The sequence below is a fragment of the Brachionichthys hirsutus genome, chromosome 16 (genome assembly GCF_040956055.1).
Source record: "Brachionichthys hirsutus isolate HB-005 chromosome 16, CSIRO-AGI_Bhir_v1, whole genome shotgun sequence".
Lineage (NCBI taxonomy): Eukaryota > Metazoa > Chordata > Actinopteri > Lophiiformes > Brachionichthyidae > Brachionichthys > Brachionichthys hirsutus.
This window is the reverse complement of record NC_090912.1, coordinates 12,543,866-12,615,954: the sequence shown is the minus strand read 5'-3', so window position 1 is coordinate 12,615,954 and position 72,089 is coordinate 12,543,866. Positions and strand designations below refer to the sequence as shown.

Genomic DNA, 72,089 nt, shown 5'->3' with positions numbered 1-72,089 from the left:
GTTATGCCCTCGGACAGACAGACAAACAAACAAACATACAAACGCACCCAATCTTATTACCCTCGCCTCCTCTTCGGCGAGGGTAATAAGATTGAATTGAATTGAATTGATTTTAAAGAATCTAAACTTTACACACCTATCATCACCCTCTGACCCTATCAGAGACAAAGTGATTGTCTCGCTTTTATAATCACGAAACTTTCAACATTTATTGGACAGTTGAGAATGAAACTGGAAATGAGGGAGAGAGCAAGGGACAATATGACATTAAGCAAACTTCAATAGACGATGAGCCAAAACCACAGACCATATGGAGTGACTGTGGCAGAAGTCGAGGGCAGAAATGATTTGTCTGAAGAACTTCCTGGCTTCTTTGGTGGTCAATCGACCTTTCTTCACCAGGTAGTCAAATAACTCCCCGCCAGATACATGTTCCAGCACCAGGTACCTGGAAGACAGAAGGTGGACACGGCTTTGCAACAGAAACACCTGAACAAATACCTCCCATTAAAATTCATTCACACTCGTCCTCCGTGAAACTTCTATACAAACTCAATTCCAAGATGTCTTTCATGCTACAAGGATTTTTATATATATATTTATAACCTTTAATCCATTTTATGCCCGCGATTGTCTCTGCTCTGGTAGAGATGTAGAGACACAGAGGGAATATAAGAATATGTTAGCATGGACAAAGATACTTACAGGTATTTGTTATTTTCATAGACGTCATGTAGCTTCAGAACGTGAGGGTGCTCTATTAGTTTAAGAATAGCTATTTCTCTCTCCACCTAGAGACAGGAAGGTAGAAGTAGGGACAGGTTAAGAATGATGGAGACGAGGACGAATGAGGTTGAGAGAGGAATGAAACCAAATGTTTGATCAGAGGGTGACAGTGTTAAATATTATCGATAGGCTTTGGCATTCATTTGAAGATAAAAACACATTTAAAAAAGGTGTTGTTGAGTTGCACAGAGGTTAAAGGTCGAATGAGGACATTTACAAAAAAATGGCTTTTCTAAAAAGCATGATGATGATGATGAATATATTTATTAGATAGAATGTTAGAGTACAAGTACAGTCAAACAGTAGCATGTATTACAGTACAAGTACAGTCACACAGTAGCATGTATTACAGTACAAGTACAGTCAAACAGTAGTATGTATTACAGTACAAGTACAGTCAAACAGTAGTATGTATTACAGTACAAGTACAGTCAAACATCCTGTCTAAGAGGAGCATTTCTAAAAAGCCCTTGCGGTCTTGTTTCCGTTGAAAGTCCTTCGTACATAAATCATCGACATTTAACAATACAAATAAAACTAATATTAAATTACTCAATTGATGCAAAATAATAATAAATTAAATGAAGGAAAGAGCAAACAAATAAATACAGAAATACAGGAGCCGATGCACTGTGTGTAAATGGTAAGTATGCTATGCTATGCTACCTAAGACGCAGTAGTTTTTTGCACTCAGGTAGGGAAAGCTACATGAAGAAATGCTTTTCTGCAGTTGGCCAAATAACTAAGTATAATGAAAAAGGCGACTGATACTGGTAAAGAAAGAATTGTTACAACTTCACCCACAAGTCAACATCGAAACTGGTCATTCCTGTGCGGGCAGTGACGGTGAAACTTGGAGGGAGTGCTTGAGATGAACGGCCTCCCCGATATGAACGCGAATGGTGTTCCATTGTTGGACTTCTGTACTAGTCACAGTTTGTCCATAACGGACATCTTGTTCAAGCACAGGGATGTCCATAAGTGCACATGGCACCAGGACACCCTAGGCTGGAGGTCAATGATCGACGTTGTTGTCGTGTCATCGTTCCTCCGGCCGTGTGTCTTGGACTCTCGGGTGAAGAGAGGGGCGGAGCTGTCAACTGATCACTGTCTGGTGGTTAGTTGGATCCGCTGGCGGGGTAGGAGTCCGGATCAGACTCGACAGGCCCAAACGTGCTTTGAGGGTCCTTTGGGAACATGTAGCAGAGCCCTTTGTTCTTCAACTCCCCCCTCCGGGAGAATTTCTCCCATATCTCAGAGGAGGCTGGGGACATTGAGTCCTAGTGGACCATGTTCTCCACCTCCATTGTCTAAGCAGGTGCTCGGAGCTGTGGTCTCAGAGTCTCTAGTCTCACCCCTGGACCCGGTGGTGGAGTCCGGAGTTAAGGGATGCCGTCATGCTGAATGTTGACTTGTGGGACTCCGGAGGCAGCTGGCAGTCACCGACTGGCCAGGCATACCGTGGCCAGAGTAGTTATGGATGCAAAAACTTGCAGGAGGAGTTCGGAGAAGCCATGGAGGAGGACTATCGGTCGGCCTCGAAGAAATTCCGGAAAATCGTCCGCCGCCTTAGGAGGGGAAAGCGGTGCGCCTCCTTCGATGTAAACAGTGTTCGGTCTGTCGTGGTGAAGGAATTGAGTCAAAAGGCAAAGCTCTCTGTTTACCGGCCTACGTTCCTCCTCTCACCTCTGCTCACGAGCTCTGGGTCACGACCGAAAGGCCTAGATCCCAGATACAAGCAGTCGAAATGAGCTTCCTCAGCAGGTTGGATGGGCGAACCCTTAGAGACAGGGGGAGGAGCTCCGTCTCCAGGGAGGAACTCGGAGTAGAGACGCTGCTCCTCCACATCCAGAGGAGCCAGCTGAGGTGGCTGGGGCATCTATGTCTGATGGGGAGGTGTTCCATGTATGTCCCACTGGGAGGAGGCCTCAGGGGAAGACCCAGATGGGTGGATGGAATTCCGAAGTCAATTTCCAGTTAGTTACTCCAGATTCAAGTCTCAAGTTAAAAGAGGTAAATGCTTAATTTTGTACGAGGTCAGAACAGGTGCGTCCTGAGTCCAGTCACAAGTCATAACACGAAAAAATTGGTCATTTCCAAGTCAGAACAGACCTGTCAACAGTCAATTCCTGACTCAAAGCCAGACTCAAGTCCTAAGTCATATGATTTAATTGCTGTGTCATGTACCAATTTGGAACTGGCAAGTCAAAAGACAACTTTGTTCCCAGTAAGAAAAAAGTCCTGAACACATTTTTACCAAATGTAAAACTAAATGGTGCGCTGGACTCTGAGCGATAGGCTATCTACACACAGGAAGTAGACACAATATGCCTAAATATAATGCAGTAAAGTACAGCATTATCACCAGCCAGGAGCGCAAACAAACCACAGGTATCCGAAAAGCAAACTGCACTTAAAAGCAAAATTATTCAACCTCAATTTTAGTTGTAAAGGCAATAACGAAACTACGCTAAAAATATTTAAAGCGTTCAATGCAAGGGATATAGTCTTTTTTCACATTAAACAAAAACAACACTGCTTTTACTGAATACTGCAGTACAAAATATCCCTTTACGTTTAAGAGTATATTCAAAATGATAGTTATTCTGGTGATAGTAATAAATAAATAAAAATTCTGCAGATATTTAAATGAAGAAATTATGTCTTGCACAAGCCAGGTGTACAAATAAAGAGCATATTTCCATTTTGATGTACTGCTGGAAGCGTAGTTCCCATGTTCACAGCTAAAAGCATGGCGGCTGTATATCGACTGTTTCTCGCAGATTCCTGATTGGGTATGTGGACTCAAATCCTCAAGTGACTGCAAAGAGCGCACACTACAACCGGGCCGCACAGGACGAATAACTAATGTATACTATTTCCATTGCGTCTAAAAGGTGTTTTATTTTGAAAAACCACCGGATTTACTCCAGCGTAACAATCGCCTGTGAATTTTCATGCTTTACGTGATACGTTACTAAAAACAGACGTGAACGAGCGAAAATTAAATAAAAAAACCAACATCTTTGGAGAGCTTCTTGGTAAGGGGAAAGTCCAACTGAGGAAGAAGAAGAGGAGGAAGAAAAGTTAACTTTACTGTTATGCTAATGACTGCTGCGCTAATAAATAGCGGAAAGAGGAAGAAAATAAAACTTATTTTAACAGACACGGGTTTATCGCCAGCTGACCGGCTTCGTTAACGAGGGAATAAAGGGGCCAAAACGGATTCAGCACGTAGAGACCAAGAACCTGAATTACAAGACAAGAACGTGGAATTTATGACACAAAAAAACGTGAACATGAAGGACAGCGATTATTGAGACCACAACTAATGGTCAGTAGATATTGGTGTAATACTTGATTAATAGTTATTGCAAGTGCATAATATAAAGTTTATTTGTTATGTTCCTCTTTTTAAATTTAATTACCCCCCGGCCCGCAAAAAAATTGCTCGCCATGAAACCGGTCTGTGGCAGGAAAAAGGTTGGGTCCATCAAGCATCAGGAAGTCAGAGGAGAAATGTCTCGTCTGTGAGGAACATGAAGCTGGACACCCGAGACCAGGGGTGTCAAAGTCAAATGGACGGAGGGCCAAATAAAACGTTTAGCTCCAAGCCGAGGGCCGGACTGATCGAATGCCATCCATCCATCCATCCATCCATCTTCATCCGCTTATCCGGGGGGGTCGCGGGGGCAGCAGCCCAAGCAGGGAAGCCCAGACTTCCCTCTCCCCGGCCACTTCCTCTAGCTCTTCCTGGGGGATCCCGAGGCGTTCCCAGGCCAGCCGAGAGACATAGTCTCTCCAGCGTGTCCTGGGTCTTCCCCGTGGTCTCCTCCCGGTGGGACGTGCCCTGAACACCTCACCAGGGAGGCGTTCAGGAGGCATCCTGAATAGATGCACCTCATCTGGCTCCTCTCAACGCGGAGGAGCAGCGGCTCTACTCCGAGCTCCTCCCGGATGACTGAGCTTCTCACCCTATCTCTAAGGGAGAGCCCAGCCCCCCTACGGAGGAAGCTCATTTCAGCCGCTTGTACCCGGGATCTCGTTCTTTCGGTCACTACCCAAAGCTCGTTACCACAGGTGAGGGTAGGAACGAAGATCGACCGGTAAATCGAGAGCTTCTCCTTTGGGCTCAGCTCTCTCTTCACCATGACGGATCTGTGCAGAGTCCGCATCACTGCAGACGCTGCACCGATCCGTCTGTCAATCTCTCGCTCCATCCTTCCCTCACTCGTGAACAAGACCCCGAGGTACTTGAACTCCTCCACTTGGGGCAGGATCTCCTCCCCGACCTGGAGGGTGCACTCCACCCTTTTCCGGCTGAGAACCATGGCCTCGGATTTAGAGGTGCTGATTCTCATCCCGGCCGCTTCACATGCGGCTGGAACCGATCCAGTGAGAGCTGGAGGGCACGGCCTGATGAAGCCAACAGGATCACGTCGTCTGCAAAAAGCAGCGACCCAATCCTGAGGTCACCAAACCGAACCCCCTCAACGCCCCGGCTGCACCTAGAAACTCTGTCCATAAAGGTTACGAACAGAATCGGTGACAAAGCTCGATCGAATGCTCATTGATGAATGTTAAAATGGCCGCATATAGTCAAGCTGCTCTTCAGATTGATGGACGACTGGTCTATTGATCGGCTGGTCTATTGATCGGCTGGTCTATTCGCTCTGAACGGTGTTCCTGCTCAGGCTCACGTTTAAAGAGTTGCTTTTTTTCAGGGTAAACTTTGTACAAACTTTAAGCAGACGGTCTTTGATGAAATCCCCCTCTGTAAATGGCCGGGCTGATTTAGAGATCTCTTCTGCCAGAATAAAACTGGCCTCGACAGCCTGCTTTGTGATTTAGCTTTTCTGAACAGAGCCTGTTGAGATTTGAGGCCTCGTTTTAATTCCTCAACCTTCTGCAGCCTTTGTTCCGTGTCCATATTCTTGTTTTTGTCCGTGTTTCGTTCCATAATGTCTCAGATTATACTCTTTCAGTACCCCACACTTCCTCCACACAGAAGACACGCAGGTTCTCCAGCTACCTCCATGAACATGGACTCCGACCCCCACCGTGAAACCCCGGTTCTCAGGGTCCACCTTCCGTTCTGCCATTTTTGATGGGTATCTGAAAGCTAACTTTACTGTTATGCTAACGACTGCTGCGCTAATAAATATTGAAATGAAGCGGCCTCCTGCTCGGTTGCATTGTGGGAAATGTAATATTGGTGTGTGTAAAAGAACTGCAGACCGGTTCTAATAATAAATCAATATCATCTTGGGCCTGATGTGACTTTGATATATATGCCGTAGATATATAATATGTCTTGTAAACTGAATTGTTTCCTGAATAAGGTTTTCAGTAAGTGTGTGTGTGAGAGCATTAAAAAAAGCAGAACTGCAAAGCTAAATATATAAAGTCACTTTTGATGTGTGACAATAGGTGCGTTTACATGGACACATTTAACCCGGTTAAAATCCTGATCGGAATAAAAATGCTTCATGGACACACCTTAACCGGAATAGTCTAACCCAATCCAGCCTGATCCGGTCACAATTCTATCCCGATGGAGAGGGGTGCTTTATACCGATTTGTGACCCGGTCAGGGCGCATGAAAACACTTATTCCGATGTTTCGGTACAAGTCGTCCTTACTGCGCATGTCTGTGACGTCAGCTACACGCGCTGCTGCTATTGCCGGAAGCTAGCTGAAGCAGAGCGAGCGAAAAGCACGGCGGGCGGAAGACAGAACTGGTCAATATCTGAGACAAACATGTTGCCGGAGACATTAAAGGAGGAAACTAAAAGCACAAACGGGGAAAACGAGCGAAATAACGCTGACGTTTCAGGCAGGAAAGCGCGGAGCGATGATTTGTTTACAGCGGAAGTTGCTACGCTACGCTTCTTCTTCTACCATTTCCGGTGCTTTTGGTCAAACTGCGCATGTCAGAATATTCTGTTCCGATCAAAAGTGTGATGCATGAACACGCAAATCCTAATCGGATCGGATCTTTAGGGTCCATGAACACGCAAATCCTAATCGGATCGGATTTTTAGGGTCCGTGAACACGGCGCATCGGATCACAGTTTTACTCTGAACTCTGATCGGAATAAAGAAACGTTGTCCGTGTAAACGCACCTAGTGAAATTGCTGAGATTCTTAAATGTGCTGGAACACACACATTTTTCCTGTCGACCTGCATGTGTTTCTCACTCGTGTTTTTCTTGCACAAACTCTTTTAACTTTGAGAAACTGAGCAAAGCTGTAATCAAGCAGCACATTAGAAACACACTAAATCAGTGCTTCTCAATTATTTTTTGTCGCGCCCCCCCCCCCCCAAAAAAAACACTCTTGTATCCGTATTAACATACAAAGAAATATGAAAAAGAAAGAAATATAGATCAACTTACAACAAAGAATAACTTTATTACCATTTTGTTTAGTCTGCAACAGAAAATATTTGAAGTGCATCAATTTGCCTGAAATTTTAATCCTTAAACTACAATTTATACAATTAAATAATAAATTAAATTAAGTAACATCAATAAATAATAATAAATTAAATGTCTTGAAGGTTTGTTTACAACTGCTCTTCTTCTGCTTATACTCCCCGCGCGCACTCTGACAATCGGGGCGCCACTGCCAACTACTGGAGTGGATGTGCAATTACACTTTAATCTCGTAAGGCAAAAAAAACATTTTCTCCGCGCTCACAGGCCCCCCCCCCCCGACATCTCACCATTTGAGAACCACTGCACTAAGCAGCAGCTTTCTATCCGAAGGCTTAGTTAGAATGACATCATCTGTATTGTTCATATAAATAAGCAGCGCCCACAAGCTCAACGCTTTCATTAACAAATATGCCGACTGGCATAAATCCACAAAGCGCTTTATAGCCCCCACCATGACAAGCATAAAGGGTGACAGCGGACACACGGAGGAGGAGATGAGGCACGTTGGAGGTACTGCACCTTCATGAGGACAGATTCGGAGAGCTTCTCTCTGTTCACAATCTTAACGGCCACCTTCTGCCCTGTTATACAGTGGACGCCCAACTTCACCAGTCCTGGGGAGGGAAATGTTTGAGTATCAGAAATCACCATGCAGTGTGAAAACAGGAAGGATGAGATGTCATCAATTATTCAAAAAGCTTTACTGACTTTGTTACAAAAAGACTGACTGCAATCTGTTCAGAGGTCTGTTCTCTCTTTTCATGTGACGATCCTATTTTAGGAGGTCGAATGAACCCAATGGTGCAATCATTTAACCATAATACCCGAACATCTGAGCTCAAGCTCTCCTTGGAGCTCTTATCTGGAGGCTCCTACCTGTCTGTCCCTTCCCCAGGGTCTTCTCCAGCCGGTAAGGCCCCACATATTGGCTCGACTGGCCGACGGTCAGCTCCTTGCAGCTCATTCTTCCAGAAAAGAAATTCTATTTCTGATATAAGGCCGATCAAGATGGCGCTCGCTCCTGCTCCGTGCGTAATGCCGTAAATCACAGGCGGTGGAGAGGAGAGCGACGAAGACCCGGCTGGCTACTCCCATGCGCCTGTACGTCCTGTGGTCCAGTCCCCTGATGCGCCTGTACGTCCTGTGGTCCAGTCCCCTGATGCGCCTGTACGTCCTGTGTTCCAGTCCCCTGATGCACCTGTACGTCCTGTGGTCCAGTCCCCTGATGCGCCTGTACGTCCTGTGGTCCAGTCCCCTGATGCACCTGTACGTCCTGTGTTCTAGTCCCCTGATGCGCCTGTACGTCCTGTGGTCCAGTCCCCTGATGCGCCTGTACGTCCTGTGGTCCAGTCCCCTGATGCGCCTGTACGTCCTGTGTTCTAGTCCCCTGATGCGCCTGTACGTCCTGTGGTCCAGTCCCCTGATGCACCTGTACGTCCTGTGTTCCAGTCCCCTGATGCACCTGTACGTCCTGTGGTCCAGTCCCCTGATGCGCCTGTACGTCCTGTGGTCCAGTCCCCATGCAGTGGCGAGCTTCCACTCTATGAGGCCTGCAAGAAAGTATCTCCCAGTTTTGGGTTGTCTCTGTTTTATTGCAGCGCACAGAGCAGCATCGCTCAGGGGGGGGGGGGGGGGTAGGAAAGATCAGAAAGACGATGACGCGTGAAGTTTGACCGGTGCAGCGATGTCCACAATAACCCTGATATAAATAAGTAGTTTAAAGCTGATTGATCCTTTACAGATTCTGACTGTCCAAAGCTGGAACAGGAGCAAAAACATCCATTCAGTCCCGGACAGGAAGCCTACAGCGTCTCAAATATCCAAAGTCAGAACGCCCTGATTGAATCCAGTCCCTGATCGATAGCAGGAACCCCCGTCCAGAAATGTTTTATAATCCCTCAAAGCTCAGACAGTCTCTTTCTGCTCCAACCAGTCCTCGTTCGGGCAGGACCGGCTCTCAGGACCGGCTCTCTGGACCGGCTCTCTGGACCGGCTCTCTGGACCGGCTCTCAGGACCGGCTCTCTGGACCGGCTCTCTGGACCGGCTCTCTGGACCGGCTCTCTGGACCGGCTCTCTGGACCGGCTCTCTGGACCGGCTCTCAGGACCGGCTCTCTGGACCGGCTCTCTGGACCGGCTCTCAGGACCGGCTCTCTGGACCGGCTCTCTGGACCGGCTCTCTGGACCGGCTCTCTGCGCTGTTCAGATAACAATCTATTATCACAACAGCATCAGCAAGGAGAATGGCTTTTCCAATATCCGGTGCACACTTTGGCTCACCCCTCCTGGGCCCTGCATCAGGAAATAGAGGAAGAGGGGGGGGGCCCCCGGCAGACTGGGCGACGCAGGAGAAAGGCGCCGTCGGTCAGGAGAATCAGCGGTGGTTAATGTCGAGAAAGGACGAGCATCCTCAGCCCCCCCCCCCTCTCTCTCTACCTCTTGTTCGCTCATGATATCGGCGCATCCCCTCCTTCAGCCGGCGCTGAGACTAAATCAAATAAAATAGAAAGTCACCGAAGAAAATAAAGGTTCCCACATTGAAGCAGAGCCACTCGGACGGTCTCGTGCACTGAGTCCCACCCCCCCCCCCCCTCAAACCCCTCCTCCTGCTCCATCGGTCAGCATCAGCATCCGGGTTCCGCTCCCCCCCTCCCCTCTGACTGCCTGACTATCTCTCTCGCCCCCACCCTTTTACAACAGCAACGTTCGTCAATGTGACGCGATGCGCTCTAAATGATCAGAAGACTGAGACGGATCCGTGTACCGTGCATCCATCCATCCATCCATCCATCCATCCATCCATCCATCCATCCATCCATCCATCCATCCATCCATCCATCCATCCATCCATCCATCCATCCATCCATCTATCTATCTATCTATCTATCATCTATCTATCTATCTATCTATCTATCTATCATCTATCTATCTATCTATCCATCTATCTATCTATCATCTATCTATCTATCTATCTATCTATCTATCATCTATCTATCTATCTATCTATCTATCCATCCATCCATCCATCTATCATCTATCTATCTGTCCGTCCGTCCGTCCGTCCGTCCGTCCGTCCGTCCGTTCGTCCGTCGGTCGGTCGGTCGGTCGGTCGGTCGGTCGGTCGGTCGGTCCGTCCGTCCGTCCATCTATCCATCTATCCATCTATCTATCTATCTATCATCTATCTATCTATCTATCTATCTATCTATCATCTATCTATCTATCATCTATCTATCTATCTATCTATCTATCTATCTATCTATCTATCTATCTATCTATCTATCTATCTATCTATCTATCTATCTATCTATCTATCTATCTATCTATCTATCTATCATCTATCTATCTATCTAGCAATATAACTCAAAATGTTAGAGGGATGTTGATGACATTTTCAGTACATTTTGGAACAGATGATCAAATTTTGGTGATGATCCAAATAAGATCCTGGATTCTGTAACACTTTCGTTCCGTTAACATTGATTATTGACCGATGTTTATGGAGTTTGACGCAATCACGTAGGATCCATCTTTCCACCAAACTTCATACAGATCGGATCCGGATTGCGGATATTATTAAGATTTTTCAATAAACGTGTGTTTCGGCCTACTTTGCATTTAAAATTAGAGTTAGAGATTTCTATTTCTATTTCCATTTATAGCTGAGTCAATTCCGCCAAGAAGGTTATGCTTGCTTTTGTCTGTCTGTCTGTTTTTCTGTCTGTTAGCAGGATTACCGGAAAAACTGCTGGATGGATCAAGATTTTAAAAAATCTGAAAATGTGTCCTGGTCTAATTTAGATCCCATTCAATCTTGAGAGCGATCCGGATTCAAACGTATAAAAATAAAATAAATTCCAGATTTTTCCACTTACATTACTTATAATGGACACTTTTACAAAAAATCATTATCTTGTAAAATATGCACCAGGGTTATTATAGTTAACGAAAACTAATGAAAAAACGAAAACTAGAATTGAAAAAACATTTTTGTTAACTAGAACTAAATAAAAACGATAATTAAAAGTGAACACGAAAACTAACTAAAACGGTATTGTCCGTTCACAAAACTAACTAAAACTAATAAAAATTAAAGACAATAATCTCTTCGTTTTCGTTTTTATCGATTTTTAAATTGATTTATTTTGCTCGGAGTTACGTGTGCTGGCGGCTCCGTCCGGCTGTTCCCGTCACTGCTCGCTGAGAATCGGGTTGGTGACGTCACTACCGACGGAAGCCGGCAGGAAGCGCCGAGCGCTCCAGCACCGTGTGGGATGTGTTTATTACGACGGAGAGAAACAAGAAAGCTAACTGCGAGTAGCCCCCCCTAAGAGAAGCAGCCCCCCGGCTAGCAGTTAGCACCGAGAAGGAGACAACAATAAGGGACTGCTTTTAACCTGCACCGACTGGAGCCCCCCACACACACACTGGGGGGGCATGGCTCGCTGCATTAATGAGACATGAGAAGAAGACGAGCTGCTTGGAGACAGAGGCCAAGCCCAGAGTGAGGAGCCCCCCGATGGAGCCCCCTGATGGAGCCCCCCCGATGGAGCCCCCCTCAGCCAGGAGGCCCTGGAGATGGTCTGGATGAACCGTGGATTGGATTAGAGACGGACGACGAGGACACTGAACACGTTGGTGAGTGGTTCTAGTCCCAAATACATTAGTCTTGTTGACCTTTTATGCTGATATAAAATGTAACAATAATCAGTGTTGTAAACTTTAATTTATATTAAAACCCCATAAAGTCCCAAAAGGAGAGGAAATAAATTATTTCTTTTACTCATTCTGATCCAAAACCTAAAATGCCAATCACAAATGTTGGAGCCTCCATCTGCTAAAACCTGAAATGTATAATTGTCACACTGACATCATCGTTATTGTCATGTCATGATTTCAGATCTAATATTGGGCTTCATTATAAATATACAATATTAAATGGGTTATCCTGGGGAAACTAGTTTAGGGTGCTAACAGTGTAAGAAATTAAACATCATGAAACAAGTAACGTTATTATCCCTGCTGTAAAAACAAGGGTTATTACAAAGTCCTAATTCATCAATAATTATTAAAGTGTACTATTCTTTGTGTGTTTTACATTTGTTCGTTCTTTTTGCTCAGAGCTTGACCTGCCAGATGGAGAAACCAACAAGTTCCAGAGGATCCATGTCTGGTTCTCACCCTTCAGCTCACCCTGAACGCTGCCTGAAGAACCCAAATACTGACTCGCTGATATCAAGAGCCAGAAAGCTCGTCCACGCTGAGAGCAAATCATCAGCGGCAAATGAAGTATTAAGTCCGAGATTGTAGCACGTTAGCAGCTATGCTGCGGACTGTTACGGTTGGTTGTTTAAAATTACTGAATAAATGTTTTATATGTTATCTTTTGTTGAGTTGTATTATTTTATTATATTTTAATCCTGCATCTGACAAATAACTGAAAGTATAAAAAACTAAAACTAATAAAAACTAAATGAAACTAATAAAAACAAAACTAAAACTAATAAAAACTAACAAATCCACTCTAAAAACTAACTAAAACTAACTGAATTAGAGAAAACAAATTCAAAACTAACTAAAACTAAACTATAATTAAAAATCCAAAACTATTATAACCCTGATATGCACTAAATTCTCTCACCGACAATCACAGTGATAAAGGGGTCCGATATGCACTATTATACAAAATGTCTTCTGGGTCTGATCCAGAATGAGGTCAGGAAAAAATAGAACACTTTACATGGAAAACCTTTTACGGATTCAAAAATCAGTTAAAAACACACATCAACGGCGCTTCACGTTTACCTTTCATGGTTGGTCCAGTTACAAGAGGAAGTTGCTGCCGGCGGAGGTTTGCGCTTTCCGAGAGCTTCTCTCGTGGGTTTTAGATCCAGCTTCTCATTTGAAGCGGGAACATGTTAATATTAATTATTTCAAAAGTAGCTTTAATTCAAGACAAAATGATAAGATTGAAAGCAACATAATGAGCACACACTGTCTCCCTTTCACCTATGCTCTTTGGCTCCTCCCTGGGGGTTGAGTGGTCCACCTCCTCCCCCCTCAGGCATTTAGCTCCACCGCTAACGTGCAGGATCTCATGGCAGGCCAAGGGGTGCAGTTTGTCACTGTAATATCTGTGTGGTATTGTTCATGAGTAACTGCATGTGAACGCTAATGAACCCAGGGGTCATGTACGTGTGTGTGTGTGCGATTCGATGTAACACACAGCGGGTGAGATGTGGGTGGGGCTCCGTCTTGTGTTCATCAACGAGCCTTTTATACATGGAGTTATATTTTAACGTTTTTGCTTTGGTTTTGTGCGGAAATAATTATTTTTTAATAACATTGTTATGCTGTTGCTAATCAATGATGGATATTTCTTACCATTAATGCGACTTCTGGTGCTGCGTGATTTTGCTGATGTCTTTGTGACTACAAAGTGAAAAGTACGATTCTCCTCGTCTTTTTTTCTTTTTTCCTTCCATCTTCTCAAAAGAGTTTCTAAAGTTAGCGAGCGGACAACGCGATTAAACCGAGGGAAGTTTACTTCCTGATCTCACAACAGGACGTTGCGCGGACCCTTTTGCAGGTGCGCACATCGACCGCTATTTTTGACAGCAAAATACAGCAGCCCCACTTGAACAGTGTCTCTGCCTCATCTGCGTTGCCTAGGCGATAGATAGATAGACATACACAACAACATGCATGTTTGCCACTTTCCCACTGAAATGGCTGCTTTGACACTGTTTTTGAACGCAGATCGACCAGCTATCAAACGGCGTTTGTCCCTTTCCAAGTGAGCAGAACGGCGTTTATAAGCCGGACTTCCTGACCGCTGCCTCGTAGCCAACCGGCTTTCTCGTCTCCGGTTTGCGAGTGCACAAAGGAGTGTAACGAAACCATTTTTATTAGAATTAAAGATTTGTCTGCGAGCCAGATGCAGCCATCAAAAGAGCCACATCTGGCTCCCAAGCACTAGGTTCCTGACCCCTGATATAGCTACTGAATGTTGTTGTGATAAATGCTGCACATCAATGGAGTTGGTAATGACATCATTTAAATTCAATATATTAATATGAGTCGTCAGCTCGATATAAAACCAATCGTCTCACGATGGTCTGAGCCTCACCATGCGACTCCAAGAGCATGAAAACCTGCAGCCAGACTTCAATAACAACAACCACAACAACAACAACCACAACAACAACAACAACAACAACCACAACAACAACAACCATAACAACAACAACAACAACAACCACAACAACAACAACCACCACAACAACAACAACAACCACAACAACAACAACAACAACCACCACAACAACAACAACCACCACAACAACAACAACAACAACCACCACAACAACAACAACCACCACAACAACAACAACAACAACAACCACAACAACAACCACAACAACCACAACAACAACCATAACAACAACAACAACAACAACCACAACAACCACAACCACAACCACAACAACAACAACCACAACAACAACAACCACAACAACAACAACAACAACAACCACAACAACCACAACAACAACAGCCACAACAACAACAACCACAACAACAACAACCACAACAACAACAACCACAACAACAACAACCACAACAACAACAACCACAACAACAACAACAACCACCACAACAACAACCACAACAACAACAACCACAACAACCACCACAACAACAACAACAACCACAACAACAACCACAACAACAACAACCACAACAACAACCACAACAACAATAATAATACAAATGTTATGTTACGTGCATGTGTTGGACTCCAAGTTTAATTCCAAGAAGTGTTTTTATCTTGTGAAAACACACCCACACAGAAAACTACGACTATCTTTAGATCTCTGACCCAAGATGACCCTTTCCCCCAAATAATGAAAATGAAAATAAAAATCAGCCCATTCATTAAGCAGTTTTGTCTACTTTTATTTCATTTGTTGATATTCATTTCTAGTTTACAATTTAGTTTACATGTCGGCCGCAGAGGGAGGGGAACGGAGGAAAGACGGAGGGGCAGAAGACAAACCTGGACTGGTTGGAGGCCAGGGGGAGGACACTGGGGTAACCACCACCAGAATCCATATTCAATCTAAATTGCCACAATGGCTATTGCTCCGTCGTCGACATCGCTGCAGTGATTGGTCCAGTGTTGTTCTGGAGAAGGGAATGCTGGGAACTCGAAGGACTCAGTGCAGGACCTGGAATGTTAGAGAGAGACATGAGATGGTAGAGGACTGAAAAGAGTGGTGGTGGTGGTGGTGGGGGGGGGGGGGGTCCACATTTGATGACACACACATTTTGGAGATTAGATGCAAGAGTTTTAATGGAATGAAAATTGTTGCATAAACAGATCTTTTTAGCTAATATCAGCGGTCATGTCTTTGTCTTTGTCTCAGCTGCCTGGTCAGATACCAAGGAGGGGTCATGTGATCTCCGGCGTTGGTTTGTTTTTTCTGTTTGGCGCTGCGATATCAAGCAGCTCAGCCGCCCAGTTGAGTTGCAATGAACTCTGAAAGTATGCATTCCTATTTAAAGTGATTGTTATTGTGTGTGTGGCTAACGAGGCGCTGGCGTCTTGTTGGAGTTGATCCAGTCACACGTTGAAGCCTCTGAATAGTCACTGGCTTCCATCACAAGATATTCTCACCATGAGAAGGGTGGATTCACCTTCATTTGACTTCCACTTTAACTTTAAGTTCCATGATTGAGCTGGATTTTCATTTGTGGCCTCAAAACATTGAACATAGACTTTCCACTCCTCGATTCCAAAAGCAGACGGTGGTGCCCAAATCACCCTGAGCCGGTGACTTCGGTGAGCGAGCGTCCTTACATTGGAGGTTGGGGGTAGCGCATCATGACGTTCCCTCAGCAGCGCGCTTCACACAAGCCTTCAAGGCCTCCATCAGTTCTTTGCAGCCATCGACTCCCTTCTCTGCAACACTGGAGAAAGAATGAGTGACGATTAGATCCGAGTGAAGACAGTGACTCCCATGAGCCAAAGCCTTTAGCCTCTTGGGCAGATAAACATGCACGGATGTGTATGCATGATAAATATGTATTCATTATTACTCTTTCCTTCGTTTTCTGTTTACTACAAGTGTCAAAAAATACTAATATAATATAGTATTTGTAAATATGCATGTATGGATGCAACTTTATTGGAAATGCTCTCGTTTTAGTGAAAAAAAAAGTAATTTACTACTCCTTAACATGCTGTTAAATAACTATCCATCGATCTTCATCCGCTTATCCGGGGGGGTCGCGGGGGCAGCAGCCTCAGCAGGGAAGCCCAGACTTCCCTCTCCCCGGCCACTTCCTCTAGCTCTTCCGGGGGGATCCCGAGGCGTTCCCAGGCCAGCAGAGAGACATAGTCTCTCCAGCGTGTCCTGGGTCTTCCCCGTGGTCTCCTCCCGGTGGGACGTGCCCTGAACACCTCACCAGGGAGGCGTTCAGGAGGCATCCTGAATAGATGTCCGAGCCTCCTCATCTGGCTCCTCTCAACGCGGAGGAGCAGCGGCTCTACTCCGAGCTCCTCCCGGATGACTGAGCTTCTCACCCTATCTCTAAGGGAGAGCCCAGCCCCCCCACGGAGGAAGCTCATTTCAGCCGCTTGTACCCGGGATCTCGTTCTTTGGGTCACTACCCAAAGCTCGTGACCGTAGGTGAGGGTAGGAACGGAGACCGACAGGTAAATCGAGAGCTTCGCCTTTCGACTCAGCTCTCTCTTCAGCATGACGGATCTGTGCAGAGTCCGCATCACTGCAGACGCTGCACCGATCCGTCTGTCGATCTCTCGCTCCATCCTTCCTTCACTCGTGAACAAGACCCCGAGGTACTTGAACTACTCCACTTGGGGCAGGATCTCCTCCCCGACCTGGAGGGTGCACTCCACCCTTTTCCGGCTGAGTGTCATGTCAAAGTGTCCTTGGGCAAGAACCTGAACCCCAAATGTCTCCCAGTGGGTCTGGCAGCAGTCGCCCACTGGAGTGTGAATGGGTGAATGTGAGGCCACATGTAAAGCGCCTTGAGCACCGTGAAGGTGGAAAAAGTGCTTTATAAGTGCAGAACATTCACCATTTAAAAATATATGGATAGATTATTGCTGTTATTATAACATAAATCATTTCAATTGATCAGGTTAAGAAAACCACACTACTCCATCGATCAATAATCAAACTTATTCAAGTCAATAATATTAAATAATAAATAAAGAAAAATATCATCCAACACAAGTTATGACATTAACTTTGTTCAAAACTCTTTTGTCACAGTTGAGAGGGGCAGAACTGCAGAACAACCAACAAATGTGGGTTAAGAACACGTGTGAGATGCAGCATTTTACAAAAACTAATGTCTGCACACAGCTCTCGGGGGCCACAAAAAAATGACTTGGAGGGCCACATTTGGCCCCCGGGCCTTGAGTTTGACACATGTGCTGTAAAGTGTATTTCTTTTAAATAGATATCTAAGAAAAGCTTTTAAATTTTAAATGAATATTTGAGATAAAATCCTTAAATATTCCCAAAAATACCACAGATTCCTCTTTAGTGCACGGGGGATGATTTGACTTAAATAAACCCTCATGTCAGGCTGATCACACGTGAATCAACCCATCTGCTTCATCGGATGCCCCCCCCCCCCCCCCCGGAGCAGCTAATGACGAGGATTCCATGATGAAACCATTCAACCGGCTTATAGCAATGAGACGAAACAGCAATGACATTTTGCTTTACATTTAATTTCATTATTTACTGTGTAACCTGACTGTGAGTTTAATAGATTTCCCTTATCATCATAGTTTCATTACTTTTCCTACCATTGAGCAAAAATATGCTTTTGATGCGATGTCGAAATCAAATGTTCTGCCGAAGAATTCCACTTCCATCGTGCAACTTTTGCAAACTGCAGCATCTTTGTTAGCTGCAAAGGAACCTCTTCACCACGCACTCAGGAAAATCTGATGAATTAATTTGTTATTTTGAGCCCTAAAGAAGTTCTGAAAGTTCCGGTTTTCAGAAAGCATGAAAAATTAAAATGAAAATAACTCCTAGGTTCTACCAATGAATCCTTGTTTTATGATGGGACGAAATCTGTGTGAACCTAAAAACAAGGAACCAAAGCATCACAAGCGTTTGAATATTCCAGCAGAGCTGAACAGTCGCTGCCTTATCTTTAGTGATGTAACACGCATCTGTCTGCTGGAGAATATCGTTCAGCGTGTTGGCCTTGATATCTGGTGGTGTGCCAGTGTGTGTGTGTGTGTGTGTGTGTGTGTGTGTGCTTAATGTTTGACAAGTTGAACTGTTGATCCAACATCAGAGCAGAGGGAAGTCTAGCCAACAGACAATAGTGCCACAGCACCAGCACCAATCCGACTGGATCCATTGTGACACCCCGCAAATGTGTGACACACGTCCTCAAAAAATAAAAGCATGATTCTTCTCAACCTATTGAAATATTTCTGCAATTCTTTCTGGCCGAATTCAACAGGCTCAGTTGTGCACTGTGATGATGAGGAGTACACATTATCCACAAAGGATTAGTGAAGGTGGGGGTGGGGGGTTAATGACATCACCACCACATCGTCATGCAGCCTCATGAGCGAGGTCAAGTTACAAGTCATGAGGTAAAACTGGGTTGTCATAGTGATCAGTTTACGCTGTTTTAGACTAAACCATCTCCATTAAATTATGAAAAACTACATTTGCAATAAGTTTTCCACCAGACCAGCCTCAGCGTCTTCCTGTTGAACACTAGCTGCATCCTGATGTCATCCAGGTCTGACATCATTGCGTCCTGGACACAAGCAGGAAATGAGAGCTGAATTATTTAGATTGGACGAGCTATAGTTTCTCCTCTGGGACAAGCATACATAATAGATCGCTGATCAGGTGCAGCGCTGAAAGATGACTTAAAGGGAACCCCGACTGTTTTTACAACCATAGTCCTCTACTATGTAAATGCATAGACAATATAGATATAATCATTTCTCATAAGTTATAAAATCCATTTTGTTTACAACATAAATTGATGCACAATGCATTCTGGGTTGATGACATCAAATGGTTGCAGCCCTAGCTACGCACAGCAAACATAACCAATGGACTGCACTTAAATAACGCCTTTCCACCTTCATGGCGCCGCAGCGCTTTACAATTTGGCCTCGCATTCACCCATTCACACAGCTTTTGGTTGTAATTTCCAGTCAAAAGGGAATACAGAAAGCGAGGTATGCCTCCATAGCTTTTCTAAAGGAACAAAGTTAAGAATACAGTAGTAGGACGCGTGTGGAAGAGATCAGCTGCTCGTCATTTTAGCTCAGAGGCATTCAAGGACTTTCATCGCCTTCAGCTGGCTGGCTACAGGGATAGCTACTAACTGGCTACTGGGATAGCTGCTAACTGGCTACTGGGATAGCTGCTAACTGGCTACAGGGATAGCTGCTGACTGGCTACTGGGATAGCAGCTAACTGGCTACAGGGATAGCTACTAACTGGCTACTGGGATAACTGCTAACTGGCTACAGGGATAGCTACTAACTGGCTACTGGAATAGCTGCTAACTGGCTACAGGGATAGCTACTAACTGGCTACTGGGATAGCTGCTAACTGGCTACTGGGATAGCTACTGACTGGGTACTGGGATAGCTGCTAACCGGCTACTGGGATAGCTGCTAACTGGCTACAGGGATAGCTGCTAACTGGCTACTGGGATAGCTGCTAACTGGCTGCAGGCATAGCAGCTAACTGGCTACAGGGATAGCTGCTGACTGGCTACAGGGATAGCTGCTGACTGGCTACTGGGATAGCAGCTAACTGGCTACAGGCATAGCAGCTAACTGGCTACAGGGATAGCTGCTGACTGGCTACAGGGATAGCTGCTGACTGGCTACTGGGATAGCAGCTAACTGGCTACAGGGATAGGTACTAACTGGCTACTGGGATAGCTGCTAACTGGCTACTGGGATAGCTACTAACTGGGTACTGGGATAGCTGCTAACTGGCTACTGGGATAGCTGCTAACTGGCTACAGGGATAGCTGCTAACTGGCTACTGGGATAGCTGCTAACTGGCTACAGGCATAGCAGCTAACTGGCTAGAGGGATAGCTGCTGACTGGCTACTGGGATAGCAGCTAACTGGCTACAGGGATAGCAGCTAACTGGCTACTGGGATAGCTGCTAACTGGCTACAGGCATAGCAGCTAACTGGCTAGAGGGATAGCTGCTGACTGGCTACTGGGATAGCAGCTAACTGGCTACAGGGATAGCAGCTAACTAGCTACTGGGATAGCTACCTCGTCTCATCACTTGTGCCCTGACGCCACTGTTGCTTTTTTTTTTTTTTTTGAACTTTTTTTTTTTTAACAAAACCTCATCATCTGAGACAAGCTGACCGCAGCTGGTTTGCGCGCCCAGGTTGTGTGTCGTGTTTTTTGTTGTGAGTAACTTGTTCACTTGTGTCTGGATCTTATGTTCCGTTTTCTTTGCGGCACCAGACAGTCGCCGTCTGTTAGTAGAGCTTGTGTTGCATTTTGCTGTAAAAAATCAAAGAGCGGAAGCACGCTGCCACGGCTCCGCCCTGAGCCTGGGCTGCCACTTTAAAAGTAGGCCGTCATCCCGCCATTAGGGGTGGGCGTGGCCAGCTGTGTGCACGGTGGCAGAGTGGACTTTGTTTGGCTCCACCTTAATTCCAGATTACTACTATTTTAGTGTATTCTTACCTGGGACCTTCTTTTGGAATAAACGTGTGAAAAAGACGGGGCCCTGCGTTTGCTTCAGGAGGGCAACACTTGCTTTTTGGTTTTCTCTCGGCTGTGTATTATTACGTTGGGCTCCAGCCCCCCCTCGTCCTGTGTGCAGCTCCAGGTGTAAATGATCAGTTCAACCATCGCACCGTCTCTGTTCTCTGCTTTCTGGGGTCCGCCCACGTTAGTCCGTAACGTTCAGAGGCTTATTATACTAGTTCATTACCTGCTTACCGCTTATACTGACATTTAGCTGAATTCACGTTTAAATATATTATATGGCTCTCACTGAAATAAATGTCCAAATATTTTGCTTTCATGGCTCTTAGTCAAAAAGGTTCCCGACCCCTGCCCTAAAATAACTCCTAATAAATAAAGCAACATATTTGAAGGGGCTTGCTTTTTTACAATTATTTCCCAGTACCCTAGTATTTCTGGACAGTCCCATAGAATATGAGTGTGGTCTCCTATTTCACCACATTGTCTCCAACACAAAACTTTAGAGTTATCTTTAAAAAATTTTGATACAACTAAGGGAGTATGAAAGTAGCGCGTTTTTAGTTTCCATTCAAACTCTTTCCATTGTTGGTTATTGATTCCTTTATGACACTGATTACAGATCTGCTCCCACTGCTCATCTACAATTATTGTGTTGCATTCTAGTTCCCATCTTTCTTTGATATTTAAAGTGTTTTGAAAGATGTCTGAGGATAGCTTTTTATGGAGGTAAGAATATGTTTATGTATAGGAAGACCTGTTTCTATAATTGTGATAAAATATTTTTCTATAGAATTTGGAATTTTGACAATTCTTTCTTTTTCCTCATGGTTTGTGATGAATTGCCTAATTTGTGAATATCTATATAAATCATTTGAGGGGAGGTCGAATTGTTCCTGTAGTTGTGCAAAGGACTTTAAATGCGTTTCTTCAAACAGTTGATTAAAAATGTTAAGGCCTTTACTTCCCACCTCTGAAAACCCAGATCACTCATTGACGGTGTAAAGTCGATGTTACCTAATATGGGCATAGCTCGTCAGATTGATCCGGCATCTTTAAGCATTTTCTTTAGCTCTCTCCAAACCTTCATAGTATGTTTTATCCATTCATTTCCAATCTTCATTTTATTGAAATGCTTTAAGTCTACAAAGGGTAGGACCGATAATTGTGTTCCTTTTACTTCGCCTTGTTCTATTTGAATCCACTTTACTTCCTCGTCTCCAGTAATCCAGGTCACAATTGCTGTTAGTTGAGCTGCCCAATAGTGATGTTTCAAATTTGGCAAAGCTAAACCTCCGTTATTCTTGGCTAAAGAAGAATTTTAAGCCTAATTCTAGGTCTCTTGTGTTTTCATCTAAATTGAGAGAGTAATTTATTTAACCAATTAAAGGTACAAATTGGAATTCTTAAGGGCAATGACTGGAATAAAAATAAGAGTCGAGGAAGTATATTCATTCTTATTGTTTCAACTCTGCCAAACAGAGACAAAGGGAGGACCTCCCAACGTGTCAGATCATTCTTTATTTGTTTTATTAACTTATTATAGTTTGCGTCAAAGAGTTTTTTGGTATCAGGTGTTATCGTAATTCCCAGATATCTAAATCCTTGTTTGGACCAACGAAAAGATACCGGCTCATGAAGTTGATTAGGCCACCTTCCCGTCACCATCATTGCCTCGGATTTGTTTTGATTGATCTTATATCCTGAGACATCGCCATAGTCTTTCAAACATTGCATTAATCGAGGTATTGAAGTAACTGGATTTTTTATGAAGAGCAGGATATCATCAGCAAAAAGGGAAATGTTATGAATATTCCTCCCACCATCTTCGACCCCTTCAATCCGAACATCCCTCCTGATGGCCTCCGCCAGAGGTTCAATGCTGAGAGCAAAGAGGATGGGAGAGAGAGAGTCACCCTGTCTTACGCCTCTCTCAATATCAAAAAAATCAGTACAAAATCCGTTAACTCTAATTTTTGATTTAGGATTTTTATACAGAGTCCGAAACCAGCTCACAAATGTTTTACCAAAACCCATTTCAATTGATGTCTGGTCCAAAGATTCCCAGCCTACCTGGTCGAATGCTTTCTCTGCATCCAAACAGAAGCAGCGACGTTTGTGGGTCTTTTGCCATAAGTGACTGCAGGTTTAGCGCTCTTCTTACGTTATTTGTCCCCTGGCGACCTACAATAAACCCAGTCAGGTCTGGTTTGATCAGTTTCTTAATATATTTTTGTACTCTAGCTGTTAAGATAGATGTTAATATTTTGTAGTCCACACACAGGAGACTGATAGGACGGTAACTAGAACACTGCAGTGGATCTATTCCTTCCTTATACAGGACTGTGATGATGGCCTCTGACCACGACTTCAGAGGGTTCCCTGAGTTCAACACATAATTACACAGCTTGGTTAAAATAGGAGTAAAATCATTGACATACACTTTAAAGTATTCGCCAGTAAACCCATCTATTCCAGGTGACTTATTATTTTTTTATTTAATGATTGTTTCTCTAACCTCTTTTTCTGTAACTGGTTCTACTAACACAGAGGCTTCATCAGTCAGTTTGTCTAGTTTAAGATTTTTAAAGAACTTACCTATCCTTTCTTCTTTTAATTCTTGGGATTTACCCTGATACAGTTGTTCATAGTATTTAGCAAAAGTATCTGATATTATTTTGGGGTTGGTTTCCGTATCATTGGAATGAAGTTTTTTTATTTTAGGAACTACACGGCTGGCTTGTTCTTTCTGTAGTTGAAATGATAATAATCTGCTGGCTTTGTTTCCCATTTCATAATATTTCCTATCGAGAAACCTGAGAGCTCCCTCCGCCTTGTACGTCAGTATTTCATCTAATTTGGCTCTATTTTTTATCAAGTATTACATCTTGTTTTCCCTTCAGTTTATGTTTGTTTTCTTAAGTTTTTATTTCTGTTTCCAATTGTAGTTGTTTTTTGAGTCGATCTTTTTTTAACCTGGATCCAATAGATATTCATTTTCCTCTTATTGTGGCTTTCCCTGCGTCCCATAAAACAGAGGGTGAAACCATTCCGTCATCGTTCCAAGCAAAATAATCAAGTATGGCTGATCTGATTTCTGATATTATATTATCATCTGTCAATAATGAGACATTAAGTCTCCAATATTTCATAGATGGCTGCAGTCCCATGTCGAGGGCCATTTTAACTGGGCTATGGCCTGAGAGGGTCGTTGGCTCTATTACATAATTTTTTACCCGGTATATATCCTTTTTAGAGAGCAGGAAGTGATCTAGCCGTGAGTAGGTCCCGTGTACCTGTGACATAAATGTAAAGTCTCTCTCATTAGGGTGAAGGCGGCGCCATGCATCTAATAGCCCTAATTCTTTCATCATATGCATTATACTTTTAGACATTCTGGTTTGAGGCATTGTAGACATTTGTAACTTATCTATTCTATTATTCAAAACACAATTTAAGTCTCCACCCATAATGAAAGTACCCTCCAACCTATCTGCGATCAGATGTGCGATTGCTTTAAAGAAACATGGACAGTCTTCATTAGGCGCATAAACATTCAAAATAGTTATGTTGAGTCCAGCAATTGTTCCTGTGACCAAAACATACCGACCCTCTGCGTCTTGACAAACCTTTTCACGATGAAAGTACCGTATTTTCCGGATTATAAGTCGCGGTTTTTTTCATAGTTTGGTCGGGGGTGCGACATATAAATCGGAGCGACTTATACAGTAGTACCTCAGCTTACGAATGTCCCTACATCCGAAAGTTTCAGGTTACGAAGTATCTGAATGGGAAAATATTGCCTCTCGTTACGAAGGCGTTTCAGGCTATGAAGTCAAAAATAGCTGCTCGTAGCTGCTCTGCCATTGGCTATCGCCTAAAATCTGCCTGGCAACCCGTTGCGTATGCGTGTATCCCAGCACGCTATTCGTGTCCCCCTCGTGTCCCCCGGAAAAAGTGTTGACAAGTCGGGCTATTGCTCATTATGATGACGTCTGCCTCGCACATTTCCGACGGATTGTCAAAAGCCGGCAAAGGCAGATGTCATCGGATCAGTTTTTCAAGAAACGCGAGGCAGAAAACACCGCAAAGGACCAGTAAACAAAGAGGACAAAAAGTAACAGCTAACAGGTAGATTAATATTTAAAACAAATATCATAATGTAGCGTCCGTCGGACGCTGGAATAAGCACACGACGGGTAACTCTCTGTGTGTGTGGGTGCCGCGAGGAGGAGGAGAACGGGAGAGCTGCGGGAGCTACGCAGCTCTCCCGTTCTCCTCCTCCTCCTCGCGGCACCCACACACACACACCGCCCCTCCTCCCTGGATGCCTTTGCGGACTCTCTGCAGCGTAGGAATAATGAACACTCCTAAAACATGAACCGTTACAATACTTTTGCGGGGCTTGGAACGGATTAGTGCATTTACATTCAAAATGCGTCTCTACTTACGAAGTTTTCACGTTACGAAGCTACTCCCAGAACGGATTAAATTCGTAAGTAGAGGTACCACTGTATATGCTTTTTTTTACAAAATCTGTGAGCGCAGAGACAGTAGACTACACATTTCTATAACAGGTGTTACAGGGAACTCTGTGACCCGTCAGAATCTGTCGCGGTTTCTGGAGGTTCAGAGTTATCTGTCACACCTGTTATCTAAAAACACAAATTAGAAGGGCTGAATGAAAATGGCGCCGAAAAGAAAGTCATATTCCGCGGCTTACAAGCTTCAGATAGTGAAATATGGAGCCGAAAACGGCAATCGAGCAGCAGAAAGAAAGTTTGGAGTGAGCGAAAAACTTGTAAGGGACTGGCGAAAAGCGGAGGTTATGCTTACTGAAATGAAGAAAACAAAGAAAGCTAATCGCGGGCGACAAGCTAGGTGGCCGCAGTTGGAGGAACGAGTTCACGCATGGGTGCTTGAACAACGTGCTGCTGGGAGAGGTTTGTCAACGGTGCAGTTGCGTCTCCACGCCCAGGTGGTTGCCAAGGAGGTGAATATAAACGGCTTTGCGGGAGGACCTTCTTGGTGTTACCGCTTCATGCAACGCAAACGCCTCTCTATCAGAGCTAGGACGACACTGTCCCAAAAACTGCCAGCGGACTTCCAAGCCAAGGTTGACAGTTTCCGCGCGTTCATTGAAAAGCATGTAAGTGATCACAACGTGACACCGGATCATATTATTAACATGGACGAGGTCCCCCTCACTTTTGACATCCCCATGGGCCAAAGTGTTGCAGAGAAAGGGCAAAAAAGTGTGAATATCGTTACAACTGGTCATGAGAGATCACACTTCACAGTGGTGCTGGCATGTTGTGGAGACGGATCAAAACTGCCACCGATGGTCATTTTCAAACGAAAAACCATGCCAAAAATCCAATCCTCCTCAGTTGAAGTCGCCGTGAACGAGAAAGGGTGGATTGATCAAGAAATGATGAACTTGTGGCTTACAAAGTGCTACAATAAGCGACCGGATGGCTTCTTTAGAGCACGCAAAGCTCTGCTTGTGATGGATAGCATGAGAGCGCACACCACACCACAGTTAAAAAATAAATTAAAAGTTTTCAACTCCATACCTGCCATCATCCCTGGAGGCTTAACCAAAATACTCCAGCCACTTGATATCTCCGTGAATAGGAGCTTTAAGTCAGTTTTGCGTAACCTGTGGGAGCAGTGGATGACGGATGGAGAGCACAGCTTCACGGCAACCGGGAGAATGCGCCATGCAACTTTCCTGGAAGTCATTGAATGGATCGACAAAGCATGGGCTTCAGTGACAACCGCAACCATCCTGTCGGGATTCAGAAAGGCTGGAATAATTGGAACTGCAACTGACGACGAGTCTGATGTAAGCGACGTAGAAGAGGAAGCGGCGTCTTGTCTACCTGCCGAGTTGGGGGAGTTGTTCAAAAGTGACACCGAGGATGAAGATTTCCTTGGATTTCGTGATTCGGAGTAAAACCTGATATTTTGGTAAACGTGTTAGCATGTTCTTTGTGCTATATGTTGTTTGGTGTTGGATTTTATCAAATAAATTTTCCCCAAAAATGCGACTTATCCTCCAGTGCGACCTATATATGTTTTTTTCTTCTTAATTATGCATTTTTTGGCTGGTGCGACCTACAATCCGGAGCGACGTATAATCCAAAAAATACGGTATACAGATCTATTAAACAGAATAGCAACCCCTCTCTTTTTACATTTCCCATAAGAGCTACTGTAAACCTGATCCACCCAGTCTCTCTTTAATTTTAAATGTTCAGTGTCTATTAGGTGAGTTTGTTGAAGTAGTGCTATCGAACACTGCATGTTCTTCAACTGGCCTATTATCTTTTTTCTTTTAATTGGGTTATTTATTCCCTTAATATTATATGTAATTAAATTAAGTAATGTCGTCATCGTATTTCAATTTTTTCCTATGTAAACATCTTATCCCCTCAATAATGTCTGTTAAACTAAAAAATAAATAAAAATATTTAAGCTCTGGAAGTTTTAAATAAAAAATAAAGAAATGTACAGCTTGTCTCAGATACAACAAAACAAAAACATTACAAATATAAAACAGAACTTCCACTTTTTTCCACTTACACAGAAGGCTAGCTACTTCCATGCCTGACCCCCGCTGATAATGGGACAGAGAGTGGTGACCTGAGCTCTCTGTGATGGACGACCAGCGTTACACTAACATGGAATAAAGGTCTTAGCGAGTGAGAATCACCCGTGCTGAGATCAAGAGTTTCCCGTCAGTTTAATTTAATTTATTTATTTCTTCGTGACACTTTGCCGCAATTTTTCCAGATTAAACTGTTATTGCTTTCATGGTCCATAACTGTTCAACAAAAAAATCAACTGAAATGTTTGTACTTGTCATGTACCTCTGATTATTCCACGTAGTCCATCATAACTTTCAGATCCGCTGCAGCCAGCGTGTCGGCTTTCTTCCTCTTCCCGCTGATTTTCCATCCTTCAGCCAGTCTCTCCTCCATGCGTTCTTCCTCTCCACACTGCACCTGTACGCCCATCTCTCTCAAAGCTGTGAGCGTGGAAAATGTCTTTTCTCCTGAGTCCATCTTGATCTTCAGGCGAGCTGGATATAGGCACTTTGCCTGTATGCCCTTCTGCTTCAGTTGTTTAATTACTGCATGAATCTTAGCCCCCTTCTTTTGTAGCTCAGGAGAATAATCTTGATCAAAGAATATCCTCTTATCTTGAAACAGCACCTGTCCTTGACGCCATGCTTGTTGTAGAACAACATCTTTAACTGCTGTGTCGAGGAACCTCAATGATTGATCCGGGGGGCGCTGCTGGGTTCATCGGTCTGGACTGAAGTGAGCGGTGCGCTCTTTCGAGTTTAACGTCCAAATTAGGGGGCAGTTTCAGCACTTTAGGGAGCAGAACTTTCACGAACGCAACCACATCCCGTTCTTCACTTCCCTCTGGTATTTGGAAAATGCGTAGGTTGTTTCTCCTCAGCCTGTTTTGTAAATCGTCACATACCGCTGTAAGTTGTTTTTCTCGTAGCAGGTATCGTAGCCTCCGCGTCCTCCACTTCACTCGTCCTCGCTTCTATTTCACCAATCCTTTGTTCACGGTCACCAAGTTGCCCCTTGATATCCGGCACAGCTTTCTCCGAGCGCTCAAGGGTTTGAGTTGTCTGCTTATGTCCACAACTGTTTTCTTCACGAAGTTTTCTTATTTCCTCCAAGATAGATATCTCCGTCTCGTGGGCTAGCTGGGCCTTGTGGCTAGTTGCTTCTAAGCTAACATTCTCCAAACTCACAGATTTATCGCTTCTTGCTTTCGGGTTTCCTGGTTTTCCTTGTGCTCTGGTTCGCGGTGGGGAAGACATCTTATTTAAAAGTTATTTTTAAATATGAAAGCATTAAATATCTTTGGTTATCACGTTTTTTATAGCTTCTCCTGACGGAGCCTTGTTTCTAGCCTGTTGCTCGCGCCATGATGTCACCGGAAGCCCCCGCCACTGTTGCTTTTAAACACCTGTTTTACATTGATTAATGTTTGTTTATTGTGTATTTTTTGTTTGTATGATTCATGTTGATTTGTTATTATCTGTAAAAGCACTTTGGGAATTTCATTTCTAAAAAAGTGCTATATAAATAAAGCCTATTATTATTATTAGGCCCGAGCGCCTATTCTAGGCGTAAGGGGCTATTGCTTTTGCAACGCAGAAGACAAGTTGACGAGCGTAGCGAGTCAACCCTCGACAAAGTTGACGAGCGCAGCTCGTCAACCCTCGGCATCCAACTTTGCCATGCTGTTGAGGACGACCAACACACCCATGCACACACACACCGACACTCAACAGCACACACACACACCCCGACACTAAACAACACAAATGCACACACACAGAGATCCACAAACACGAGTTGACGAGCGCAGCGAGTCAACTCGTGTTTGTAACTGTCTTCCGATGGTTGACGAGCGCAGCGAGTCAACCATCGGGCGACCAACACACCCACGCCCACACCCACGACACTCAACAGCACACACACACACACCCCGACACTAAACAACACAGACAGACAAACACACAGACACACACACAAACACGAGTTGACGAGCGAAGCTCGTCAACTCGTGTTTGTGTGCCCCCACAGACGCGTAGCCCTCGTCGAGACCATTCCGAAAATGTATTTTGTGTAGAAATCGCATACTCAGAAAAAAAGTTATATTGTTTTTGCAAAAATTCTTTATTAGGCCCGAGCGCCTATACTAGGCGTAAGGGGCTATTGCTTTTGCAACGCAGAAGACAAGTTGACGAGCGTAGCGAGTCAACCCTCGACAAAGTTGACGAGCGCAGCTCGTCAACCCTCGGCATCCAACTTTGCCATGCTGTTGAGGACGACCAACACACTCACGCACACACACACCGACACTCAACAGCACACACACACACACCGACACTAAACAACACAAATGCACACACACAGAGATCCACAAACACGAGTTGACGAGCGCAGCGAGTCAACTCGTGTTTGTAACTGTCTTCCGATGGTTGACGAGCGCAGCGAGTCAACCATCGGGCGACCAACACACCCACGCCCACACCCACGACACTCAACAGCACACACACACACACCCCGACACTAAACAACACAGACACACAGACACAGACACACACACACAAACACGAGTTGACGAGCGAAGCTCGTCAACTCGTGTTTGTGTGCCCCCACAGACGTGTAGCCCTCGTCGAGACCATTCCGAAAATGTATTTTGTGTAAAAATCGCATACTCAGAAAAAAAGTTATATTGTTTTTGCAAAAATTCTTTATTAGGCCCGAGCGCCTATTCTAGGCGTAAGGGGCTATTGCTTTTGCAACGCAGAAGACGACAAGTTGACGAGCGCAGCTCGTCAACTCTCGACAAAGTTGACGAGCGCAGCTCGTCAACCCTCGACAAAGTTGACGAGCGCAGCTCGTCAACCCTCGGCATCCAACACACTCACGCACACACACACCGACACTCAACAGCACACACACACACACCGACACTAAACAACACAAATGCACACACACAGAGATCCACAAACACGAGTTGACGAGCGCAGCGAGTCAACTCGTGTTTGTAACTGTCTTCCGATGGTTGACGAGCGCAGCGAGTCAACCATCGGGCGACCAACACACCCACGCCCACACCCACGACACTCAACAGCACACACACACACACCCCGACATTAAACAACACAGACACACAGACGCACGGACACACACACAAACACGAGTTGACGAGCGAAGCTCGTCAACTCGTGTTTGTGTGCCCCCACAGACGCGTAGCCCTCGTCGAGACCATTCCGAAAATGTATTTTGTGTAGAAATCACACACTCAGAAAAAAAGTTATATTGTTTTTGCAAAAATTCTTTATTAGGCCCGAGCGCCTATTCTAGGCGTAAGGGGCTATTGCTTTTGCAACGCAGAAGACAAGTTGACGAGCGTAGCGAGTCAACCCTCGACAAAGTTGACGAGCGCAGCTCGTCAACCCTCGGCAAAGTTGACGAGCGCAGCTCGTCAACCCTCAGCATCCAACACACTCACGCCCACACACACGACACTCAACAGGACACACACACACCCCGACACTAAACAACACAAATGCACACACACAGAGATCCACAAACACGAGTTGACGAGCGCAGCGAGTCAACTCGTGTTTGTAACTGTCTTCCGATGGTTGACGAGCGCAGCGAGTCAACCATCGGGCGACCAACACACCCACGCCCACACCCACGACACTCAACAGCACACACACACACACCCCGACACTAAACAACACAGACACACAGACACACACAGACACACACAAACACGAGTTGACGAGCGAAGCTCGTCAACTCGTGTTTGTGTGCCCCCACAGACGCGTAGCCCTCGTCGAGACCATTCCGAAAATGTATTTTGTGTAGAAATCGCATACTCAGAAAAAAAGTTATATTGTTTTTGCAAAAATTCTTTATTCTTCTTTATTTTTCTTTTTCTTTTTCTTTTTCTTCTTTGTTCTGCTGTTTAAACGGCAATTTGACCCCCTGAACATGCTCGAAAACTCACCAAACTTTGAACCAAGCTCAGAACCGGCGAAAAATTAATTATTTTATGTGTTTTAAATTTGTGCATGAAAAAGTGGCGCGCTAGCGCCACCTACAAAAATCACAATGCATTGTGCCTATGGGGGGTCCGACGCCAACTTTGTCGGACAGCCACGAAATTCGGTACACACATGCGTCAAGTCAAGGCAAAAAAAAAAAAGTATTATGGCCACGCCCCCAGACACACAGGAAGGCGGCCATATTGGATATAATTTTAAAAACTGCTGAGTCAGCGTTTGCACACACACACAATCCAATCCAAACCAGATTTTAAACACTTATTGACCCTTCCTACCTGGACATTTTAAAAGTGAAACTTTGACAATCAGCCTTACAGCGCCCCCTAGAGAACAATAACAAAAATTGAATGGGAATTAAAAAAATACTTTGCCAGAAATGATTGAAACTTACTAGAAAAGTCCCTCATGTGGTCCCGATCAAAAACCACAATCGTAACCATGTTGTTTTTACGGTGTTGCCGTGGCGATGGCAACCCCTCCTATGGGGAGGGGTCCTACGCCAACTCTGTCGGACAGCCACGAAATTCGGTACAGACATGCGTCATGTCAGGGCAAAAAAAAAATGTATTGTGGCCACGCCCCCAGACACACAGGAAGGCGGCCATATTGGATTGAATCTCCTGATGGCAGATGGCCATATAATCCAAATAACGATTTGACTAAACTGTGAGCTACTCATGCAGCTCAAATCTAAACACTTGCGAAGCACTCAGGACTAAAGCGGCGTGCGTCGGCGGGTCAGCTCAACGGCCTGTCGGCCGGCGAGGGCCTACAACGCCGCTTGCGGCTTTAATTCTTTTTCTTTTTCTTTTTCTTCTTTGTTCTGCTGTTTAAACGGCAATTTGACCCCCTGAACATGCTCGAAAACTCACCAAACTTTGAACCAAGCTCAGAACCGGCGAAAAATTAATTATTTTATGTGTTTTAAAATTGGGCATGAAAAAGTGGCGCGCTAGCGCCACCTACAAAAATCACAATGCATTGTGCCTATGGGGGGTCCGACGCCAACTTTGTCGGACAGCCACGAAATTCGGTACACACATGCGTCAAGTCAGGGCAAAAAAAAAAAAAAATTATGGCCACGCCCCCAAACACACAGGAAGGCGGCCATATTGGATATAATTTTAAAAACTGCAGAGTCAGCGTTTGCACACACACACACTCCAATCCAAACCAAATTTTAAACACTTATTGACCCTTCCTATCTGGACACTTTAAAAAGGAAACTTTGACAATCAGCCTTACAGCGCCCCCTAGAGAACGATAACAAAAATTGAATGGGAATTAAAAAAATACTTTGCCAGAAATGATTGAAACTTACCAGAAAAGTCCCTCATGTGGTCCCGATCAAAAAACACAATCGTAACCATGTTGTTTTTACGCTGTTGCCATGGCGATGGCAACCCCTCCTATGGGGAGGGGTCCGACGCCAACTTTGTCGGACAGCCACGAAATTCGGTACAGACATGCGTCATGTCAGGGCAAAAAAAAAATGTATTGTGGCCACGCCCCCAGACACACAGGAAGGCGGCCATATTGGATTGAAACTCCTGACGGCAGATGGCCATATAATCCAAATAACGATTTGACTAAACTGTGAGCTACTCATGCAGCTCAAATCTAAACACTTGCGAAGCACTCAGGACAAAAGCGGCGTGCGTCGGCGGGTCAGCTCAACGGCCTGTCGGCCGGCGAGGGCCTACAACGCCGCTTGCGGCTTTAATTCTTCTTTATTTTTCTTTTTCTTCTTTGTTCTGCTGTTTAAACGGCAATTTGACCCCCTGAACATGCTCGAAAACTCACCAAACTTTGAACCAAGCTCAGAACCGGCGAAAAATTAATTATTTTATGTGTTTTAAAATTGGGCATGAAAAAGTGGCGCGCTAGCGCCACCTACAAAAATCACAATGCATTGTGCCTATGGGGGGTCCGACGCCAACTTTGTCGGACAGCCACGAAATTCGGTACACACATGCGTCAAGTCAGGGCAAAAAAAAAATAAAATTATGGCCACGCCCCCAAACACACAGGAAGGCGGCCATATTGGATATAATTTTAAAAACTGCAGAGTCAGCGTTTGCACACACACACACTCCAATCCAAACCAAATTTTAAACACTTATTGACCCTTCCTACCTGGACACTTTAAAAGGGAAACTTTGACAATCAGCCTTACAGCGCCCCCTAGAGAACGATAACAAAAATTGAATGGGAATTTAAAAAATACTTTGCCAGAAATGATTGAAACTTACCAGAAAAGTCCCTCATGTGGTCCCGATCAAAAAACACAATCGTAACCATGTTGTTTTTACGCTGTTGCCATGGCGATGGCAACCCCTCCTATGGGGAGGGGTCCGACGCCAACTTTGTCGGACAGCCACGAAATTCGGTACAGACATGCGTCATGTCAGGGCAAAAAAAAAATGTATTGTGGCCACGCCCCCAGACACACAGGAAGGCGGCCATATTGGATTGAAACTCCTGACGGCAGATGGCCATATAATCCAAATAACGATTTGACTAAACTGTGAGCTACTCATGCAGCTCAAATCTAAACACTTGCGAAGCACTCAGGACAAAAGCGCCGTGCGTCGGCGGGTCAGCTCAACGGCATGTCGGCCGGCGAGGGCCTACAACGCCGCTTGCGGCTTTAATTAGGCCCGAGCGCCTATACTAGGCGTAAGGGGCTATTGCTTTTGCAACGCAGAAGACGACAAGTTGACGAGCGCAGCTCGTCAACTCTCGACAAAGTTGACGAGCGCAGATCGTCAACCCTCGACAAAGTTGACGAGCGCAGCTCGTCAACCCTCGGCATCCAACTCACTCACGCACACACACACCGACACTCAACAGCACACACACACACACACCGACACTCAACAACACACACGCACACACACAGACATCGACAAACACAGTTGACGAGCGCAGCGAGTCAACTGTGTTTGTAACTGTCTTCCGATGGTTGACGAGCGCAGCGAGTCAACCATCGGGCGACCAACACACCCACGCCCACACCCACGACACTCAACAGCACACACACACACACCCCGACACTAAACAACACAGACACACAGACACACACAGACACACACAAACACGAGTTGACGAGCGAAGCTCGTCAACTCGTGTTTGTGTGCCCCCACAGGCGCGTAGCCCTCGTCGAGACCATTCCAAAAACGTATTTTGTGTAGAAATCGCACACTCAGAAAAAAAGTTATATTGTTTTTGCAAAAATTCTTTATTCTTTTTCTTTTTCTTTTTCTTTGTTCTGCTGTTTAAACGGCAATTTGACCCCCTGAACATGCTCGAAAACTCACCAAACTTTGAAGCAAGCTCAGAACCGGCGAAAAATTAATTATTTTATGTGTTTTAAAATTGGGCATGAAAAAGTGGCGCGCTAGCGCCACCTACAAAAATCACAATGCATTGTGCCTATGGGGGGTCCGACGCCAACTTTGTCGGACAGCCACGAAATTCGGTACACACATGCGTCAAGTCAGGGCAAAAAAAAAAAAGTATTATGGCCACGCCCCCAAACACACAGGAAGGCGGCCATATTGGATATAATTTTAAAAACTGCAGAGTCAGCGTTTGCACACACACACACTCCAATCCAAACCAGATTTTAAACACTAATTGACCCTTCCTACCTGGGCACTTTAAAAGGGAAACTTTGACAATCAGCCTTACAGCGCCCCCTAGAGAACGATAACAAAAATTGAATGGGAATTAAAAAAATACTTTGCCAGAAATGATTGAAACTTACCAGAAAAGTCCCCCATGTGGTCCCGATCAAAAAACACAATCGTAACCATGTTGTTTTTACGCTGTTGCCATGGCGATGGCAACCCCTCCTATGGGGAGAGGTCCGACGCCAACTTTGTCGGACAGCCACGAAATTCGGTACAGACATGCGTCATGTCAGGGGGAAAAAAAAATGTATTGTGGCCACGCCCCCAGACACACAGGAAGGCGGCCATATTGGATTGAAACTCCTGACGGCAGATGGCCATATAATCCAAATAACGATTTGACTAAACTGTGAGCTACTCATGCAGCTCAAATCTAAACACTTGCGAAGCACTCAGGACAAAAGCGGCGTGCGTCGGCGGGTCAGCTCAACGGCCTGTCGGCCGGCGAGGGCCTACAACGCCGCTTGCGGCTTTAATTCTTCTTTATTCTTCTTTGTTCTGCTGTTTAAACGGCAATTTGACCCCCTGAACATGCTCGAAAACTCACCAAACTTTGAACCAAGCTCAGAACCGGCGAAAAATTAATTATTTTATGTGTTTTAAAATTGGGCATGAAAAAGTGGCGCGCTAGCGCCACCTACAAAAATCACAATGCATTGTGCCTATGGGGGGTCCGACGCCAACTTTGTCGGACAGCCACGAAATTCGGTACACACATGCGTCAAGTCAAGGCAAAAAAAAAAAAGTATTATGGCCATGCCCCCAGACACACAGGAAGGCGGCCATATTGGATATAATTTTAAAAACTGCAGAGTCAGCGTTTGCACACACACACAATCCAATCCAAACCAGATTTTAAACACTTATTGACCCTTCCTACCTGGACATTTTAAAAGTGAAACTTTGACAATCAGCCTTACAGCGCCCCCTAGAGAACAATAACAAAAATTGAATGGGAATTAAAAAAATACTTTGCCAGAAATGATTGAAACTTACCAGAAAAGTCCCTCATGTGGTCCCGATCAAAAAACACAATCGTAACCACGTTGTTGTTTTTACGGTGTTGCCGTGGCGATGGCAACCCCTCCTATGGGGAGGGATCCGACGCCAACTTTGTCGGACAGCCACGAAATTCGGTACACACATGCGTCAAGTCAGGGCAAAAAAAAAAAAAAATTATGGCCACGCCCCCAAACACACAGGAAGGCGGCCATATTGGATATAATTTTAAAAACTGCAGAGTCAGCGTTTGCACACACACACACTCCAATCCAAACCAAATTTTAAACACTTATTGACCCTTCCTACCTGGACACTTTAAAAGGGAAACTTTGACAATCAGCCTTACAGCGCCCCCTAGAGAACGATAACAAAAATTGAATGGGAATTCAAAAAATACTTTGCCAGAAATGATTGAAACTTACCAGAAAAGTCCCTCATGTGGTCCCGATCAAAAAACACAATCGTAACCATGTTGTTTTTACGCTGTTGCCATGGCGATGGCAACCCCTCCTATGGGGAGGGGTCCGACGCCAACTTTGTCGGACAGCCACGAAATTCGGTACAGACATGCGTCATGTCAGGGCAAAAAAAAAATGTATTGTGGCCACGCCCCCAGACACACAGGAAGGCGGCCATATTGGATTGAAACTCCTGACGGCAGATGGCCATATAATCCAAATAACGATTTGACTAAACTGTGAGCTACTCATGCAGCTCAAATCTAAACACTTGCGAAGCACTCAGGACAAAAGCGGCGTGCGTCGGCGGGTCAGCTCAACGGCCTGTCGGCCGGCGAGGGCCTACAACGCCGCTTGCGGCTTTAATTCTTCTTTATTTTTCTTTTTCTTCTTTGTTCTGCTGTTTAAACGGCAATTTGACCCCCTGAACATGCTCGAAAACTCACCAAACTTTGAACCAAGCTCAGAACCGGCGAAAAATTAATTATTTTATGTGTTTTAAAATTGGGCATGAAAAAGTGGCGCGCTAGCGCCACCTACAAAAATCACAATGCATTGTGCCTATGGGGGGTCCGACGCCAACTTTGTCGGACAGCCACGAAATTCGGTACACACATGCGTCAAGTCAGGGCAAAAAAAAAATAAAATTATGGCCACGCCCCCAAACACACAGGAAGGCGGCCATATTGGATATAATTTTAAAAACTGCAGAGTCAGCGTTTGCACACACACACACTCCAATCCAAACCAAATTTTAAACACTTATTGACCCTTCCTACCTGGACACTTTAAAAGGGAAACTTTGACAATCAGCCTTACAGCGCCCCCTAGAGAACGATAACAAAAATTGAATGGGAATTTAAAAAATACTTTGCCAGAAATGATTGAAACTTACCAGAAAAGTCCCTCATGTGGTCCCGATCAAAAAACACAATCGTAACCATGTTGTTTTTACGCTGTTGCCATGGCGATGGCAACCCCTCCTATGGGGAGGGGTCCGACGCCAACTTTGTCGGACAGCCACGAAATTCGGTACAGACATGCGTCATGTCAGGGCAAAAAAAAAATGTATTGTGGCCACGCCCCCAGACACACAGGAAGGCGGCCATATTGGATTGAAACTCCTGACGGCAGATGGCCATATAATCCAAATAACGATTTGACTAAACTGTGAGCTACTCATGCAGCTCAAATCTAAACACTTGCGAAGCACTCAGGACAAAAGCGCCGTGCGTCGGCGGGTCAGCTCAACGGCATGTCGGCCGGCGAGGGCCTACAACGCCGCTTGCGGCTTTAATTAGGCCCGAGCGCCTATACTAGGCGTAAGGGGCTATTGCTTTTGCAACGCAGAAGACGACAAGTTGACGAGCGCAGCTCGTCAACTCTCGACAAAGTTGACGAGCGCAGATCGTCAACCCTCGACAAAGTTGACGAGCGCAGCTCGTCAACCCTCGGCATCCAACTCACTCACGCACACACACACCGACACTCAACAGCACACACACACACACACCGACACTCAACAACACACACGCACACACACAGACATCGACAAACACAGTTGACGAGCGCAGCGAGTCAACTGTGTTTGTAACTGTCTTCCGATGGTTGACGAGCGCAGCGAGTCAACCATCGGGCGACCAACACACCCACGCCCACACCCACGACACTCAACAGCACACACACACACACCCCGACACTAAACAACACAGACACACAGACACACACAGACACACACAAACACGAGTTGACGAGCGAAGCTCGTCAACTCGTGTTTGTGTGCCCCCACAGGCGCGTAGCCCTCGTCGAGACCATTCCAAAAACGTATTTTGTGTAGAAATCGCACACTCAGAAAAAAAGTTATATTGTTTTTGCAAAAATTCTTTATTCTTTTTCTTTTTCTTTTTCTTTGTTCTGCTGTTTAAACGGCAATTTGACCCCCTGAACATGCTCGAAAACTCACCAAACTTTGAAGCAAGCTCAGAACCGGCGAAAAATTAATTATTTTATGTGTTTTAAAATTGGGCATGAAAAAGTGGCGCGCTAGCGCCACCTACAAAAATCACAATGCATTGTGCCTATGGGGGGTCCGACGCCAACTTTGTCGGACAGCCACGAAATTCGGTACACACATGCGTCAAGTCAGGGCAAAAAAAAAAAAGTATTATGGCCACGCCCCCAAACACACAGGAAGGCGGCCATATTGGATATAATTTTAAAAACTGCAGAGTCAGCGTTTGCACACACACACACTCCAATCCAAACCAGATTTTAAACACTAATTGACCCTTCCTACCTGGGCACTTTAAAAGGGAAACTTTGACAATCAGCCTTACAGCGCCCCCTAGAGAACGATAACAAAAATTGAATGGGAATTAAAAAAATACTTTGCCAGAAATGATTGAAACTTACCAGAAAAGTCCCCCATGTGGTCCCGATCAAAAAACACAATCGTAACCATGTTGTTTTTACGCTGTTGCCATGGCGATGGCAACCCCTCCTATGGGGAGAGGTCCGACGCCAACTTTGTCGGACAGCCACGAAATTCGGTACAGACATGCGTCATGTCAGGGGGAAAAAAAAATGTATTGTGGCCACGCCCCCAGACACACAGGAAGGCGGCCATATTGGATTGAAACTCCTGACGGCAGATGGCCATATAATCCAAATAACGATTTGACTAAACTGTGAGCTACTCATGCAGCTCAAATCTAAACACTTGCGAAGCACTCAGGACAAAAGCGGCGTGCGTCGGCGGGTCAGCTCAACGGCCTGTCGGCCGGCGAGGGCCTACAACGCCGCTTGCGGCTTTAATTCTTCTTTATTCTTCTTTGTTCTGCTGTTTAAACGGCAATTTGACCCCCTGAACATGCTCGAAAACTCACCAAACTTTGAACCAAGCTCAGAACCGGCGAAAAATTAATTATTTTATGTGTTTTAAAATTGGGCATGAAAAAGTGGCGCGCTAGCGCCACCTACAAAAATCACAATGCATTGTGCCTATGGGGGGTCCGACGCCAACTTTGTCGGACAGCCACGAAATTCGGTACACACATGCGTCAAGTCAAGGCAAAAAAAAAAAAGTATTATGGCCATGCCCCCAGACACACAGGAAGGCGGCCATATTGGATATAATTTTAAAAACTGCAGAGTCAGCGTTTGCACACACACACAATCCAATCCAAACCAGATTTTAAACACTTATTGACCCTTCCTACCTGGACATTTTAAAAGTGAAACTTTGACAATCAGCCTTACAGCGCCCCCTAGAGAACAATAACAAAAATTGAATGGGAATTAAAAAAATACTTTGCCAGAAATGATTGAAACTTACCAGAAAAGTCCCTCATGTGGTCCCGATCAAAAAACACAATCGTAACCACGTTGTTGTTTTTACGGTGTTGCCGTGGCGATGGCAACCCCTCCTATGGGGAGGGATCCGACGCCAACTTTGTCGGACAGCCACGAAATTCGGTACACACATGCGTCAAGTCAGGGCAAAAAAAAAAAAAAATTATGGCCACGCCCCCAAACACACAGGAAGGCGGCCATATTGGATATAATTTTAAAAACTGCAGAGTCAGCGTTTGCACACACACACACTCCAATCCAAACCAAATTTTAAACACTTATTGACCCTTCCTACCTGGACACTTTAAAAGGGAAACTTTGACAATCAGCCTTACAGCGCCCCCTAGAGAACGATAACAAAAATTGAATGGGAATTCAAAAAATACTTTGCCAGAAATGATTGAAACTTACCAGAAAAGTCCCTCATGTGGTCCCGATCAAAAAACACAATCGTAACCATGTTGTTTTTACGCTGTTGCCATGGCGATGGCAACCCCTCCTATGGGGAGGGGTCCGACGCCAACTTTGTAGGACAGCCACGAAATTCGGTACAGACATGCGTCATGTCAGGGCAAAAAAAAAATGTATTGTGGCCACGCCCCCAGACACACAGGAAGGCGGCCATATTGGATTGAAACTCCTGACGGCAGATGGCCATATAATCCAAATAACGATTTGACTAAACTGTGAGCTACTCATGCAGCTCAAATCTAAACACTTGCGAAGCACTCAGGACAAAAGCGGCGCGCGTCGGCGGGTCAGCTCAACGGCCTGTCGGCCGGCGAGGGCCTACAACGCCGCTTGCGGCTTTAATTCTTTATTCTTCTTCTTTGTTCTGCTGTTTAAACGGCAATTTGACCCCCTGAACATGCTCGAAAACTCACCAAACTTTGAACCAAGCTCAGAACCGGCGAAAAATTAATTATTTTATGTGTTTTAAAATTGGGCATGAAAAAGTGGCGCGCTAGCGCCACCTACAAAAATCACAATGCATTGTGCCTATGGGGGGTCCGATGCCAACTTTGTCGGACAGCGACGAAATTCGGTAAACACATGCGTCAAGTCAGGGCAAAAAAAAAAAAGTATTATGGCCACGCCCCCAGACACACAGGAAGGCGGCCATATTGGATTGAATTTTAAAAACTGCTGAGTCAGCGTTTGCACACACACACACTCCAATCCAAACCAAATTTTAAACACTTATTGACCCTTCCTATCTGGACGCTTTAAAAGGGAAACTTTGACAATCAGCCTTACAGCGCCCCCTAGAGAACGATAACAAAAATTGAATGGGAATTAAAAAAATACTTTGCCAGAAATGATTGAAACTTACCAGAAAAGTCCCTCATGTGGTCCCGATCAAAAAACACAAATGTAACCATGTTGTTGTTTTTACGCTGTTGCCGTGGCGATGGCAACCCCTCCTATGGGGAGGGGTCCGACGCCAACTTTGTCGGACAGCCACGAAATTCGGTACAGACGTGCGTCATGTCAGGGCAAAAAAAAAAGTATTATGGCCACGCCCCCAGACACACAGGAAGGCGGCCATATTGGATTGAAACTTAAAAACTCCTGACTGCAGATGGCCATATAATCCAAATAGCGATTTGACTAAACTGTGAGCTACTCATGCAGCTCAAATCTAAACACTTGCGAAGCACTCAGGACAAAAGCGGCGTGCGTCGGCGGGTCAGCTCAACGGCCTGTCGGCCGGCGAGGGCCTACAACGCCGCTTGCGGCTTTAATTATTATTATTATTATTGTAGACATTTCCATGAGGTTAAACCTTAACGTGTCGGCAATCACTATTAGACCTAATGATGAGTTCCCAGAGCTGCACGACTTCCTGCTGGTGTGGCCTACAGTGTTTGATCCCTGCCCTTTAGCTCTGCCTTTGGTCTGCAGCAACTCCTCAGGGAAATACCTACGAGTAAGGGTCACAAGAAAGATCCACAGTGAGCAGGGTCAAGAATCCCACTCTGCTGTGTGAGGGGGCCACTGGGACCTTCAGATTAACCTCCATTTCTAACTCTGGTGCCACTTTAGACGTCTTAGCGTTGAGGATTCATGCTCTGCATGTCGTAGCCTACACTAATAAAACGATTGTGCAGTATTTTAAAGCACTGACCTTGGACACAGTTCCAGGGGAGACCTACATGCTTCTCCACATGACCGTCCTGAATAAGCACAACAATGTCTGCATTTATTGATCAGTATTCACAAACGTTTAGCATAGGATGAGCGTCATGCAGAGCTAACCACCAAGGCTATGAGCACTTCCTGAAGCGGTGAAGTTTCACACAGTTTCACTCCGAACACTCCCCGCCTCGCCTCAACCTGCCGTCTTATCTAAAGGCTTCACACATCCACCGACACCTTATCAGGAGCCCACAGGCTGGAACCGATGTGGGAGCTTTTACTGTGAAGAACAGTCTGACAAACCATAACTAGAAAACGACAATCAGAGACTGCAGACCCCGCCTCCAACAGACTATTGGATCTTGTGAGACAGTAAACAGGGCTTCCGGATCAGAGGGGCCAAACCTGCTCTAGCTTGCTGCTCCGGAACGTACTACAAGACTCCTTCTGGACTCTTTTTCCCATCATGCCATTCGTGTCCCTCCCTCTTAAAGTGGCAGTTTACAGCACAGGCACAATTCCAGATGTAAAAATAATTCTAGAATCTGGATCCAGATCCGGATCAACGCCATTCTCGGGGAGGACCGAGCTACGGACAGAACCTTGCTTGTGTAAAAATTTCAAGTCGATTGGGTTACTAGTTTTTGAGTTATGCCCTCGGACAAACAAGCAAACAGACAGACAAACAGACAAACAAACAAACAGACAAACGCACCCAATTGCAATACCCTCACCTCCACCTCGGCAAGGGTAAAGACAGAAAGGCTAAATTATAATTCAGTAGAGGTTGAAGCTCCGCTCTTCCAACTGTCAACCCCTATCTGTCAAAATGGATTGTTCCAGATGTGGCAGATGATGATGATAACAGGCACCTAAATGTTACACCATTCTACTTCTCTCTAAAAATGCACACAATCAGAGAGCCGTGATTCTTGCAAATAAATGCAACTAAACCCCAAAATATAGCTGCTGTTGCTGAGGGGTGAGACAGCAAATAACGGGGACAAAGAACGGGATACCGCAAGGCATTCTGGGGAGAGGGAGGTCAGTGACGCAAGTGGATTCCCAGTTTTCATCCATGCGTATGGATGAGCATCAACCCCACCCCCCCGCTGCCACATATCATCATCTCCAGATCGCTCAGCCCTCCAGCGGTAGCTCCTGTTCTCATAGCCGTTTCCCCTGCACACAGCATGAGGTGAAATTCCGTTAAAGTTTCACATGCAAGAGGTTTTCATCGCCTCCTCCTCCGAAGCTCCAATTTAGTGTGGCGCACTTTGTGATGCCTCTCGTTAGTCAAGCTCATGCAACTGGACATGTCTCCGTGTCCGCAGTCAGCACATCACCAGAGCTTGTAATGGTCAGGTTTGTTCTCAACCACACAACAAATGAGACGGTTTGGAGGCAAAGGAGAACCTATGGAACCCGAAGAGCTCGACCAACAACTGCATGACACTAAGTCTCAGTCTGTTGTCTTGATGATGGAATGTCGTTCATTGAAGGTAGATGAAACACGAGTCGCCTACCATTTGTCCAGGTCAGCCTTGATGCTAACGCAAGCGGTGGGGACGGGGACGTCGGCGGGAGCAGCGGCGGTCTCTGAGTCGGACATGTCTGTGGTCCTGTCCTGTTCCTGTCCTCCAAATGCCTACAGATCCCAGAGAGAGAGCGACAGACAGAGGAGAGCTGAGAATCAGTTAGTGGACGGGGCGGGCATGTGGGAGGAGCTGGGGAGATAAACATGTGAGCGTAGAACATGCGTGTACGTAGTAGTAAGGGGCGGGATCAAGTGAGGAGGGGACAATAATAATAATGCATTGATTTTATATAGCGCATTTCTGGGTAATGCACATGGTTTGTGCATTATTCATTCACTCCATACTTGGTAAGGTGACGGGGGCGAGTCCTCCTGACCCCCACCGACATTCACTCACCCACTACATTCACACAGGCAATGTGGGTGAAGTGTCTTGCCTAAGGAGGCAACTCTTAGGCACACATGTGCCCGGGCCGGGAATCGAACCACCAACCTCTCGATCATAGGACGACCCACTCAACCACCCGCACCACCAAGAATGAGGAGGCAGCAAGGGGCAGGATGCGGCGGCGGTAGGAGTTGGTGGCGGCTTCTGTAGCTCCCAGTCTTGGCTTTCGTTTGTTACGTTTGCAGACGACACAGCAGTGGTGGGACGCATCCTCAACAACGACGAGTCGGAGGACATGCAGGAGGTGGAACATCTGGTGCAGTGGTGCAGAGAAAACAACCTCTGCATCAATGTGAAGAAAACGAAGGAGATGTTTGTGGATTACAGGAAAGGAGGCTACACCCCCCCTCCCCTCTACATCGGAGGAGCGGCTGTTGAGGTGGTCCAGAGCATCAAGTACCTGGGCGTGTACATCGCTAGCGACCTGACATGGAGGACCAACTCGGCCGCCTTAGTGAAGAAGGCCCACCAGCACCTCTACTTTCTGAGGAGGCTGAGGCGAGCAGGTATGGGCTCCCCGGTCCTGGCGTCCTTCTTCAGGTGTGCGGTGGAGAGTGCCCTCCCATCATGCATCACGGTGTGGTACGGCAGCTGCTCTGCTGCAGACAGGAAGGCCCTGCAGACAGGAAGGTCCTGCAGACAGGAAGGTCCTGCAGACAGGAAGGCCCTGCAGACAGGAAGGACCTGCAGACAGGAAGGACCTGCAGACAGGAAGGCCCTGCAGACAGGAAGGACCTGCAGACAGGAAGGTCCTGCAGCGGGTGCTTAAATCGGCCCAAAGGACCTCGGAGAGCAGCCGACCCACCGTCAGTGACATCTACAGCAGGAACCTGCATCATGAAGGACCCCACCCACCCTGCACACGGACTGTTTGACCCCTCCCATCATGAAGGACCCCACCCACCCTGCACACGGACTGTTTGACCCCTCCCATCAAGAAGGACCCCACCCACCCTGCACATGGACTGTTTGGCCCCTCCCACCTGGAAGGAGGCTGCGCAGCATCAGGGCCAGAACCACCAGGTTCAGGAACAGGTTCTTCCATGATGCTGTGAGAGTTATGAACAGTGGATAACTTGGGGGGGGGGGGGGGGGGGGGAGGTCATAATCACCGCTGCCTTGTGGGACTCGTTTTATTTTATTGGATGCTGCTATTTCTTTTTCGAGGATTTGTGCAATTACTGTGTATATATTTTAAAATTGCGTTGACTGTTTTCATGAAGCTCACAGCCCATGCAGAAATTAGTTGGAGTGCAGTGACGGGCATGTGGATCAGAATGAGGCTGAGCTGTAGGTTGAAGAGTGCCACCTAGTGGCAGCTCTCTGCAGGGGGCCACAGCATCTCCACTCTGCATCTGAATGGCGCACAGATACAGATACGATCAGTATTCATTGCAGTTACGTATGGAATAGAATCCTGTGAATATATTGCTTCTCTTCCAGCCTAAGTTTCCACATTGGGTCATGTGACCTCAGTTGTTTGAAGGTTTGAAGGTCCACTGGGAAAGTTTTGAAGCGTTATCTATGTCCAGCAAACACAAAGTTGCTTTTAAAAGGTCTTTGTATTTACTGTGTCAATGTTCAATAAAAAAATCTTTACTATTTGCAGCACAGGTGGGATTTATTTGCTTCAAGGTTATTGGTTTTAAAAGCCAAATAGACATTAAGATAATGATGAACATTTACCAGGATGAAGAACTCCTTCTGACTGAACATCATCGACTCTGATCACGGCTAAACTTTAATAACATTTATGGGATCTTTCATGAGAAACAAATGTCCTGATACTTTGCAGCCTTCAGGAATCATTTTACTTCACACAAAAAGAAGAACACTTTTGTCCCCCTTTGCAGGATTTCCTCTGACTCTAATATGACGCTGTATCCTTGTACGATTTAATCAGCTTTCCTGCCAGATCTCATCTGAACCATGAGATTCTATGTCATCTCCCAGTTTCCATTCTATGAATAATGGGAAATGTAGTCCTGACTCCTGAGCAAACCTGAGGCTGCTTCCACAAACCTGCTGGAAAGTTGCATCCAAGAAGAAAATAAGTCATTTCTTCTCTTTTTGCTTTAGGAAAAAACACTCACCTGAACAATTCTATGAAATGTTAGCCCACGTCAACTCCATTGTTTCTAAAATTAGCGCCCATTCCTATTTCAGAGTGCCGTGCTTAAATTACATTAGCATTAAATGTCATCTAATTACCTCCAAGCATGGAAAACCCTCCCAGCAGAAATCATGCTGCCTCATGCATAAAGGACAAAGGGTGAAGCAGACTTCTGACTTAATGGGAAACATGTAGAAATGGTAGGATTTACCAGTGCAATATTTAACGCCATGCAACATTAAATTAGTGGAACATTTGCCCAAAAGCCTCCATATGAAAATCAGTCGGTAAAGATAGTTACCTATCTGCAGGTGGGACGTCTTGGTGCAGGATCCACCAGAACGGGAACAGAACGGGGCGTTGGTGTCCTGCAGGCTGCACAAACATGAGCTCACTGGAAGGGGGTGTGGAGCTCGCTGACACGGGGGGGGGGGGGGGGGGGGGGGGCACACACGTTAGACGGGTTTTATAGGAGTGTGTGTGTGTGCATCAGTTTGCAGTTTGGCTGCCTGGCTGTGCTGTACCGCAGTAAGATTGACGTGTGTGTGCCCCCCCCCCCCCCCAACAGAGTGTAGGGGAACTTAGTATGTCCCTCATGATTTTTGCCGTTCCAAGTTTTGATAGAAGTTGAATTTAGTCTCATAAAATGTTACCTCACTGTATTTTTTGCTTTCGTTTTTTCATGTTATATCATTTAATTTGCAATTTAGACATTTCAGTTTCATTCTGCAACCTGAGGTTTCCATTCCTGTTTCTTTGCAGCTTTAATGTAGTTATCGTCTGTTTCTATACAGGCCTCTCCTCTCACACATGACAAAAGAGAGAAGACCTCAGGCGTAGGGTTGACAACTCCCCGAGAACAAAACAAGGGACATCTAGTGGCCGGGCTGGTCAACCAGATGCCTGAAAGAATCTGGAAGAAACCATTTTTTTAATTATTAAATGAAACACTGTAATACACTGCAGATAAAAAAATTGAGAACAATCTAAAATGTACTAAATGTCAAGGTTGCTGCATATTTGAAATTATCCAAGCAGAAGAGAAAGAGATCAATTTTAAGCATAATAATCAAGATTTAAATATATAATGAAGAAAAAGAAAGAAAAGAAGAAAAGAAATTAGAAAAAGAACACTGATCAAAATTAGAGAACAAGATCAGATACCTCCCAGTTATTGGTGTTAATCTGGTGTTAATCTGGTGTTAATTCGGTGTTAATATAGTGTTAATCTAGTGTTAATCTGGTGTTAAACTGATGTTAATGCGGTGTTAATTGTGTGTTACTCTAGTGTTAATCTGATGTTAATGCGGTGTTAATTGTGTGTTAATCTGGTGTTAATCCGGTGTTAATCTGGTGTTAATCTGGTGTTAATTTGGTGTTAATTCTGTGTTAATCTGGTGTTAATCTGGTGTTAATTCTGTGTTAATCTGGGGTTAATCTGGTGTTAATCTGGTGTTAATCTGGTGTTAATCTAGCACCTGGCGCTAATTCCTCTGACAGCCTAACTTGCAGTTTCACTGACTGCTCGATGGTGATCGTATCTCCCATAGCAACAGAAATTGGTTGTTCTAAATCTGTGATTTCAAGAACATTGCATTTTTACAACATCACAAACTGGTTCAAGTCATCTAAGGAGGCTGGTCGATTTCTCGTTTCAACACGGGGTGAGGATCCGTCTCGTCGTACGGTGCCTCGGACCGGGAGCCCACTCTGCAGTGACAGAACCTCTCATTAGCAGGACCAATCAAAAGGAGCCTACAAGCAACCTAAGCAGCTGCGTAGGGCCCCCTGGCCACGAGGTGGCCCCCGACCAGGTTAGGTGATCGGAGCAGGTGTGGTAGCAGCACCTGGGGGGCATTGGCCGCTGATGGGGCGGGTTTATATACTCTTTACGTCGTGTCCCGGTTTTTAGGGGTGTGTGTGTGAGCCCCCCTTCCGGGTAGCTGCCGCTAACAGCTAGCTTTGTGTTCTGGCTACAGCTAACCTGCAGGTCGGCCTGCCAGCGTCAGTCCAGCCTCACCTCTTAGGGTTAGCTGTATCTGTTAGCCTAGCTTGCCTCTAAAGTTTGTTTCTTTGCTAGCCTATTAGCTCACCTACATAGCCTCACTGCATACGTAAATTTGCCGCGTCGTTGCATAAACCGCAAGGTTCAAAATATTGGAAAAAAGTAGCGGCTTGTACACCGGGAATTACGGTACATCCTTTTCTAGATCTGCCACTCGCAGTTAGCTGGTACTCGCCCCACTGGCTACTGGGATTCTCTTTGCAAGCCATGTTTGTTCTGATATGGGGGTTTTTTTTTATTTGAAACTGCACTGACCTTGATTACAACAAAACGTATTGTTTTGTTGTAATCAGAGTAATCAGAGTAAATGATCAGCAATTGAATTTCCCATCTGGGTGTGCAGACATATGTCTCCACTTTCTCTCTGGACGGTTTAGGTTCTCTTTAATATCTCTTTCACCAAAGAGCAGGAATGTTCTGGGTTCGAATCCTGATCTGAAGCTGTTCTGTGTGGGTTTGGCTTCTTCCCAAGGTATAGTGATGGTGACTCGTCTAAACTGTGCTACTATAAAATAATGATCTAAAATTTGTAGAAATAACTTTTCATCTCAACCACAAATATATCTCGATCCAGATTAAGTTATATCGTGCAATCACCTGAAATTATGCATTCCATATCTAAACAAAATGTGCTGTACATGAAAGCTCAGGAGAACTGTGATCAGAAATGATTTTATTTGATTACATCTAACTGTGAAATGAATCAATGAATAAATATGTTGCAGCAGCTTGACCAAACACTCTGAGAACATCAGTGTTTTATTCATCCATCTAATTAAGATCACAGAGGAACATCTCCACCCCCCTCCCCCAACGCACACGCACACACACACGCACGCGCACACACACACACACACACACACACACACGCATTGCATCCATTCAATCCATGTTTCTCATTATGAACTGGACTAAACAAGTTCCAAAATAAGCACACACTCAGACACAGCTGCTGCATAAGCAAATTACTGAAGCAGAAAAAGTATAAAGCGGAGACATCGCGGAGAAACGCAAAAAGCGCAGCAACGGACCAGAGATGGCTCACTTTCCTGTGGGCCAATGGAAACTCGTCACGACAGGTGAGAGGACATTATTGAGTCTCGTGATCCATGAAAGTCTCTGAAAATGTGAAATTAGATGAAACATTTCTTTATAACACCGTCTACACTTGAAATAATGACTGCATGAAGAGCAAAATCAGAGTTTTGAAGGTGTAAAAGTTGGATCTCTGTAATATATCTGATCAGCAGGTCCTTCACAGACGCTGTGTTCTCGGTAAAAGTGTAATGTCGGCTGGAAAAACAGGAAACAGCAGCAGAAAATGGTTTTAGGAATGGTCACCATGGGGGGGGGTTAGAGTGTTGGTACTTGGAAACCATATTTGATAGCCTTCTGAGGTTTTCCTCCAACACGGAGCAGATCCTCCAGAAGTGTCACCAGAGACAACATCTTCTTCAGAAGCTGAGTTCGTTCGGAGAGAGCCAAAAAGTTCTGCTGACCTTTAACAATCGTTATTTTACTGTACGAGGTGTCGCCTGCTGAGATAGGCTCCAGCTTGGCCCGCGACCCGGTAACGGACAGAACGGTTGGGAAATGAATGAATGAACGAATGAATGGATGAATGAATGAATGGATGGATGGATGAATGAATGGATGGATGGATGGATGAATGGATGGATGGATGATGAATGAATGAATGAATGGATGAATGAATCTCTGTGTCTGATGTTATATATCTCTGTGTCTGATGTTATATATCTCTGTCTGATGTTATATATCTCTGTGTCTGATGTTATATATCTCTGTGTGTGATGTTATATATCTCTGTGTGTGATGTTATATATCTCTGTGTGTGATGTTATATATCTCTGTGTCTGATGTTATATATCTCTGTGTGTGATGTTATATATCTCTGTGTGTGATGTTATATATCTCTGTGTCTGATGTTATATATCTCTGTCTGATGTTATATATCTCTGTGTCTGATGTTATATATCTCTGTGTGTGATGTTATATATCTCTGTGTCTGATGTTATATATCTCTGTGTGTGATGTTATATATCTCTGTGTCTGATGTTATATATCTCTGTGTGTGATGTTATATATCTCTGTGTGTGATGTTATATATCTCTGTGTCTGATGTTATATATCTCTGTCTGATGTTATATATCTCTGTGTGTGATGTTATATATCTCTGTGTCTGATGTTATATATCTCTGTCTGATGTTATATATCTCTGTGTCTGATGTTATATATCTCTGTCTGATGTTATATATCTCTGTGTGTTATGTTATATATCTCTGTGTCTGATGTTATATATCTCTGTCTGATGTTATATATCTCTGTGTCTGATGTTATATATCTCTGTGTGTGATGTTATATATCTCTGTGTGTGATGTTATATATCTCTGTGTCTGATGTTATATATCTCTGTGTGTGATGTTATATATCTCTGTGTGTGATGTTATATATCTATGTGTCTGATGTTATATATCTCTGTGTGTGATGTTATATATCTCTGTGTGTGATGTTATATATCTCTGTGTCTGATGTTATATATCTCTGTGTGTGATGTTATATATCTCTGTGTCTGATGTTACCGTATATGTCTCTGTGTCTGATGTTATATATCTCTGTGTCTGATGTTACCGTATATATCTCTGTGTCTGATGTTATATATCTCTGTGTCTGATGTTATATATCTATGTGTGTGATGTTATATATCTCTGTGTGTGATGTTATATATCTATGTGTGTGATGTTATATATCTCTGCGTGTGATGTTATATATATCTCTGTCTGATGTTATATATCTCTGTGTGTGATGTTATATATCTCTGTGTCTGATGTTATATATCTCTGTGTCTGATGTTATATATCTCTGTGTGTGATGTTATATATCTCTGTGTGTGATGTTATATATCTCTCTGTCTGATGTTATATATCTCTGTGTGTGATGTTATATATCTCTGTGTCTGATGTTATATATCTCTGTGTCTGATGTTATATAGCTCAGTGTGTGATGTTATATATCTCTGTGTGTGATGTTATATATCTCTGTCTGATGTTATATATCTCTGTGTGTGATGTTATATATATATATGACGTCCATTAAATGAATGCGCTCATCTTTACCTGACTCCGTCGCTGTCCCACAGTGTTGTGTGCGGTGGTGGCGTGCGACGCCGTCCCCGTCAGCGACCTGCTGGACCGAGCCTCCCAGCGCTCTGACGCGCTGCACTCCCTCAGCACAACGCTCGCCCACGACCTGGTCAGCGCCGCCGTGTGTCCGTGCTCTTCTACTCTCTGAAGGGGGTCCCCAGCATGCACCCCTCTGGCCAGCAGGGCTGTTGGAGTTCTCATTTCACTTTGGTGTGAACTGCTGTGTGCTCTCACTATGCTTGTGTGCATGCATTCAGCACAGAAAGAAAATGAGAATAAAAACGAATTGCTGTTAATCATGGCTGTGACGGACGTCTTGCAAGACTTGACATTTTAGCTATCTCAAACCTACAGGTAGCCTTAACATCCCGCCAGTTAGCATGTCCTCTGTGATGGACAAATGTCCACGACAGAGGACATGCTAACTGGCTGGGTCTCAGGAGGATATGCGAGGATATGTACCCTCGCCGAAGGGGAGGCGAGGGTATTGCAATTGGGTCTGTTTGTCTGTCTGTTTGTCTGTTTGTTTGTCTGTCCGAGCACATATCTCAAAAACTAGAAACCCAATCGACATGAAATTTTTACACAAGCAATGTTCTGTCCGTGGCTCGGTCCTCCCCGAGAATGGCGTTGATCCGGATCTGGATCCAGATTCTAGAATGTTTTAAAGGATTCTTTAACATTGCGAGTTAGGGCACTTTTTGACATTTTTCTTAATTTCTTCAAAACGCATGGCGGTATGGATCTGAAAAGAATCACACATAAGTACTCCTTAAAGGTCAATGACCAGGACTAATTTCGGCCGGATCCGGATCACAATCCGGATCTGAGAGCTAATTTTCATTCTAAAATCTGCATTTTTCAGGAGTCCATCCTGACCTCAATTCTGGAGCTAGAGACTTCAGATTTGGTGTGAACACTCATAGTTCATTCTAGTTTCATATGTGTTACAGTTGTAGTTGTATCTTTTCCCGTTCCGGAGCAGCAAGCTAGAGCAGGTTTGGCCCCTCTGATTCGGAAGCCCTGTTTACTGTCTCACAAGATCCAATAGTCTATTGGAGGCGGGGTCTGCAATCTCTGATTGTCTCTTGTTTACAATGTGACTTTATTTAATGGGATCCATCCTTCCCCCCTCCAGGACTTCAGTTTCTCACCTGTAGGCCGGATGGTCATGCCTCGTCCCTCCATGTGCCACACCAGCTCGCTCCAGACTCCAACTGACAAGGAGCAGGCTCTTCTAGTATCAGTACGTGTCTGTGATTCTCATTCTTCGAGGCAGCTGCAGGTCAAACCGACTGCCTCCACTTCATCACTGTGCTTTACCGACACATTCATACAAGCCACTGCTTTTTCTGACATGCAGATGGACGCCAGATATAAATCAACGGACTATATTGCTGGACTGAAATCGCAAGATTAGAATGCATTTTTAAAAACTAATATTTATCTTTATTTTCAGCCACAAATAATGAGTCCATCAGATATTCTGTTCCTCAGTTTTCACCAGAAATCCCATGAGCTCAGAACAAAAACATGAAAACAACTTGGCATTGGGTGGATGTACAGTTGAAAGTTAGAAAACAAGGGAAAAGGCCTTTACATTTCACAGTGACTGTTACGTTTACTGCCCTCTGCAGGCTATAAAGTGTAATTGGAATATCTTTGGAGGACGCGGTTCACAATCTGCACAGACAACAGTTACGTAAATGTACCAGCATGCTTTAGATTTCTACTGCTTTCATTCGACGGGGCGCTGGTGGTTGAGCTGGTCGTTCTATGATCGAGAGGTTGGCGGTTCGATACCAGGCTCAGGCACATGTGTGCACTGTTGTGTCCTTGGGCAACACACTTCACCCACATTGCCTGTGTGAATGTAGTGAGCGAGTGAATGTCGGTGGGGTCAGGAGGGCCGATGGCAGGCCCAGGGCAGCTGTGGCTAGTAGCTTACCAACCCAAGTATGGAGTGAATGAATAATGCACAATGGAAAGAGTCTTTGAGTGCCCAGACCAAAGCATTATTATTATTATTATTCTGAGTTCTTACCGTTCAGCATCATTTATTCTGCGCCTGACTTCTCCTGCAGGAGTCAGACCTCTTGTCATTGGCTCGCTCCCTCCTCCAAGCCTGGCTCGACCCCCTGGCATTCATGTCCACCTCTGCTAAGACCCTTCCTCACCCAGCTCAGAACGGCATCTCCAGCAAGATCCGTGAGCTGCAGGAGCACTCAAAGAGCCTGGGTGATGGCTTGGATGTTCTCTCTGGGAAGGTGAGCACTTAAATACATTTAGTTTTCCTTTTGCAAGCATTTAAATGTTAATACAACAGCTGTCCTCCAATAGCCACGCCGCCTGTTTCTGTCTTTTTTCTCAGTTGGGTCCAGCGGCTCAGGCCATCTCCTTCCTGCCTTTCAAAGGAAGCAATGACATGGATCACGACAAGTTTTCCAGACTAGCCAACTTACACTTCCTGTTGTCCTGCTTCCGTCGGGACTCCCACAAGATTGACAGCTTCCTCAAAGTCCTACGCTGCCGAGCGGCAAGGATGCAGCCTGACATGTGTTAAACCACGAGGAGCGTGCTGGATCAATGTATGCTAGAAATCTGATACACGCTAATATTCTACTTGCTAAGTAGCTGTCATTATGAGCTTTCACCAAGATAACGTGAGGAGGGGTTACATGGCACACACAGGATCAGATTCTTTTTTTGGGGGGGGGGAATTATGTCAGACAGAATTATCAATGACAATGTGCCAAGATAAAACTTTTGAACTGGCCTCGGCAGAATCAGTTGCCAGTTCCTGACTGACACCACATGAAAGGAATCCATTAGAATCTCATGCTTAAAACTTCGATAGAAACCTGTCTGATGCGTGTCTGGCGACAACCTGCTGCATTTGCACTTTACATTTAAAGACACTTTCTTGCATTAAACATGTCTATTGATTCATTTAATAGATATGCATATCCATAAAAATCGCCTCTTGAAAAATTTATTTGTTCGTTATGTTGAAGGACAGCACCGGTACGTATCACTCCGCGAGGCTCCTGACTATAATACTATGTTGAAGGACAGCACCGGTACGTATCACTCCGCGAGGCTCCTGACTATAATACTATGTTGAAGGACAGCACCGGTACGTATCACTCCGCGAGGCTCCTGACTATAATACTATGTTGAAGGACAGCACCGGTACGTATCACTCCGCGAGGCTCCTGACTATAATACTATGTTGAAGGACAGCACCGTGAGGCTCCTGACTATAATACTATATTGAAGGACAGCACCGGTACGTATCACTCCGCGTGGCTCCTGACTATAATACTATATTGAAGGACAGCACCGGTACGTATCACTCCGCGTGGCTCCTGACTATAATACTATGTTGAAGGACAGCACCGGTACGTATCACTCCGCGTGGCTCCTGACTATAATACTATGTTGAAGGACAGCACCGGTACGTATCACTCCGCGTGGCTCCTGACTATAATACTATGTTGAAGGACAGCACCGGTACGTATCACTCCTCGAGGCTCCTGACTATAATACTATGTTGAAGGACAGCACCGTGAGGCTCCTGACTATAATACTATGGTGAAGGACAGCACCGTGAGGTTCATTGTTGCTGAGCATGATGTAAACACTCAATGATGTTACTCCCGAGAGCACCGAGTCAACGATAGCACACCATCCGAACATCATCTGTTCAACTTTGAGACTTATCAAGTGAAGCAGTTCAAAGTTTTAGAGGTTTTAATAGATATTAAGGCAGAATCTTCAAAATTGTCCGTTTGTGCTCATTTTGACATTTTAGATTTATCAGCTATTGTAAAGGATTTCTAACCCTCTCCCGGTTCTTGTTCTCCGTAGTGGGTGCGTATTCAATGAGGAGAATGTGGGTTAAGATTCAGACATTTCTATAATTAACAGATCAGTACAAGTTAGTTCAGATATCAGCGCAAACTAAATGTTGTGTGTTCCGGATGTCATGTAATCACGTTGTGGAATCCCGTCTAATATGGAAATTCCCTCCAGTACCAAACCGTAAAGCTTGTTTAATTTAAGCAGAATACATAACAGGAAGTGTTCTTGTCTCAGCTGACGCTGCTGCTCAGACGGCGGTGGTTCTGTCGTCTGTCTGTATCTCCGTCAGAACGAGTCGAATACAGTGCAGCACAGCGGGATCCTCCCGTCCCGCCTTCGCAACGTTCCACCTGGAACTGCAAGTAGCTGTCAGGAATCATTTGAAAGCCGACATCCTGATCGTCCTTTATGCAAAGGCCTTGATCTGAGATCATACACTGAGAAATTAACCTAGAAGTCAGCGTTCTTTTTAACTGATTTTATCTACAATGCTAAAGAGATTGAATTTAAGCCTGCCACCTCCTTTCCTGGTTGCCCCTTTATTCTGGCTATCAGACAGACGTTTTATCAAATATACGTCAGGCCATTGATGTCAAGACGGAGCTCTTCAGTCTGTAGTGGTCGGTCCAGCCCAGAGACCAGAGGTAGTTCAGCACAGAACCCCTCAAAGAGTGATTGATTCTCCTCCTACTGGAGAGCGGCGTGTACAAACCCACAGCCAGGATCAGCGAGTTCCTATGTTGTTCTGCCCATGCGTCCTCTCCAGGTTAAAGAAAAAGCTGGGCGCATCCATCTCTGTGATGTTTTGGATCCTGGAACGGACCCATGAGAGACAGAGAGGACAGTAGGACACCCTTCAGTCGTAAATGATTAAACACAGAAATACGGCCCCGCTCCACTATTACAGACACCGGTCCGATAGAATGTTTGATTCCCGGGGACGGGGATAAATATTTGAATAATAATAAGAGCTGGAGGAACTATTAAAATATTGTTGAATAATTAATCTCCATGATTGAATTCTGTGGGTCTGGTTTTTTTTATACTGGGATCATGGTAGCAGTTTTCCATAGTGTGGGTATTGTGGCTGATGTTATATATCTCTGTGTGTGATGTTATATATCTCTGTCTGATGTTATATATGGCATAAGAAGGAATGCACTATACATAGTTCCCAGATGACGTCACGGCATACGGCGCTGTTGCGGCGCCTGCGCCATGACCGTTTGCATGAGCATTAATGTAGCATTACCGTATTGGGCCGAATATAACAGGACCCCGGATATAACACGACCCCGGATATAATACGACCCCCTCTTTTTCAAGACTCAAGTTTGAGAAAATACTTTTTGAACACCAATTTCAATTTTTATACAGAAAATAATTACGGTACATCTGAAACAAATGATTATAACAATAAATTCGAGAGAAAAAGCATGTTATTTTGCCACATTCAAATCATGCAAAAACTGTCTCACATCTTAATATCTGAATTCAATTCAGTTTTATTTATATAACGCCAGATCACAACATAAAGTCGTCTCAAGGCACTTTACAGGATTAGCAGGGAAAGACCTGCAGGGAAACACAGAACCCACCTTGACCCACAAGAGCAACGGAGGCAAGGAAAAACCTCCCTTTAACGGGCAGAAACCTTGGACAGAACCTAGGCTCATGGTGGACGGCCATCTGTCTGACCGGCTGGGTTGAGAGAGAGAGAGGGAGAGAGAGAGAGAGAGAGAGAGAATGGCAGGTCGGAGACGAGTCAAGGAGATGGATAGGGAAGTGATAGCGAGACAGAGCAGGAGCAGACAAAAACTAAATGCTAATGCTAGCGATATAAAGCTATAAATGCTAATGCTAGCGATATAAAGCTATAGATGCTAATGCTAGCGACGTGGACATCAGTGTTGAGGGACACAGGTCCAGGTTCTGCAGCACAACGGACAGAAGGACCTGAAAGAGAGAGAGGGACAAACAGAGGGAGAGAGCGAACAAGACTACAGGAAGAGAGAGAGATTACTGACATATATTTATAACATGAATAACCAGATAAAGGGGGAGGAGCTCAGTGTGTCATGATGTTAAGCCACCAGTGCTGCCTAATGACAGCATATTGATTATACTGATTACTGCATCGATTAGTTATAAGCTTTGTTAAAAAGGAAAGTCTTTAATCTACTCTTGAACATAGAGATGGTGTCTGTCTCAGGAACCAATCAGGGAGCTGATTCCACAATAAAGGAGCTTGATAACTGAAAGCTCCGCCCCCCTGTCTGCTATATATTCGGGCCAATACGGTAGCTCGCGGTCTGCGGACAGCTCGGGACAGTGTCGAGATAAAACAGAGTGAAAATGTTCCTTCTCCTGCTGGGTCAGTAGAGGTTTAAATCGTGCTGGTCCAGTTAAATTTAGGTTTTATCGCGTCCCCGTCATTGGCCTTCATGGATGTGAGAAGACGAAGCTTTTGTCTGAACAAAGACGGAGATTCTGGCTCGGATCAACGGGAACGATGCTCCCTAAAACACGCAGGAATTAGCTCAGAGCACTTTGTGTTAGCTGTGTAACTTATTACTTGTTGACAGACATAATTTACTCAGTACTATCTTGTGTATGTTTTAAAACGTTCTTTTTCACAAGACAGACGATTGTTTAGCGGCTTGACTGTAGCCTCGGACGCTAAGGCTACAGGAAGTGGTCGAAACTAGCCAAGCAGCTAAACGATCCTTCGTCTGAATAAAAGGTTAAACGTTACAAACAGTGAAAACCACAAAGACAGAATGAACCTTTTCCAGCGACTGTCTGACCAGCGAAAGCTGGTAACTTAATTTAGACTGCTTTATTGTAGAAAGTAACGGCATCGCGGGCGTCTGCGCTGCGTTAAGTCACTACATGAATCGTGCCACAATTAGGACCTTAAAAAACTTTACGAAGCTTTGAATGGAGTTCAGACTGACATTAGGGATAAAGTTATTCAGAAATGTTGGAATCGCTTGTTCATTTTTGCTACATAAGTTCATCAAAAATGGAAAATATCTCGGTCTGAAGCACGTTTAACTGTTGTTGTTGTTATTGTACACAATTATGTCGCCTGTCAAATGTTTGTGTTTCTGTTCCTTTCAATTAAACATCTGAAACTGGAAAGCTCGGTATTAAAGATATATGATTATCCATGCATGTTGGAAAAGCCTTTATAATGAGAACAACAAGCTGCAGTGAGCGGCGATGACATCACCATCAGGCTGCAGAACACTTAAGATGTGACGCTGCTTTAAGGGGAACAGAACACTTAAGATGTGACGCTGCTTTAAGGGGAACAGAACACTTAAGATCTGCAGGCGGGGGCTTTTTATCGGACAGCAGGTTAAGGTAAGTTTAACCAGTTAACATCATGCATCATTCAACACAACTCTGCTATGACGACCACTTTTCCAGTGATCACCAACCCAACCCTCGGCAGATCGATTGCAGCCTCCAGCGACTTCCTGCTCACACGTGTAAAAACTTCTCACCAATAAGAGGTCGTGGTAAACATGATAATATTGTATCTGAGGCAATGCGGCATGATCTGTGCTCTGCTAAATGTGTGAGCACACATGTGTATGTGTTTGTCTTTTGTGTGGTTACGCAATGCACTGGCGACATGTCCGGGGTGTGCTCTACCTTTCACCCGCAGACAACTGAGATGGCGCCGGTGACCCACCAGGAAGAAAAGCAGCTGTAGACAAGATGATTGCGACAATCTGTTGCATGCCACAATCTGGCAATCCACCGTGAAGCAGCAGGCTGGAAAGAAGAACTCCCACTGACCGTTGATTGGCATGCCATGCAGTCATTATTTTGTTTAGTTAATTAACTTCTATTTTCCTGTACAGTACTATGAATGTTGTAAATAGTGTACAGAATCATTGTGTATATGTATATATGGAGGAGATATGCGTCTGAGGTTAAACTAAGAACGATAGACTACAAAGATTATGTTCTGGACGGATCTTGATGAATTTTCCAAATATTAGCAGGAACAGATGATTAAATGTTGGTCATGATCCAGAAGAGATCCTGGATTCTGGATCAGTTTGAAATTTTCGGTAACATTGCAGTCAATTGTGTTGCGTCCCGTAGGGCTAACGAGCAGAGAGGAGCCAAAAATGCGGAGACAGAGTCTTTAATAGCTCTCAAACAAAAAACACTCAGCCTAAAACGGTACTGAGGGCTGGACGGGCTGGACGGGCTGGAACGTCCGGTAAGAAAACAACACAAAATCACAGCCGAACAAAAGCGCAGAAACAACAGCTGGGCTGGTGATTAACTCAGACAAACAAAGTCCAAATACTCAGCTGGGTTCAGAAACGGCAGAAAACGGAACGGCTTCACCAACGAGCAGAGACAGGAACGGGAAACCAGGAGCAGATCGGAGGGGACGGGAAACAGGCACGGGAGACATGTGGGTGATCCGGTGATCGGAAGGCTGGTGACCGAGGGACTATCAGCAGCTGGGGAATCGGATGATTGATTGGATGTGTCTGCTCTGACGCTCCGGTCTCTGCCACGCCCGCTATCGAGAGAGGGAAACGAATGAAAGTCAACCCAAGGAAAAAGCCCAGAACCCCAATTTATGGAATTTGACACGGGGGGGGGGGGGGGGGCTCTATCTCACCACAGAATCTCATCTGGATCTGATTCAGAATGGAGTTAGCAAAAAGCATTTAATTTCAACATTGAAAACCACATTTACGGATACAAAAATCAGTTAAATTAAAAAGGACAGAGTTCTAGAAAGATGGAACACGTTTGCTGTGGCTCATTTTTACTTTCTATACAACTTTCCTCATCCCGTTTGTGAGGGTAACAATGTCCAAAACCTTACAGTATGACATTACCTACAAAGGAAATGAGAGACTTAAAAATAAGACGGCTGTGCGGAAAAAATAGAAAAATGAGATATAGTTGAACATTTAATGTACTTTATTAATTCCCATCGGGGAAATTCTTTTCACACTCATGAACATACATTAAGGGCTTGTAGATAAGCAAGTAAAGGAGAGCTGGTCGACTGATGGGCCCTCCGAGCAGCTTGTGGAGTCCGGTGCCTTTCTCAGGGGCCCCTCGGTGGTGCAGAGGGGTACTCTGGTCCATGCTGGACTTGATCCTGCCACCCTTTACGGTCCCCAAGGCAAGTCCGTGTGGCTTGAGCTACTGCCACCCTAAGGATGAATGCAAACATGACTGTAAAACGTAAAGACATGCAAGATAGTAGGTAGCAAAAGTACAAAAGCCGCTGATAAACGGTTTAAGAGCGAAAACAATGCAGTCGGACTAGCATGATGGAGAAAAACAACACTGTGATAGACTGAGTAGAGATGTTACAAGAATGCAGTCAGGTCAGAGAGAGGTTAGAGAGTCGAATAAAAACGCATTACATACAGGGGTAACTGGGACCTTCTTCTTGTCCCCTGAGGGGTCGCCACAGCAGCCCAACCTTCTCCACTTCACCCTGTCCTTTGCATCGTCCTCCCCAACACCAGCCACTCTCATGTCCTCCCTCACTACGTCCATGTCTCTGCTCCTGGGTCGTCCTCTAGTCCTGTTCCCTGGCAGCTCCATCCTCAGCATCCTTCTACCGATATAGTCCCTGTCTCTCCTCTGGACATGTCCAAACCATCATAGTCTGGTCTCTCTGACCTTGTCTCCAAACGTCTAACCTTCACTGTCCCTCTTATTGTCTTATTCCTACTCCTGTCCAACCTGGTCACTCCCCAGGAGAACCTCATCATGAGACTGAGACGACCCCCCTCAAAAAATTCTTCCTGTGATAATTATAATATACGATGCATCATTGTAACCTGCTATTGCTTTTCAAATTTTTTATATTATACATGTATATTTCTATTAATGCACTATGTGTGTAAGATTAAGACAAGTTTTATTTGTGATTATATGTTAACAATTTTTACACTGCAAACACACAACGAAGGTCCCCTTGAAACAACCACACACACATGCATAAATGCATCGGGGCCCCAGAGCATGCAGAGAGGGAATATTGTGAAGGCGCCACCATGATCAGCGCACCTGGAGCAATTGGGACGGCAGTGCCTTGCTCAAGGGTACATTGGCAGTGCTCTGAGGGTAAAACTGGCCTCTCTCTAGCCACCAGGACACGTTCCTCATTTAGTCTGGGCTGGGACTTGAACCGGTGGACTTCGCCGCTTCCCAGTTCAAGGCCCAACGCACTGAGCCACTGTCAATTTCATATTTCTGATTCTTCTGATGCTTCCCCCGCAATGCAAAAAAAAAGATGTGATAACATCCATGGTAGAATTCTTCATTAGGCCCGAGCGCCTATCCTAGGCGTAAGGGGCGGGGCTATTGCTTTTGCAACGCAGAAGACGACAAGTTGACGAGCGCAGACATGCGTCACTTATTGACCCTTCCTACCTGGACACTTTAAAAGTGAAACTTTGACAATCGGCCTTACAGCGCCCCCTACAGAACAAGAACAAATATTGAATGGGAAGTAAAAAAAACACATAAAATTAATTATTTTATGTGTTTCAAAATTGGGCATGAAAAATTGGACCCCTCCCCAATGTGCCTATGGGGGGTCCGACGCCAACTTTGTCAGACAGCCACGAAATTCGGTACAGACATGCGTCAAGTCAGGGCAAAAAAAAGTATTATGGCCACGCCCCCAGACACACAGGAAGGCGGCCATATTGGATTGAAATTTAAAAACTGTTTGCACACACACACTCCAATCCAAACCAAATTTTAAACACTTATTGACCCTTCCTACCTGGACACTTTAAAAGTGAAACTTTGACAATCGGCCTTACAGCGCCCCCTACAGAACAAGAACAAATATTGAATGGGAAGTAAAAAAAATAGTTTGCCAGAAATGATTGAAATTTTCCAGAAAATTCCCTCATGTGGTCCCGATCAAAAAACACAATTGTAACCATGTTGTTCTTTTTACGGTGTTGCCGTGGCAATGGCCGGCATTCCCCATGTTAATAAAATGTGTGCAACACAAAACAATCACCAATCTTCTGAAAATGACATATTAGCATGGAAACGTCCCAAATTTGCCACATACATTCTCACACACATGCCGGTTGAAAAGGCAATGACACCCAGGCTGCATTTTTTACGCTGTTGCCATGGCGATGGCAACCCCGCTATGGGGAGGGGTCCAACGCCAACTTTGTCGGACAGCCACAACATTTGGTACAGACATGCGTCATGTCAGGGCAAAACATTTTTTTATTATGGCCACGCCCCCGGACACACAGGAAGGCGGCCATATTGGATTGAAACTTAAAAACTCCTGACGGCAGATGCCATATAATCCAAATAACGATTTGACTAAACGGTGAGCTACTCATGCAGCTCAAATCTAAACACTTGCGAAGCACTCAGGACAAAAGCGGCGCGCGTCGGCGGGTCAGCTCAACGGCCTGTCGGCCGGCGAGGGCCTACAACGCCGCTTGCGGCTTTAATTTAAGGTTGTTTTTGTTAAATGCCCTCGTACTAATGTGGCACTGGCCGCAGTGAGACATCAATGCTCAGGCAAACATCCTTAAATACTGATGCTATAAATATCTTCAGAATAGATGGTGCAGTGGGTAGCATCACTCACCTCAAAGCAAGAAGGTCACAGGTTCAAATCCGACCTGTCTGCGTGGGTTTTCTCAGGGTTCTCTGGCTTCCTTTCACCACCAAAAATATGGAGCTTAGGTGAATTGGTGACACTAAATTGTCCCTGGGTGTGTGTCTGTCTGTGTGGCCCTGTGATGAGCTGGCGGCTTGTTCAGGGTGTACCCGCCTGTAGCCTGCTGAATTAGTCTCGCCACCCGGTTACGGATAAAGCAGTGAAGACAGGACATGAATGATTTTAGACAACCGTATGGCTGATTCCTTTATGTTTTATCGATCTGATCAGTAGAGGGCGGTAGATACCAGTATGTGTGTATGTGTGTGTGTTCGTGTGTGTACAAGCATGACAACAATGGCCTTAGTTAAAACAGACCAAGAGACATGTGTTTCAGATGTAGTTTCAACATTGATTTGAAGATGTGAGATTTATTCCTGTCAAAGTGTTCACCACTGGCAATCATGAAATGATTTTCAGTTCATTTTTATAAACATGCATGAATACAATCAATTTTTCACATGCAAACATTAAACATTTCAGCTGGATGGACAAACGTGTGGCTTTGACAGCAACGCACCTCTTTAATTAGGCAGAATAATCATTTTCAGGCAGAAATGTGGCCGAGACTCGTTTTCAGTACAATAGTGGTTGGAAAACGTTATTGGGTTTGACATGCTTGAGGTAGGAGCTACACAAACACACAAACACACAAACACACAAACACACAAACAAGTGAATTTGTCTCCCTGTGCCGATTTCTTAAAATGAGTAAAATCAGCTAGACTTTATAAAAGGAAGACATTTGAACACCACGTTTATTGTCTTTACAAATTATTCTAAGCACTGTATACTATGCAAAATTAGACAATATAATATACCATAATATAGATTAAATAACACAATTAAATCCTTTAGTATGAGAAACCTTTGTTTGGAATGGTTACAGCAAGAGCTGCCAGTCAAACCCTGAAACGAGCCCAAATGAGATAAACCGGGTCTCAGTTCTCCTCCAGGCTCCGGGTCTCAGTTCTCCTCCAGGCTCCCGGTCTCAGTTCTCCTCCAGGCTCTGGGTCTCAGTTCTCCTCCAGGCTCCGGGTCTCAGTTCTCTTCCAGGCTCCGGGTCTCAGTTCTCCTCCAGGCTCCGGGTCTCAGTTCTCCTCCAGGCTCTGGGTCTCAGTTCTCCTCCAGGCTCCGGGTCTCAGTTCTCCTCCAGGCTCTGGGTCTCAGTTCTCCTCCAGGCTCCGGGTCTCAGTCCTCCTCCAGGCTCCCTAAAATGAACGTCTCAGCACTAGGGAAAATGATCTGGGCATGCAATAAAATCTTAAAACGTGTCGTCCGGTCCAGAAACAAGACATTTAAAAGCTAAAGAGATCATTAATTTGATTTTAAATCTTGGTGTGGAACACTTTGTATTGTTTATGGTGTGAAAGCATGAAACAGGATCTCTGTTAAACTCGAGTTGAAATCCATGAGGGATCTTCTACTCAATGTGTATACATCTGGTACAGGCTAAATATATGGATTAAAACCTGCTGAACTTGTGTTTCACCAGTTACCCCACGCCGATCGTTACATGAGGCAATTACCTCCACTTTCCTGCCTCTGCCCGATCGCCCGTCAGTTCATCACAAGCAGTCTGAGAATTCTAATCATATCAATAATGCCAATAAGAAGCTATTTCACCGGAGAAGATGAATATGTACAACAGAAGCATTATTTAATTCAATTCAATTCAATTCAGTTTTATTTCTATAGCGCCAGATCACAACATGAAGTCATCTCAAGGCACTTTACAGGGTTAGCAGGCAAAGACCTGCAGGGAAACACAGAACCCACCTTGACCCACAAGAGCAACGGAGGCAAGGAAAAACTTCCCTTTAACGGGCAGAAACCTTGGACAGAACCTAGGCTCATGGTGGACGGCCATCTGTCTGGCCGACTGGGTTGAGAGAGAGAGAGGGAGAGAGAGAGAGAGAGAGAATGGCAGGTCGGAGACGAGTCAAGGAGATGGATAGGGAAGTGATAGCGAGACAGAGCAGGAGCAGACAAAAACTAAATGCTAATGCTAGCGACGTGGACATCAGCGCTGAGGGACACAGGTCCAGGTTCTGCAGCACCACGGACAGAAGGACCTGAAAGAGAGAGAGTGACAAACAGAGGGAGAGAGAGCACAAGACTATAGGAAGAGAGAGAGATTACTGACATATATTTATAACATGAATAACCAGATAAAGAGGGAGGAGCTCAGTGTGTCATGATGTTAAGCCACCAGTGCTGCCTAATGACAGCAGATTGATTATATTGATTACTGTATCGATTAGTTATAAGCTTTGTTAAAAAGGAAATTCTTTAATCTACTCTTGAACATAGAGATGGTGTCTGTCTCAGGAACCAATCAGGGAGCTGATTCCACAATAAAGGAGCTTGATAACTGAAAGCTCCGCCCCCCTGTCCGCTCTTGGAAATGTCTGGAACCACGAGCAGGCCAGCATGTTGGGACCGCAGGGTCCTAGTGGGGCAATACGGGATAATCATCTCTGTAAGGTAAGGAGGGGCCTGGCTGTTGAGGGCTTTAAAAGTGAGTAGAAGGATTTTATATTCAATCCGTTCCCTAACAGGAAGCCAATGCAGAGACGCCAGAACAGGGGAAATGTGTTCTCTCAGTCTGGTTCCTGTTAGAACCCGAGCTGCTGCATTCTGGATTAGCTGGAGATGTTTAATAGACTTTTTTGGGCAGCCGGACAGTAAGGAGTTGCAGTAGTCCAGTCTGGAAGTCACAAAAGCATGGACTATTTTTTCTGCATCTTTTCGGGTTAGTAGGTGCCTGACTTTTGAAATATTCCGAAAGTGAAAGAACGCAGTCCTTGAAATATGCTTTATCTGGGACTGAAAGGACAGGTCCTGATCAAAGATTACCCCCAGATTCTTGGCAGTGGTGCTGGTGGACACTGAGACGCCATCTAGTTCAACTACAACACTAGAACAAACATTTCTGAGATGCTTTGGCCCAAGAACCAGAACCTCAGTTTTATTTAGATTTAATAACAGGAAGTTCTCGGTCATCCAGGAGTTAATGTCCTTAAGGCACGTCTGAAGTCTAACCAACTGATCGGCTTTGTCTGGCTGAACTGACAGGTATAATTGAGTATCGTCTGCATAGCAGTGGAAATTTATGCTATGTTTCTTAATAATGTTACCTAAGGGAAGCATATACAGCGTGAACAGAACAGGTCCAAGCACTGAACCCTGTGGAACTCCATATTTAACTTCAGTGTACGTAGAAGACTTATCATGAACACGTACAAACTGAAATCTATCAGATAAATATGATCTAAACCAGTTCAATGCAGATCCTCTAACACCAACAGATTGATCCAGCCTCTGTAACAGAATCTGATGATCTATTGTGTCAAAGGCTGCACTGAGATCTAATAAAATAAGCACGGAGACAAGTCCATTATCAGACGCTATTAAAGGTCATTGGTGACTTTAACTAATGCTGTCTCTGTGCTATGATGAGCTCTGAAACACGACTGAAAAACCTCAAATAACTGATTGTCTTGTAAGAATTCACACAGCTGACTGGAAACTGCTTTCTCTAGAAGCTTTGACAGGAATGGAAGGTTTGAAATTGGCCGATAGTTAGCCGAGACATCAGGATCCAATGTTGGTTTTTTGAGAAGCGGTTTAATGACTGCTGTTTTAAAAGACTTGGGTACATAGCCTGTGAGTAAAGATAGATTAATTATATTTAGCAAAGCAATACTGATTGAGGAGAAGACTTCTTTAAGCAGCTTAGTTGGGACCGGGTCTAAGAGACAAGAGCACGGTTTAGATGAGGCAATAGCTGCACTCATTTGCTGCAGGTTAATGGGGGTGAAGCTATCCAAGCAACTATCAAGAGTAACAGTCGTATCTCTACTTCCATCACTCAGGGAGGGGTCAATGCCACACGAAGGCAGACGCTGATGAATGTCGTCCCAAATAAATTTGATTTTGGTACTGAAGAAGTTCATGAAATCTTCGCTACTGAGACCTGGAGCTTTGTGTTAGTCTAGCTACGGTGTCAGAGAGAAACCTTGGATTAGATTTGTTCTCTTCTATTAGATGAGTAATATGCTGCTCTAGCTTTGTGTTAGCCTAGCTACGGTGTCAGAGAGAAACCTTGCCTTGCTCCTCTTGCCTTGCGGAGCGTCTTCCTGTACATTTTCAGGCTGTTTTTCCAGATTAAACAAGACTCCTCCAATTTAGTTGAGCTCCACCTTCTCTCCAGTCTTCTGACTGTTTGCTTTAACAATCTAATCTCAGAATTGAACCACGGAGCTTTCCTTTTTGGTTTTAGTTTTTTAATTCTTAAGGGGGCGATGGAGTCAAGCGTCGTGCGCATCAAGTCCCCAGCACCACCTACAAGATGATCTATGTGGGAGGGGCTAAAGTTACCACACGACTCCTCAGTAATGTTAAGGCTCGATAAAGAGTTTAATGCTGACGGGATCACTTCTTTGAATTTAGCAACAGCACCATCAGACAGACATCTAGTCAAGGCTGTTCTGTTTGATGGAACGTAGTCCAATAATACAAACGTAAAAGTGATGAACTTGTGGTCTGATGAAAAAGGGTTCAGTGGAAATACAATTAATTGATCAATATCAATACCATACGTGAGAACCAGATCCAAGGTGTGATTAAAGCTGTGGGCGGGTTCTTTCACTCTCTGGGAGGAGCCAATTGAGTCCAGTAATGAGAGGAAGGCAGTAGCAAGGCAGCCGTCACTGAATCTACATGAATGTTAAAATCTCCCACAACAAGTATCTGTTCTGCTTTCAGAACTAAGCTTGTTAAAAATTCTGAAAATTCTGACATGAAATCAGAGTCTGGGCCTGGAGGGCGGTAAACTAGAACAATCAGGACTGGCTGGCTTGATTTCCATGTTGGGAGTGACAGACTAAGAATAAGACTCTCAAAGGAGGTATAGTTTAATTTAGGTTTAGGGTTAATCTGGAGCTCCGAGTTATAGATGGCTCCAACTCCACCTCCTCGGCCGGCGTCTCCAGAAATTACCATAATTTAACATAACTGGGAGGCGTGGCTTCATTTAAACTGAAATAATCTTCAGGACCCAGCCAGGTTTCAGTCAAACAGAAAATATCTACATGCTGATCTGAGATCAGATCATTTATTAAAAATGCCTTCGACGCCAAAGAGCAAATATTCAAAAGTCCATATTTAATGGTTTTACTATTATTAATTTCTGTGGCGGCAGTTTTTATTTTTATAAGGTTTCCAGGAGTAACACGTCTCCTGTACAATTTAACAACCTTAGGGGGAACAGACACCATCTCTATAGACACCATCTCTATGGGGTTCTGTGTGGGGTTCTGTGTGGGGTTCTGGATGGGTGACTGATCCAGAGGACGCTCAGAGATGGGTGTAGGACTACATCTCTGACTCCTGGTCCCGACTCTGGATTGTCAGGGTTTTGGTTGTCTAACAAACTCGGTCAGATTGCTAGAAATGAGAGCTGCGCCACCAAACGTAGGATGGACACCGTCTCTCCTAATAAGACCAGGTTTTCCCCAGAATGTCTGCCAGTTATTTACGAAGCCCACGTTGTTTTCCGGACACCACCTAGACAGCCAGCGGTTGAATGACGACATGCGGCTAAACATATCGTCACCCGTCAGATTGGGGAGGGGGCCAGAGAAAACTACGGAGTCCGACATAGTCCTAGCAAAGCTACACACCGACTCAATATTAATTTTAGTGACCTCCGACTGGCGTAGCCGGACGTCATTAGTGCCGACGTGGATTACAATCTTACGGTATTTGCGTTTAGCTTTCGCCAGCAACTTCAAATTTGATTCAATGTCGCCCGCTCTGGCCCCCGGGATACACCTCACTATGGCCGCTGGAGTCGCTAGCTTCACGTTTCTGAGAATGGAGTCACCAATCACCAGAGTACTGTCCTCAGCAGGTGTGTCGCTGAGCGGGGAAAATCTATTAGAAACGTGAACGGGGCGGTGGTGAACCGTAGCAGGCTTCGGACTATGCTTCCTCCGAACAGTCACCCAGCCGCCTTGGTGTCCCGGCTGCTCGGAAGACGGGACACAGTTAGCGGCTCGGTCCGCACCGCTAAGGGAGGGCTGGCTAGCTATCGAAGCTACTGGATTCGCTTCTATGGTGCGGAACCGGGTCTCTAAATCATTTAGCCTCGTCTCCAACATAGCAAATAGACTACACCTCTTACATGTTTCGCTGTCAGTAAAGGAGGCAGAGGAGAAGCTAAACATTTGACACACTGAGCAGGACAGCGGAGAGGCAGAGGGAGAAGCCATCGCTAGCTAGCTAGCGGTGCTAAAAGCTATTCGATAGTTAGCTTATCAAACTAAAGGAGAAACACCCCAAAGAGTTTTGAAAATTGGCGGCGTTAATCCGCTAACAATAAATAGGACAGGTAGTGATTAAAGTTATGTGGGAAAAGAGCAGAAAAAGTGGCAGAGAGAACAAACAATTCGTGTAACAAGCGGACAGGAAGTGACGCAATACGCTCACCGGGGTACGTCCACAGGAAGTCAAGGCAGGACAAAATTCAAAGTGATGGTTGTTGTGTCACTTGTTGGATATATCAAATATCAGATTGTATAATTCACCCCTTTGTGTAGGGAGGACAGCTAACATCCAATTAGCCATTAATATGACCATGTGTAATACATCACTGATTTTATTACAATCCATTTTCTATTACATCCTGACAGACCTCCTCCAAGCAGCTCGTTCCCCTCCTAATTGGATTCACACCATCCACATTGTGATCAGGATCATCATGAAAGGGTTCTGATTGTTCTTGGTATCTTTATGCAACAACAATTAAAATTAAAGCCGCAAGCGGCGTTGTAGGCCCTCGCCGGCCGACAGGCCGTTGAGCTGACCCGCCGACGCACGCCGCTTTTGTCCTGAGTGCTTCGCAAGTGTTTAGATTTGAGCTGCATGAGTAGCTCACAGTTTAGTCAAATCGCTATTTGGATTATATGGCCATCTGCCATCAGGAGTTTTGAAGTTTCAATCCAATATGGCCGCCTTCCTGTGTGTCTGGGGGCGTGGCCATAATACTTTTTTTTTTTGCCCTGACATGACGCATGTCTGTGCCGAATTTCGTGGCTGTCCGACAAAGTTGGCGATGGACACCCCTCCCCATAGGAGGGGTGTCCATCGCCATGTCCACCTACGTTGCACATATGAAGTGTCTTTGTAATTTATTGTAATTTATTGTCATTCATTGTCATTTTGCATCAGTGGTGTAATTTATTTTAGATTGTTAGTTTGCATCGGCGGTGTAAAATCATTTTATTTTTGTTTTTCTCATGTTACGTTGCATCAATTGAGTTATTGAATATTGGTTTTATTTTTATTTGTATTGTTAATTTTGTATTGTTAATTGTGGATGATTTATGTACGAAGGACTTTCAACGGAAACAAGACCGTAAGGGCTTTTTAGAAATGCTCCTCTTAGACAGGATGTTTGACTTTATTTGTACTGTAATACATGCTACTGTGTGACTGTACTTGTACTCTAACATTCTATCTAATAAATATATTCATTCATTCATTCACGGCAATACCGTAAAAGAAACAACATGGTTACGATTGTGTTTTTTGATCGGGACCACATGAGGGAATTTTCTGGAAAATTTCAATCACTTCTGGCAAACTATTTTTTTACTTCCCATTAAATTTTTGTTCTTGTTCTGTAGGGGGCGCTGTAATGTCGATTGTCAAAGTTTCCCTTTTAAATTGTCCAGGTAGGAAGGGTCAATAAGTGTTTAAAATTTGGTTTGGAGTGTGTGTAAACGCTGACTCAGCAGTTTTTATGTTTCTATCCAATATGGCCGCTTTCCTGTGTGTCTGGGGGCGTGGCCATAATATATATATATTTTTGCCCTGACATGACGCATGTCTGTACCGAATTTCGTGGCTGTCCGAAAAAGTTGGCGTCGGACCCCTCCCCATAGGCACAATGCATTGTGATTTTTGTAGGTGGCGCTGGCGCCACCTACAAAAAAGAGACACAGGAAGGCGGCCATGTTCAGGGGGCCTGAACATGGCCGTTTAAACAGCAGAACAAATAAAAATAAAAATAAAGAAGAATAAAGAATTTTTGCAAAAACAATATAACTTTTTTTCTGAGTATGCGATTATTACACAAAATACATTTTCTGAATGGTCTCGACGAGGGCTACGCGTCTGTGGGGGCACACAGACACACACAAACACGAGTTGACTCGCTGCGCTCGTCAACTCGTGTTTGTGTGTGTCTGTATGTGTGTGTTGTTTAGTGTCAGGGTGTGTGTGTGTGCTGTTGAGTGTCGTGGGCGTGGGTGTGTTGGTCGCCCGATGGTTGACTCGCTGCGCTCGTCAACTCGTGTTTGTGGATGTCTGTGTGTAGACATCCCCTGAACTCAATTCTGCATCATATTAATTTTATTTATTTATAAAAAGAGTAGTAAATTGTTTTTTTAATTGTTTTTACAAGCTTGTAAGTGTATATGTTATAATTAAGCAATGAAAAATTGAGGTTGCTTTACGAAATTTCATTTATTCAATTACATTTCTCAAAACAATAAAATAAATGCAAACGTTTCACCATTTGTGACTCATGTTAGTGAACGTTTTGAGTGACATTCACTCTAAAACACATTTTGAGTTCTGTTGGAAACTGGGGGAATGTTCTCAGCAACACAAGATTGTCTTTGTGCTCATTAAGAACGATACATCACAGTGAACTGTCACTGAATGCAGTTTTAGCATGTGCATTAAGTAAAATTAGAAAATGTGTTTATTTTGTAATTTCCAATTAACCTTACACGGGCCGGTCAGAGTTAACCAAAGGGCCGTCTGTGGCCCTGGGGCCGTACAATGCCCAGGTCTGCTTCAGACGGACCCTTGATTATAGACGTATAATGAAGTAGATTTTTTGTTGC

The 72,089-nt window shown here is 44.8% G+C and overlaps 3 protein-coding genes and 1 long non-coding RNA gene across 4 annotated transcripts in view; 1 reads left to right on the top strand and 3 right to left on the bottom strand.

Annotated features, from left to right (window-relative positions):
- Positions 1–8,190, bottom strand: part of LOC137905418 (serine/threonine-protein kinase BRSK1-like) — a 37,487-nt gene extending 29,297 nt beyond the window's left edge. The window contains exons 1-4 of the mRNA XM_068749657.1: positions 8,103–8,190; positions 7,746–7,840; positions 706–791; positions 308–448 (exon numbers count right to left, since the gene is read on the bottom strand). Of these exons, the coding sequence (XP_068605758.1) occupies positions 308–448; positions 706–791; positions 7,746–7,840; positions 8,103–8,190 (410 nt within the window). The remainder of the gene's footprint in view (positions 1–307; positions 449–705; positions 792–7,745; positions 7,841–8,102) is intronic.
- Positions 8,191–15,200: 7,010 nt separating this feature from the next.
- Positions 15,201–43,921, bottom strand: LOC137905247 (uncharacterized). The gene is made up of 3 exons (XR_011105850.1): positions 43,796–43,921; positions 16,089–16,198; positions 15,201–15,456 (listed from the first exon to the last, which is right to left on the bottom strand). It is a non-coding gene; the product is annotated as an uncharacterized lncRNA (long non-coding RNA).
- Positions 43,922–44,344: 423 nt separating this feature from the next.
- Positions 44,345–54,156, top strand: prl (prolactin). The gene is made up of 7 exons (XM_068750311.1): positions 44,345–44,378; positions 44,440–44,491; positions 44,582–44,760; positions 51,581–51,702; positions 52,732–52,839; positions 53,678–53,860; positions 53,965–54,156. Exons 1-7 carry the CDS (start codon positions 44,345–44,347, stop codon positions 54,154–54,156), a joined length of 870 nt encoding a protein of 289 aa, XP_068606412.1.
- A 14,426-nt stretch (positions 54,157–68,582) lies between these two features.
- Positions 68,583–69,446, bottom strand: LOC137906175 (uncharacterized). Its single transcript, XM_068750480.1, has one exon. The coding sequence runs from the start codon at positions 69,444–69,446 to the stop codon at positions 68,583–68,585; it is 864 nt and encodes a 287-aa protein (XP_068606581.1).
- Positions 69,447–72,089: the final 2,643 nt, after the last annotated feature.

Coding starts and splice junctions, on each gene's coding strand:
- prl (XM_068750311.1), top strand. CDS start 44,345: ATGAGGAGGCAGCAAGGGGCAGGATGCGGCGGCG. Junction 44,379..44,439: donor AGGGGCAGGATGCGGCGGCG/GTAGGAGTTGGT, acceptor TTACGTTTGCAG/ACGACACAGCAGTGGTGGGA. Junction 53,861..53,964: donor TGGATGTTCTCTCTGGGAAG/GTGAGCACTTAA, acceptor CTTTTTTCTCAG/TTGGGTCCAGCGGCTCAGGC.
- LOC137906175 (XM_068750480.1), bottom strand. CDS start 69,446: ATGGCTTCTCCCTCTGCCTCTCCGCTGTCCTGCTCAGTGTGTCAAATG.